The sequence below is a fragment of the Platichthys flesus genome, chromosome 3, assembly GCF_949316205.1.
Source record: "Platichthys flesus chromosome 3, fPlaFle2.1, whole genome shotgun sequence".
NCBI classification, from domain to species: Eukaryota; Metazoa; Chordata; class Actinopteri; order Pleuronectiformes; family Pleuronectidae; genus Platichthys; species Platichthys flesus.
The window spans coordinates 25996103-26068191 of record NC_084947.1 but is presented as its reverse complement, the minus strand read 5'-3'; the positions used below and the strand labels follow the sequence as shown (position 1 = coordinate 26068191).

Below are 72089 nucleotides of genomic sequence, written 5' to 3'. Positions count from 1 at the left end.
ATTTTCATCTAAAAGCCATATCCACAGATAAGTGTTTACTCTTAACCCCAAAACGGGTTTTCTCCAGTATCATATATACATTCTGTGTATCAGCTCCATTTGGTGTTTACTCTGGGTGAAACGTTTAAATCTAAGGCACCAAATTTCTTATGACTAAATGGAAGTATTCTTTCAGCCTGATCGATTGGCATCTTTGGTATCTTTGGAACATCCTCTAAAGTTTAAAATGAAATGCTCTCATTTTGACCAAAGCTAATGTCCAACCCAATGTTTGATACCCTTACTATACAGAAAAGTTGACATGAAGGGTTAGCTGGCATTTTTGACTTTTAAAAGAAATGTATATGCAACACTGCAGTATATAATTACAACTAATAATTATTCTATATTGAAACTGTAGATTATAGTGTTGATTAATCAATTCTTTATTTGGTCCATAGTGTTACATCATAGTGTCTTTAAGCTTAAGGTGGAATCTTAAAATGCCTTGCCTTTGACCCATTTTGTAGAATGAATGCTCAGGATATCGATTAACAGACCCAGTGTCTTTGATTTTGCACAATACTCCCTAAAAATCATTTTTCAAGCAATTACACTGTGTTTCGTCTCATCTTACTGCAATTTGTTCGTATATCTAGGGTCCTTTAGGTAAAAGAGGCACTCAAGGACTACCTGGACCTCCAGGACCACAGGTAGAGCATGTGGTATTCTTTATTAGTCATACAGTCCTCATTCCCCTCACTGAAATGACACAACATGCACCATTTCTCCTTCACTGCAGGGAGACTCTGGTCATGATGAAATGATGGGTCCTCCAGGACCAGTGGTGAGCAGTTACTAATGTTTCACAATGCTGCTGCTGACAGGCCTTTGAGAAGCAACACTAATGTACATTGGGAATTATTCTAGGGTGCACCTGGGACCACAGGTGGTATAGGGCCACCTGGAGTTGATGGGTTTGAGGTGAGTTCATATGGGCAGGCTTCACCATATTCCTTTAAATATGTTTAGGTTGAGTCAGTTAAGTAGAAATCAGGTATGAAGGTGTATGTTTCGTGTTTGTTCTGTACAGGGGGATCAAGGTCCAACTGGTCCACAAGGTCGTAAAGGCCCACATGTAGGTCTTCAACATATTAGACATTATATACAGTTCTGATATTGATTAAAGATGCAGGATAAGAGTAGAAGTTTTATCATTTAATCTTATGTCATCCCTGACAGGGACCATCAGGATTAGCAGGAGCGACAGGCCCACATGGACCTCAAGGGACTCAGGTAAGTTTGATCTGAGAATTGTCCGTATTATCTACTGTGTAGAATGATCAAATTGCATGAGGTGATCAAACTGGTTGTTGTTATGTCACTAACACACGTTTCTAATGTTGGAAGACAATGATGCAATATGGTCCTTCGTGCTTCAAATTATTAACAAGTATTTGTATTTATTTATTCTAATTGAGGTGTTTTTTATCAGGGTCAATCTGGCAATGGTGGCCCCTCTGGTCCAAAAGGGGAGATGGTGAGTTTTAATACAACAATCCTGATCTGTTTCTTCACTGTGTTTCAACTGATGACACTGACACTGTTGTTCTCTTCGACAGGGTGAAATAGGACCTATGGGGAAAACAGGATCACTTGGCATTGAAGGGCCCATGGTAGATTAAAATAATAATTAATTCAGTTCGATATTTAACTTAATCATATTTAGTTCAAAATAGCCTTTTTGTTTGTGTATTTCTTTGACTGTGCAGTCTGAGTTGTAGTTTATTTCTATAAAAATGGTATTATGGCACTTTACTTGTCTTGAAGACTGAGTTGTCTTCAAGACCTTCTGGTTAGGATGACCAAACTCTCTGCTCATCCACCGCTAATAATAGTCATAATCATTATCATTAAATAATAACCTCTTATTTTGCCAAAGTCTTAGGAAGAGACAGAGTAATGGAAGATCTCTAGGCTGGGAGTTTCGCAGCTGGGGACTGAACAGCAAAAGCCCGTCATCTTCAATGACAGGTTGTGATTTGTTAGTACAGAGCCCTGTTGGAGGACCTCAGCTTGCCATCATGCTCATAAAGGGTTGGCAGATTGCAGATATAAGCAAGAGCCTGGCTGTTCAAGGCTTTTAAAACAAGAGGTAAAATCAAAAACTCACAGGCTAGTTGCCTGTGAGTTTTAGAATGGATTTTAAGATGTTATTGCTTTTTGTTACCTAGTACGTGTCAAAGCCTGGCATTCCAGAAATTAACAAGATAAAAGCATGGATAGCCATTTCTACAAGTCTATAAAAATGAAATGATCTAATTTTGGTTTGTCTTCTCAGTTGGGCACAGCAGGACTAAAACACTCGACTTTGACTATTAAAAAGTTTACTTCTAGGTGACGTGTCTTGCTTTGGCATACTCAGAGATTTCTTGCTGATTTGGTGATTGTCAATGTCCACACTAACCTGCTAGAATGTATTTCAGTCAATTTAAATATATGTAGATATTCTGAATGGAACATTGTAAAGTATTAATGAAGACTGAATAACTCCTTTGTTTGATACACGCTGAAACCCACTTTGCCTTCCATTGCAATATGCTGCCAGCTGCTGTTACCCCCCACTGTTCAAACATCTGGCTCTTCTTAAAGCCCCATGAAAAATCCCAGAGTTTTATTTTTGTTCTCCATATGTAAAGCTATAGATGTATGTATATATATTCAAACCAGCCTCTAGTTAAATAAAGCAAAACACAGTAGATTAGATTTCCAACAGTATACGTAGCAAGCAAACACATATTTTCCAGACAGTGAATGCATGTTCATATTTGAGGATTCAGGATGCTCTTTTTGCTCTTTTAGGGGATGTTCGGAAGTCCTGGTCCAAAAGGATATCCAGGTGTCACAGTAAGTAGTGAGTTTCCAATTTTTATGTCAATATGAGCATTTAGGATTGAACTTAATGATCATTAAGGCTATTTGTTGGTGTCCTGTCACTTTATAGATTACTTATGGCAAATGTGTTGGCAAACTTTTAGGTAGTTACGCTAGGAGAACACTGTATGGATTGAAGTTGATTAAATAAACCCCTACACCACAAGAATGCATGTGGGGTGGTTGTGGGTGGTTGTGGGAGATTGATTACATATGTGTGTGTGCGTGAACACAACATCAATACAATATTAGTTATTAAATAACGATTGGTGTCAGTTACTGTATAAAAGGACGTTTCCACTTTGTCCCAATGTAAAATAATATCCCCAAAATATCGAGCGCTGCTGGATATGTTATGGAACCAGAGTCTGCACAGTAGTTGAACTGAATATAGCTGAAAATGATTTCAAACTCAGTCAGCATAAAAAACCATGTGCCATCTATTGTCCTAAGTATGTATTGTCCTGTTTATGTGTAGGGCTTCAGAGGAAGGGATGGTGACCATGGAGAGGCTGGACCCAAAGGAGACAGAGTAAGAGGAAGACATTGGTGATTGGTGATCAACTGTACAATTAAACTACGTAAATGTTTTGCTGAACTTCTTATTACATATCAATATATTTTGGGTATTATGTAGTCTTGAACAAGAGTTTTTGTCTAATGACAGCGATACTGCACTGTTAGTGATTATATTTCCCTAATTTTCAATGGTATGTCAAATAACCTCATACGGCACCTTTCATATAACTAATCCTTTGAACTTATTGTTCCCCTAGGGCCCACGAGGTGCTCCAGGAATCCAGGGTTGTCAGGGACAGAGGGGTGAACGTGGCACCTCAGGCTCTCCAGGGGTGAGAGGTCAACTTGGACCCAGAGGAACAGAGGTACATATCATTATCTCATTGTTGTACTTGATTATGTATCAAAGTCGGTATGAAAAAACCTCCAACTGAACTGACTGGGACTAATAGCACTGCTGTACAATTGGTAGTGAAACATCCATTTTGCTGATATAATTATTAAATATCCTGTTGTTAGCCACAGTGTGGTAAAGGAACCTGCATCTTTGTCATCCTAGATTTGCTTGTAGCCATAATAAAGAGGTCTCATAAGGTGTAAACATTGTGCAATCTCACAATTGCTTGCATTTATAGTGTGGTAGAGGAGCATGCAATCCTTTGAATGACTATGTTATATCCATGTTATATCTCCTTAGGGTGAGGAAGGGGAAGCTGGTCTCCAGGGAGCAGTTGCGAATCAAGGGCCAAAGGTCAGAGGCTTTTATTGGTGCCTGATCAAGTGAAGCTAATAAAACTGAGCCATATCTGTCACAGCTAGGACATTTGTTTCGTTGTCTGAGCACAGACTTTTGACCCATGTGATGACCTCTGCTGATGCTCCCGTTAGCACCGCTAATTTTAGTGCCACTCTTACTGCCACTACAGCTTAACAATTATACGAGCAGTATTTAGTAGCTGGTGTAAAACAATAAGAATGTGAGCTGTCCACTGGCAGGTTTTGTTTCCACTGAAAAGCACTGAGACTGACCTCTGACAGATAGAGACAAGTGAAAATGATTATACTCCTTATAGTGCACACTGGTTTGTCACCAGTTACTATGAACTGTGAAAAGACTTGTTCTGTCTTCAGTAAAAATGTGCTTTTAGTGTGTAATAATGATAATAATTACATATCTACACTAGCAATTGCTCATTAAATTATTAACAATACAACATATTTATATTACCCCCCCTGCCAGGGGGGGTAATATAAGATGAAAAACCCCTGCTGTTTTCATCTGCGTTTGTTTGTATGTTTGTTTGTTAGTTTGCAGCATCACACAAAAACTATTGGACAGATTACCATGAAACTGGGATGGTGTGGTATAAGACCCACTCAATTTTGGTGCAAATCAAAGGGGTTGGATCCAGTGTTTTCTTCCCCTCACTGTGACACTGCTAGAGAGAGTGATGTCATCATAATCTTTGATTTCTCAGAAATGTTTTTTTAGTATATCAGTCTAAGTCTAAAGTTGAATGTGACCATATTTAAGGGCAACAGAGGAACCCCAGGACAAAATGGGAATTTAGGACTCAAAGGACAAAGGGTAACTATAACTATGAGTGTATGAAATCAAAATCATCAATATAATATTTTTGCTCCGCAAATACATGAATTGTATTAAAAGCTGTTTTTATCAAATGGTCATTGTACAGGGTCGCCCAGGACTTCCTGGCCTGTTTGGATTACCTGGCATTCTAGTAAGAACAAAACAAGCTCAAATCCAGCTCATCAAGTCTGCTCTACTAATCTCTAAGCTATATCTGTGTGTTTGTTTGTCTATATTTTTACAGGGTTTCAGAGGCCATGTTGGGACTGAGGGACCAGAAGGAAAGCCTGGTACACAGGTTCCCATTTTATAACTTTTCATCTCGTAAAATTCCGTTTTTGTTTAATTCAGTCCGCTCCATATCAATTCATCAAAACATTTGTTTACAGCATTGCGATGCAAATGTATTGACATTAACAGGTACAATGTAATAGAATGTGTCTTACGTGCAGGGTGCTCCTGGTTCTGTTGGCTCTCCTGGCCCTAAGGGAGACAGAGTAAGTTTTCCTTTTATATCACAGGGAGGGGGGGGGGTGGAGCAGGTAATAAGGATACAAGCAGCAACAACAACAACAACAACAAATTCCTTGCTTGGAAGTTACAATATTGCAAAGTTTCGATCTTTCTATGTAAAGTTCTTTGAGATAATGTACAATGTGATTTTGTGCAGTACACATATTTGAAAGGATGTTCTATGATAACAAAAGGAGTCAAAACGGTTACTGCATGTGGAAACTATGTTGGGGAAATTCGCCTAAAGCTTTAATCAAATTCTGGAAAGTCCCAAGAACCAAAATCTATAAAGTAGCAACTGTATATAACTACAAATTCAGAGAGATACTACACCTGCACTGCATGTAATTATACATGGTTTCTGTCCACTCTGAAATTAACAGAGGAAAGCAACCCAATCGACATGTATAAATCTGTGTGCAGCAGATCTTTGGCTAAACAAAAAATGCTATATGGAAGGCCAATTCCCAAGGTCTTAAGATATCGACTAAGATTTCTGTTGATTGGAGAAATTCTCAGTTACAGTCAACATTTACTAAGGACGGATGCTTTGTGAAGATATTTGGGTTGAATGGCAGCCATTGCTTTCTCCTGATCTTGCAGATTTTTACCCCGAAGGCTGCATAGCAAGTTTCGTAAAAATCTGAAACATTGTACTGTTGCATAAGTCTGAAGCCTTAATCCAGTGCAGTGACCTTGACCTCCGGTTGGAATAATAACCCCTGTCAAGCACCTTCATGAGCAAACTGAATCATGTTGTTATGCAATATTGGTAAAAGAAGCTTTGGTTTCTCTATGGTGAAGGGGTTTCCAGGTGTGGATGGTGAGCGAGGGCAGACAGGTCGTCCAGGAGCGAAAGTAGGTCAAAACTTCTTCTAATGATCATATTTCAAAACCAGGGTGTTCATTTGGGTTTCTGAACATTCTTAAATGACTCATCTGTGACTTAAACAGGCTCCTGGAAAGCCAGGAGAAAATGGAATCCCTGGACCAGCTGGGGAGAGGGTGAGCCTCTAATATAAAGCATGAATACAGTAAATTTCGGTGACATCAACATAATCTTAAATTGAACATGTTTAAACTAGCAGATGATTAATAAACATATGAATAATTTAATTTAATATTTCTTTTTAGGGCTTCACAGGAAAACCAGGAATTATGGGCCCCCAGGGTCCAGTGGGCATGTATGTAAGTGACCATTCGTCAGGCTGGTTAAATGAATGTTCAGAAGATAGTAAATCTCTCTTTTGCTCGGATTTGATCAAACTGGAAAATGAAAAGGTTCAGTCTTCTTAGGATTGACTGCAGTAGCTATTTACTCTGTATCATAAGGGTATTTATGTTGATTAATCATTCAATTAAGATTTACATTTGTTTTTGAAAAGCAAGAAATATGCATTCCCCCATTTCTCCCCAAAAGCCTTTTTATGCATCTTGGTGGAGTTATATTGCATGTGTGAAAAATGTCTTATTTCCCTTTGTTTTCTTCCTACTTCATCACCAGTACGATATTATTTAAAAGTATTGTGGTAAACAGAGAACAGAACATACAGACATTATAAAAATGTGTCATATTTGGTAAACTGATACGAAGATGATAGAAGAGTAGGGTACGTCCAGGGGAGTGGACAGGTGAGTGTAAATGTGCTAATGGATACAAGTACAAGTCTGAACAAAGGGTTTCAGTTGTTTTTCACAAAGGTTACTTGGAAATGTTTTGTCTCAACTCATTATTTATTTTAGATCTCTGAGATCATATAAAATAATATCATTCAAAGATCTGCGAATGCATGCTGCCTGCTATTCCTTTTTGTCTTCTTTCTAGTACAAATATAGTACAATTCTGCTTAGAATCAATAAGGAATGGGGACAGAGTCCATTAGACAGTGCTATTGGAATGTTATGCTAAATTGTTGCATTATTTAAAATCCAAATAACAAAATATTTTTTGTCAAGCTTTTTAATTTTACAGGGTTAAGGGCAGAGGATGTCAAACCTTGTTAAAGCCCTTTGAGACTAATTGGGATTGGTGAATATGGGCTATACTAATACAATTTGATTGATCAATTGATTGTTCAGAATTGCATTAGTAACTGGTTTAAAGGTTCAGTTGAATGTAAACATGAAATGTCAACTTCCCCCACAGGGTTACCCCGGATCAGTGGGTCTGACTGGGGCACCAGGCCACATGGGACAAAGGGTGAGCCTGGCTACTCCTGCACTGTGGCATCATGAAATCTGAATCCTGATTAGGGTTGCAAAATTCCGGGAATATTAAAAGTTGTAAACTTTCCATGGGATTAAAGGGAATATATCAGAATAAACGGGAATTAACAGGAATAAACTGGAAATGTTGTAGGAATTTTATACTAACTGTATTTATCTTGTCATATAAAGACTTAAATATAAACATTTTGTTTTGTCAAAGGCTGATTGGACTCCTGAGGAAATTTTGGGCACTTGCTATATGCTTTTCCATTTTTTTGTCATTCTCAACATAGGTCTTTGCACAGTATTTGCAGATGTACACAGCCTTTCCTTCTACATTGACATTTTAATGTCTCCACACATGAGATAGTGCATGTGGCATTGTTCTGTAGAATAAGATGAGAAAAAAGCTTGTAAAAAAACACTGATGCAATGCCAGAGATATAAATAGTTAGCCAAACAATTGGTATCGTCATTGTAAAAATATTTTGCAATTGATGGATAAATTAATAGAAATAGGCTAGATGAACAGATGAACCATCCTCAATCAGCATGCTAATATATCTTCCCCAGTAATATCATCGAAACTTACCTGACTAGTCCTGCACACTACAGCAGGCCTCAATAGCCCTGCTGTAGTGTGCAGGATGCTGGGAATTATCTCTGTATTTGATGGAAGAATGCACATTGTAGGGTTGAAAATTCAACGTACAGCGTGTGCTGCATTCCATACATCTTTAAAATAGAGTATTGAATGATGTTTTTATTGCTCAGCGTTTAATTTGCGTTTTTTTTCAAAATTCCCAATCTTAACTTCCCATGGAAATTTTCCCGAAATTTCCCGAAAACGTTTCCACCCCTTTGCAACCCTAATCCAGATCAGTGCAAACATCATGTTTATAGTATGGATTATTTAACCAGCAAATGCCAAAGTAAATAGATTATTTTTTTCTCATAACCCACCAGGATGTGCTTCAATAGAAAGTTTCAGATATTAGAATTTTAAGTTGATGAAGCTGCCAACCAGTGGATATGTTTGTGTCCTAAAGGATTTGAGGAGCTTAATTATTCCAAAACATGATTGTATTACTATCTCTTACTTGTTGTAAAGGGAGATGCTGGTGTCAGAGGACTTCCGGGGAGCCGTGGAAAGACTGGACCTCCAGTGAGTGTGATTGGTCCAATGTTTTGATGTCCAATCAAACAACTAGATGTACATTCATATTGGTTGTTCTTGTCTGTAGCCTCTCTTAAATCATGTTCTTCTCAGGGTCTACAGGGCCATCCTGGTGAGAGAGGGCATCCAGGGCCTCAGGTGAGAACTTGACTTCTATACACCCATAAGGTAGTTTGTGATAAGGTGATGAGACATCATCAACTGCCATAATGTTAAAGGGTAACCTGACAAAGCTGTTTCATCTCTTTCTCTTAGGGCCATCATGGAGAGTTGGGGCCCAAAGGCATTCGAGGGCTGCAAGTGAGTATGTCGAACAGACTCATGAGCAGCGTTTCCACCACAGGAACTTTCCCTGGGAACTAGGAGCCTTTGTAGACCACTGTCTTAATACAATTTTTACCCCCTAAAAGCCCCTTGTCTCTTGCAGGCTCAACATGAATGATTGGTCAAGTTTTCCAGGATTTTATTTCAGCCAGTCAGTATCTGCAGTAACTAAGTTTAACATATCAGGTGTTTGGAATTCACTTTGTTACTGGTGTTTGCGCCTTTTCCGGTTAACATCAGAACAATTTAAATATCCACAATGTTGTTGAAGTGTTGTTCGTTTTATAGAGCATCTCCGTCGATGGATAATTTTCTGCATTAACGCTGTCTGGTATACTGCAGTAGAATAGGTTGTTGTAGCCAATCAGTTGTTAGCAGGCTAATTTGCCTAAACTCTGCTGGTCTATATATTGCAGTAGGTATATAGGCAAACAGTCTACATAAACGTTTTAGTGCCTTAAAAAAGTTTTAGAAGTAAAATCCAGAGATTTGGGATTTTTTTTTTTAAATGAAACACTTCATCACTATCACATTGTCTTAGTATTGAAATACTCGATTTTGAATAAGACAGAATTGAATGTGTGCTTGTGATAAACACACACACACACACACAAAGAATACAGAGAATACAGTCTGATGATATATTTTTTCCTTATCTGAATATCATGATGATATTCTTTTTAAAATATATATATATATATATACATTTTTTCAGGGTCCTCCAGGCAATCCTGGACCAGGGGGCGGCATGGGGAGTCGTGGCTCTCCAGGGGATCAGGGGTCACCAGGTTCACCAGGGTCAGCTGGACTCAGAGGGTTTCCAGTGAGTGGGTACTTTTCACCATCCTCTTCATTATATATTGATATAAAATTCTGCGTTGCTGCCCTGCCTATACTCCTATTGTCATGTTTTACCATATCATATACTGAAGTGCATGTTAACTACAAGATCGTTTGTCTACTGATTAGGGAACATCAGGAATTACTGGGCTGATGGGTCAGACTGGAGAAAAAGGAGAGCAGGTAACTGATTCCAGTATGTTTTTTGTATGTTGGGTAACAGGTGCTTTAGTTGCAATATAAAAGGTTATTATTCAATAAAAAATTGAATCAAGTCCAACCCTTGAGATTTCAGTAATATTAAGATGTGTTGATTATTGTTCTCAGGGAGCAATTGGCCCTGTTGGGATTATTGGTGCTCCAGGACTGGATGGGCAGCAGGTCTGTTAGCACACTGAACACACTGGTCTTATTCTGATATACTGCATTGTTTTAAACCTTGTTATCTTCAATATTTTGAAATGCAATTCGTTGTATATAATACTGAGGAACCTTGTTATACATTTCACTGTGTTTATGATAAATGTGATCATGTTTGTCATGCTAGGGTCCTCAAGGGACAAGTGGAGAAGACGGGATTCCTGGAGCAAAAGGTGACCAGGTCTGTGTCTTACTTAATAAAACACCCACACACTGACTGTATTACTATATATTTTATAAATTATCTTTTATTTATAGATGAACTTAATAAGAGACTGAAAAGCAGTGTTTCACGTGATTTACACACTTCATTGCAACAGGAATGTATACAATATTCACTGCCACATGTTCTCAGCAAGGTGTTGCCTCTGCAGACAATGGGAAAACAACCCCTGAACACACAACCAGTGTGTAGTGCAAATAGATCAAATAATCCAGCTAGCTGCTGTGCGGACTGGTAAAAAGAATCTCTCATGTCTCATCCGGTGCTCCTGTCATTGACTTAGCCACCATACAAGATGTTTTGTTTATTATATATTATATTATATCGTGGCTGCGTTCACTTTTGACCCATCACTCATTAAACATATTCATAAATGGTTGATGATAAATCTTTATTAATTGGAGGACTCCACACTATATTTGTACATAGAAAACAGTGTAGATTTACAAAATAGTTATACAACCACACAATTTTTAAAGAGGCACAAATTTCTGTATGCAAAAAACTTTCAAACATTACAAAACTGTACAGCTTTATTTTACATGTATTTTAAGTACACAGTTGGATCCTTATCCATTTTGCCTTTTTCAGATGACTGTATCAATTTCAATCAATCAATTAACAGAGTTGAGACATTCATTTTTGTTGTCATGGCAATGATCGTCTCCCCATGTGCAAATGTTCCATGAAAACAAGATACCCTTCATTTCTTATTCTTGCAGAGGCACCTTTGTTGCACCGATTGGTTTAAACAATTTAAGAAAAAATCTGATAAAGGTTGATAATGGCATATACTTCTGTTTTCTATACTGTCATGACTCTAGATTCACAGCAATTAAGAAACAAATGTGAAAACATACAGCCGTCTCACTCACTGAATGAAGACAGTCAGTTGGCACAGAAGAGGACACCATCAAATAATGCTGCACGATTCTTAGTGTGAATGGCATATTTCCTCTATCTGCCCCAGTTGGAACAAAGAAACCAGCAGTATCTAAAATTATAACTTTCCAGAGTTATAAAATACTGTCTGTGGGTATGACAAACTAGTGCTAGGTGTTTTGGCTTCTGAAAAGCTTATAAATGCAACAATATGCAATAATGAACTTGACAAGGTACAGTAAAAATCCCAGCTATGTTGAAATTGTGGATAATGGCACATACATTCAGAAAGTCTCTCCAGGAATATATTGATAGACTTGTCTGTTTACATTTTAAGTAAAGGTTGTGTAGTATAAAACAAAATAAAGAAATGCAGATATACCTGTCTCCCCTCTCACCTCCATTGGCAGAACATGAAGGCATTTCAGAAATAGATAGTTGCTAACACAGAGACCTTTGTGGCATCAGAAAGGTTTATTCAGCGGGATGGGGTTCCCAACTTTATCTGACCAGCCAACCTTTAAACCAGTTTCCTGAGTTGAGGCAAATAAGTGAAAACATACATTCAGCAACATGTCAATTAGTCAGGCGGTCACAGAGGACAACGTCTGAAAACACTGAACTGTCCTGGTGAAACAGGGACTTCCGGGTCTTCAGGGACATCCAGGACCCAAGAGACCAAAGGGAAAGCCAGGACCTCAGGGATCCTGGGGGCTGCAGGGTGAGCCTGGCCAGAGGGGCAAAGAGGTTAGATCTATTGTCATGCCATCCAACTTTTTTATGATGAGCTGAATGGAGAATTATAGTTAATGATCTCTCTGCCAGTTATTTGTTTGAAAAAGTTGATCATCATGATATTTTACTTTTAGTTTCATAAGACCATGTTTTTTGTCTGAGCAACATCAACAGGCTAAAACCCCCCAAAATGTTGAAGTACTGTCAGCTAGCTCTACTTTTATTGAGACACTGGTTGAATCAGTGGTGGAGCCCTTCTGGTTCTTTCTTCAGCATCGTTTCTCTGTGCAGGGAGATGTTGGAGTGCCTGGATCACCTGGGGATTGGGGTGTTAAAGGAGCAAAGGTTAGTAACATCTCCCTCATCCGTTTATTCTAGTTAGGTCATCTATTATACTCCTGTACACATGTTCTGCATGTAAGTATTTCCACATTTTACTACTACAGATAAGTAACATTACTTTTAATTTGGATTTTTTCAAATTTTGAAAATAGGTCTATAAAGTGACAAAACTAATTTCAAAATGTAATTTATAGATAATTAGAATGAATACTTTTTGTAAAGAGTTCTGCTAAATTCAGTAAACCATGATTTGTTTTTCACAGGGATATGTTGGAAATCCTGGACCATTGGGGTCAGAGGGGCCTCCGGGAGTTTTGGGCATTAAAGGGCAGAGAGGTTCAAAAGGAGAAAAGGGCTTTACAGGCCAAATGGTATATGAGCCTCAATACCTCCTTATTAATCAATCAATATTATCAGAGGTTTGTCTACAGTATCTGTTCTCATCACCATGCATTTCTACTTTTAGGGTCAAGGAGGCCTGATGGGAACAGTTGGACCATCGGGCTTATTAGGACTACAGGTAAGTTACCATCTGACCTAAAGAAAGTGAATTTATCGTTGTAATGAGTCCAATACTTTGAAAAACAGGTGTCATTGTTATGACTCTACGCCAGCGACAGCCAGTGGCCAGAAGTGTAATGTTTTGGGGGTTTTCGCCTGTCCTTCCATCTCATTCTTGAACACAATATCCCACACACCTTCAGGGAATGTTAGTTTACCTTTCTTAATTTTTTTTCAGGGGTTTCCAGGTATTTTGGGGATTCCAGGACCTCATGGGCCACCAGGACAAAAGGTAGACAAATGCATACTCAGGAGCAATGTAATGTTTTCAAATCATAGGACACGATTTTTTTAAGTTTCTGTTAACACAGATCTCACATGCTATATGTTGACAGAATTACTGGTTACTCTAATTATTCCTCTGCATATTGGCCATGAAACCACTTCTTCCTAACATGAGTTCACTGAAAATCCAGGGCAAAAAGATATTCCAGTGTTCTGGTCCTATGAGGCTTCAACAATCTTGAGTTCAATCAAATGGGTGTTGTTCTGGCAGGATTGTCACTCTAGGTTTATCTGGGAGTATCTCTTCATCAGCAAAAAACAAGGAGGTAAGGTTAATGTTCAAAAGACTAAATTAGGAAGACATCTTCTTTATTTTTCTCCCGCCTTATATTAAGTGGGCATTTTTCTACAGAACGGTGGCTTTTGCCCTCATCACTGAGGCACTGCTCAACCTGATCTCAACATCCATCCTGAGTGATTGGATCACAAATTAACTTTGTATTTATAGCGCGCTTTTCTAGTCTTTATGACCACTCAAAGCACGTACAGTACAGTTTTACATTCACCCATTCACACACACATTCATACAGTGCATCTATTCGCAGCAATTTTTTTATTTTTTTAAGAGGACATCAGCTGATAGGTGAGCCTTCTTTTGTGATCACCTACGGATGTGGTCGGATCTTAAATGTGTCCCCTATGTTTCTTTGGTATACACATACTGAGAGCTGTCCCTGTGACTAAGTCACTTAACCACATTAGCAAGGGTTTGTTTCCCAGACAGAATTAAGAGAAGGATGCAGGGTGGACATGTGTTTGTTGAATGAAGTAACTTTTTGATAAAGTGGACATACTCTGTTTACAGGGAGATACGGGTCCTGCTGGTTGGATGGGGGAAGAGGGAACTTCAGGTCCTAAGGTACAGAGCACTCCTGCTGAATACTTATATGTATGATGTGAAGCAACAGTCCATCTATAACCAGTGCTACATCCCCTCTGTGCTCTGTCTAACTACAGGGTGTGGCAGGAAGCCCAGGTGTGAAAGGTGACATGGGACAATCTGGAACACCAGTACGTGAATAGAACAACATGACAAATTTGTAAAAAAGTTATTAATTTGACCCACCACTGGACAATCTCAGTTTAAATATAATCAAAAAAATAGCTTACAATAATAAATTATTTTCCATTTTATCTTTTTCTATTACCCCAATCATTTTTATTTCTGGGTGAAATCCTCCTTTATAAAAGAGCCCCTGAATCTGTACGAGCTAAAGGTCTACGTGTGGATGTTTACCTTTTGTAAAATAAAGATTTTGCATTGCATGTCACCAAATCATAACTGAGGATGTTGTTGTGCTACAGAGTTCATCAGGAGTCGGAGGAAGACCTGGCAACCCTGGTGCAAAGGGATCTCCTGGACCCGAGGGGCCAAGAGGAGAGCCTGGAGAGACAGGCCGTCAAGGAGAGGTGATGAAAAGGCCTTTTATACAAATCCAAGATTTTAGCTTGAGTGTTGGTTAGAAAGAAAATGTAATTGTTCTTTAAATAATTATCTTAATTCCAAAAGGTTTCTTAAATGTGTAAACACCAGATGGTTATGGGTCACTTTACTGTTTGCAGAGTCCTGATGGCCTGCCAGGAAATAAGGGTCCTTCAGGATTACCAGGACCAGAGGTAAAACCAAGACCGACAGCTGGGGGGGCATAATAACGTATTAGGGGTTTCTAGATAATCCTACACTGCACAACAGCATTTAGGCTTTAAGATGGTGATTTGTAAGAATTACATAGATAATGGAAACAATATAGGTTGCACAATGTCAACATCATGAAGATTGGGTTGGTGAAAGGTTTTTTGATGTTGAACAGTGAACCTACCAGAGCATATTTGGATTTATTCAAAGTCTATGTATACAAAACATGTCCAAACAAATGGTTTCACAAAGTAACAGGGACAAATCATGACATCACTAAAGTCTGGACACTGCTTTCTGTACAAAACTTCATGGTTATCCCTCAAATCAGATATTTCAACCTGACCAAAGTCGTGGACCAGCAGACAGACTGATAATGCCCTGGAAAAACATCATAACTGAACATGGATGTTCATGGCCTCACTTAGTTTTAAAAAGATGCATTGAAGAATTCATTAATTAATAAGGCGATTTATAATGAAGCTGCTGGTTGATTTCATTCATGAACTTTAAACATGTAACTCTAAAGGTACGACTTCTGGTCTCCAGGGCTCACTCTGTCACACAGTCCAAACTCAAACCTGGGTCTCAGGCTCACAGGTCTTGTAGACATTATTTAGAAGATTTATTGCTTAATGGAGTCCACCACCCTCACAGAGAAAATCTTTTAAGGTTCTTAATTCATATTTAATGATCCCCAGTAAAGCTTTTAGCAGTCACCTGATTCTTGACTGAATTTACCAAAAAAGAAAAGAGGGGACTTTTGTGGTCATTGCACCAACACACTAACATGAACAAATAACCCCTTCATTAGTGTTTTAAAGCCTGATCTAACAACCAGCCTGTTGTGTTTGCCTTTTCCAGGGGAGAGTCGGTGACTTGGGGCTCCAGGGCCCTCTTGGCCTTCAAGGGCCTCAGGTTAGTGCTACCTCCACATATTTACATATATCAGAATACACAAGCATTATAGTGGTACTGACCATCTTCATCTGTATCGCCTTCAGGGACCAAAAGGTGTTCCTGGACTGATGGGAAGGAAAGGACAAAAAGGTCAAAAGGTCAGCTCAATCCCTGTGTCTGTGTGTACCACAATGCAGCACTTTTTTGATGTTATACACTTTTATAAACTATTTTTCTAACATAAACCAATTTCATTTTAAATAATTGCACTATATCCCCTGTTGGCTTAACTTTTGCTAAAAAATAGTGTGCCACTGTTTCAGGAAGTTACTGAACCCTTTAAAACCTGAAACTATATTGATATGTTTGTGAACCAGTGGATTTGAGTGATGCAGACCGGGTAGGGAAGTCAGAAAGTATTGAATACATTATGATGCTGTTATGACTATTTCGACTAAAAAATGTATGGATTTATATCAGGGGGACGATGGCAGAAGTGGACGTCGAGGGAAGGACGGACGCACTGGGAGGAGGGTAGGATGATACACGTGACATCTAACATGAATGTGACAATGAATCCTCATCCTGAACTCTAATTTGTCCTCTTTCTTTTAAAGGGTAAAAGAGGGAAAGCTGGTAGTAGTGGTTTGAGCGGGAGACGAGGTGAAAAGGTCAGTTGAGGCTTTTGATCCTGACAATCTGTACCTGAGCTGTTTACCTGTATAAATATTAACTTTGACATTAATGCTTCTGCTTTTGCCTAAAAGGATTTCAGGTCAATCAGTGTATTGTATTGAATCAAGTCTTTCTCTTGCCCGACAGGGGAAGATAGGAAATCTGGGTCCATCTGGTCCTCCAGGAAGACACGGAACATATGTAAGTGGTCTTTATATCCCCATCAGGTTTTTTGCCCCTTTATCTTTATATGAACAGTATAAATGTTGTGCTGTGTCGGTCATACCTTGACTTCATTTAGTTGAAAAATAAAATAATTACAAATTTATCTTGTCTTTTACAATATTTCCTTAAGGGCAAAGCTGGGTCTCGTGGAGAAAAAGGTCAAACCGGTGGATCTGCCTTAAAGGTAGGTTTTCTGAGTTACTTATTTACATTCTGCAACTTTATTTATAATTTATTTGTCAAGGTTAGTGGTAATTTAATATATCGATAGAAAAAGTACTTCAATGGTGATAGCATACAACATATCTCATAAGATAAGTAAAGTACTTAACTAAAGAAGGCGCTTAATAATGATTAATTACCTCAAGTTCACATTCACATCACGTACATAAATCATTTTTTACTGGTAGTGACTTTCTTTGAAAAAAAAAAGGATAAAAATGACTGAATGCAGATAAATCAGCTACAATAAAGCACAATTTAATCTGCAGTTTATAAAAAGCTCTGCAAACAAACATAAAAAGTGATGGCATATTGGAATAATTCTGAAGTAAATTCTGAACATTAACACAGGACAAAAGAACAGCTCCTAACAAACAGACAGGTTTAGAACAGATTCTGCACTAGTCGTATTAATTGAAAGAAAGCTTCTATATAGATAATAATAATTTGTTTGTGTGCACCTAGTATTTATTTGTTTTCTCATTATCTCCATTGTGCCTGCATTGTGATCAGATATCAACACACAAATTAGTGAAGTGGAGCTGGCAGGTTTTGAACTGATGGATGGAGGTCATCACTTTTAAATAGTTTTGGATGAGGGGACATTTTGCTAGCCCCTGTACTACTTATGAGATTGCTAGGCAGCAAAAGAGGCATAAGAATTGGTGAATGCATTCATATTTCAAATCTGAACACACTGCCAGCCAGACCACCTCCAGATGGTGGGAACTGTCCAATAGTGACCTGAACGCAATACTTGCTGCATACATTTACACCTGTATCCACATCTTTTCCTTTATCCTGATCCAGATTACATATTGGTAAATGTAGACCTGTAGACAAATGTGAAAATCACTGAGTCCATCTCTTCTTATTACTCTCAGTCATTGTTGTATTTGTTTTTAAGATAATTTCCTGTGTACCTCCTCTATGCAGGGAGAATCTGGGGATATAGGAGCTGATGGGCCTTCTGGTCGAGAGGGGTTAAAGGTGAGTTTATGTTTCAATGCAATATTCCATGAAAGCTACTATGACATACTAAATGACATACTAGCCAAATCGTCCTATTATATATTTTTCATATTTTGTTATTTACAATATTGCTTTTTCAGGGCATACAAGGCTCCACTGGAGAGCCAGGAAGAGCTGGTGAAAAGGGAGAGCAGGTAAAATGATACTCAAACACATCATATGAAACATACGATAATTGTATTTGATAATTTACAAAAAATGTCAAGATAATACACAATCGACATGAGAAGTTTTTATAATAATGTTTAACATAACTCATACAAAAATACTAGTTTTCATCACCTATGGCATTTTGATCACAGCCTGTCAGTTTAACTCCACAGTGATGACATGTTGGAGGTGTAGGTAGTCATTTATTATTCAGGTAGTTATTATATAGGTGGTTATTTATTATTTAAAATGTACATGTATAGACTATGTTGAATTTAATACCAAATTCCTTGATACCAGTGGCCAATATATTTAAACAGTTGTAGTTATTAACAGGATATGTCTTTGTTATGAAGGAATTGTGTCAATGTTGTAAAAAACTACTATGAATTCATCGTAAGAGCTTTCGATGAACTGTGAGTTCTGTGTCATTCTTTTCTCTTCTGTAATCACAAATTGGTGTTGACATGTGCCCCAGGGCAACATCGGCCTTCCAGGTAGACAGGGATCTCCAGGCCTGCCTGGGCTGTCTGTAAGTCGTCTCCAAAAACTGATATTTTCATCAATAATAACTGATCTGATGTTTGAAAAAAATCTGTCACCACTCTGAACATGTGCTCATCTGCTTCTTTGTTTTCAGGGTTTATTTGGACACAAGGTGGGTAAAACCAAAACCAGACTGGATGAGGTTGTTTCCTGAGAACTCTGATTAAAATATATTTTTCTTTATTATATATACTGCATATATCACATGCTACAATATAGAAACAGGCAACTGGTTTTCTGATTGGTTCTGATTGTATTTGATATTGATGCTGTGATGGAAATTTGACCTTCAGACAATGACACAGCATGGGAAGAGCATTCTGCATTCTGAGTGAATATTCTAATCCCAGGAGATAAGACATAGTCACGTGCTGAAGGCCTCCTGGACACAGGTTGAAGGCCTCTCTGAAGTCTTGGTGGGGGGGAGACGAACTTAGTCCGATTTTTGGCTCTCATGTAATCTTAACAGTTTCAAAAGGAGAAATAGTATGCATAAACAGAGATAATATATAGTGTGGTATAATGGTAACATTTTGCATTACAATGCCAAATCTGATCAACAGGGCCTGAAAGGATTTTCGGGACCACCAGGCCTGACTGGGGAGAAAGGATTACCGGTGAGTATACATGAATTGTTCACTATGGTGGCTGTGGTTGAAGGGTAGAGCGGTCGTCCTTCAACTTGAAGGTTGGCAGTTCATGCCAAAGTGTCCTTGGGCAAGATGCTGAACCCTGAATTGCCCCTCATAGAACAATAAAGTGCTGCTAATAGATGCACTGTATGAATGTGTGTGTGAATGGGTGAAAGTTAAAACTGTACTGTAAAGAGCTTTGAGTGGTCATCAAGACTAGAAAAATGCTATATAAACACAAAAAAACATTACTCTACATTGCCATGGATTAATGAAAAATAAGTTGTGTGACATAATGAAGAAGTTTGATCAGAGTTGTTTCAGAAATGTGTCTTCTTATTATTAGGGCCTGCCTGGCCCACCTGGGCCCCCAGGGGCCACACTCAACCTCACCATGACTCAGCTCAAGGTAAATAGTACTGACAGCCATTGTCTGTCCACTATCACATTATTGCGTCATTGTCCTGGTTTTCTTTGAATATTGTACATGCCTACAGAAAATAGCACTACCCTTTCACAAGATGTGAATAAGTCCATTAAAGGTGTGTAGAGAAGATGTTGAAAATAACCACAACAATACCACAAAATGTTGTTTATCATGTCTCCATAAGCGTCTGTATATGTAGTTGTGTATATGCTGTCCAAGGTTTATGTTGTTTGCAGAGTATTTATTTCTGGTATAGCATGTTCTTCCAGAGGAGAAGAGGTCAAAACTCTATCCATCAGGTGTAGTATAAAACCAACTTTACAGTCAGAACTGTTTGCCCCTCAGTAGATTAGTTATTGAATGCTCAGTACACACATAGTACACAGGCAGAATAACTGCAATATATTGCACGCATTAAATGCATGATATAAATGGTAAAAGATACTAAAAACGTTGAAAACACCTACATTTTTTGGGCTGCTATCATTGTGGTTCAGAGTTCAGCAGGGATGAAGCTATTCCTGAACCTGCTGGTCTGGGAACGGAGGACCCTGTAGCGCCTCCCAGAGGGGAGGAGGGCAAACAGTCTGTGGCTGGGGTGTGAGCTGTCCTTAACAATGCTGTGCGCCCTCCGCAGAAGAAGTTCATAATCATTTGTTGCAATTATACTTTGCTTTGCTTTTAGCACTTTTAGATTTTATAATTCAATGGACGTGAGCTGCTTAAATTTAAATAAAAAAACAGATAAAATAGGGATGTTCTTAAACTTTATATTTAGTTTATTTATTGTGCAGTATAATATGTTACATGATATTTTTTTCATCTTGATATGTTATCTATCTATTTAATAGTTTATTATTGTAGTATTTGAATCTATAATATATAGTGTATGTATTTTCCATCAGTATGACTTGAAGTTGTCTATAATATTGTAATTTAAATGGATTTTGAATGATTTAATCTCTATTGTGTTTTTCTCTGAGACTGATGTAACATGTTTCTCAAACAAACACCTTTTAGTCCAAAGCAGAGGATTCAACTTGGAAAAACCTTATCATTCAAGGGATGTAAAAAAGCTCAACAAGTAAAATGTTGCAGTGCTTATTGTTTTCTTTTTATATGGTGCTGAGTTTTTAGATTAGATTAGATTAGATTTCTTTATTTATCCACACAATGGGGAAATTCACTTGTTACAGCAATAATAGAAAAACAGAATTAAAGTAACAGTGCTGATGTCTTCTTTCTCAAATTATTATTTCTCCAATCCGAGATATAATTGAACTGCTCTGTCAGGTAAAACTCTGATTAGTGTCACAAATAACAAGTAAACAAATCTTGATCTGTAAATTGAAATCCATTTTTTTCTTCATCACATATTTCATAATTTATCCATGCACATTGTAAACCTACCTGGTTTGCAATGAATGTCTTAGGAGCTCATGTACGTGTCGAACAAGCCCAACCCGGTCCTGGTGCAGGCTCTGCTGGACTCCCTGCAGGGGGAGCTCCGCTGGTTCATAAACCCACCAGATGGCAGCAAACTTCATCCAGCTACTACATGTCTGGAACTGTGGCTGGCTCACCCAGACTCCACTAACGGTGAGACTGACACAGGTCATTCACTGATCCTCTGAACAATAACAAGGATGTGACCTTATAGAAGAAAAAAAATGTTTTATCACTGGACAAGATCTATCTGTGGGTCAGAGTGGCCTCCATGTTTGTTAGCAAGTCTACTAAATGCAACATAAATAGTCAGAGATATACATCTTTCTTTCAGGGGTGTATTACATTGATCCTAACCAGGGCAGCCCAGCTGATGCGTTTCAAGTGTATTGTGACTTCACAGCAGAACCAAAGACCTGTCTGTCTCCACAGCAGACTCAGGTATCAACAACACATCAACATGAGGCTTGGGTCCTCTGAATATCCTCATGAATCATCCGTCTAATAATAGTTTCCTTTAGAGAATGCCTTGGTCCTACCTTCCTGTTGGATAGGAAGATTGATATTAATTTCTTCCAGATGTTCTCAGCTTTGCACCTAGAAGAGGAAACATTCAGGCTCTGTCATAAGAGAGAAAATATTGGTTGTTTAATAGACAAAGAATAGACAAAAACAACCCCCTACCCATCTGTCTGTCTCTAGCAACTTTTGTCAGGGTAAACAGTTTTGTTTAGTTGTTTTTTTTCTTCAAATTTGGAGTTCATTATCTTGACCAAGGAAACTTGGAGAGGATCAAACCATGGACCCTCTGATTAGTGGACAACTCAGTTTTCCTCCTGAGCTCAAGCCAGTGTTAATTTTGACAGCTATTTTTGATTTAGTCTTAGTCTTTTGACGAAAATGCATATTAGTTTTAGTCACATTAAGTCATTTTTATCCTTCTTAGTTTTAGTCTAGTTTTAAAGTAACGAAAAGTAATTACATTTAGTCTAGTTTTTAGCCACATTAAACTCCTTATATTCCATTCTCAGGCCCAGCAGGGACCCTGTGTTCTGTCTACAACTGCATAATAGTCTAGTTTGCAGTACTTAAGTTGTCCATTAGATATCCCTACCAGCATAAGTCTGTAACAGGGGACGGCAACCTTTACTTTCAAAAGAGAAATTTTGCCTCCTCTTCCCCCAAATACAATTTGTCTGGAGCTGCAAAACATGTTTGATAACAAAGCTAATAAAGTTTAATATAAAGTTATACTATGCTAGCACTATAGATTGTTGCATTAAACAAATTATAGAACGAAAATAAAGAAAACTCTTTATTGCTATTTGTACCTGATTCAACACAGGAAAACACCGAAACACGTATGAAGAGAAGAAAATACACAGCCAAGTTTAGGCCTACTTTGAAATAAATTAAACACAGAGCTTTGTAGGGCTATTTGAGCCTAGTAGCTTAAAATATATATTTAGTTTTAATTGTGAAAACAAAAAATGAGAGCAGGTCTGGCTGGAGGCGAACACAGAAACTGAAAATCGGTACAAACCAACTGCAGCTTCTGCTCTGATCAAGAAGCTGAGGCGCTGATCTCTGAGCAGCTGAGACCAGAGAAACTCTGTGTTTTCACTGTTTCCATAGTTAAGAAGCAGTCAGTCCTTGAGCGGCTGCTTCACGTGAACAAGGTCTGATCTCACTGTGTCGCTGAGCGAGTGAGCGGGGCGGGGGGCGGAGCGGAGCCTCAGGACTGGTGCGCTATCTGGGGCACACACACACATACAGACAGACACACACACTCACTCGCCCGCTCCTGATACTTAATGACGGCCTGATGCGATGATGTTTAAAAAAATGATTGAGACTTAGTCAACCACCAACATTTTCGTCTCGTCTCGTCAATGAAAGTTAAAATAGATTTAGTCATAGTTTTTATTTTCAAAGATTCGTTTTCGTTACGTCGTCGTCTCGTCTTCGTCATGGAAAAAAGGTCGTTAGCAAATGTTTTTCGTCATAGTTTTCGTCAACGAAATTAACACTGGCTCAAGCCACCCCTTATAAACATAAAACTACATATACTTCAGTAAAAACTAGAACAAGTTTGACTGGTATTGCATGTAGTTTTGTATGAAGGGTTGAATGTATGAGACGTTGACAGACCGCCAGTCTTTATTGCAGTATCATTTTCATTGTTTATGCTGAAAACTGAGGTCATGTTTAGTGTTAATTTATAGTTCATGGTAAAAACATTTAAGCACTGCATTAACATCAATGACTAACCACAGGTTCCAATCAAGGCTTGGCTGAAGGATTCTGGCACCAACATGTCATTTCACTGGTTGAGCCAGGTTGAAGATGGCTTCCAGGTGAGCAGCTCACACATGTTTCCTTTTTTTGTTTGTCTGAGATGGATTTGACTTATTTTTCTTTCTTCCTTTCACTTGATCACTTCTGATATGCAAACCCTTTCCTAACAGTTTGAGTATCCAGGAGGAGCAGATGTGGTGCAGATGAGGTTTCTGCGACTGAACAGCAGATTCTCCACTCAGACCATCACCTACTCCTGTCAGCCAGGAAGTAAACAGAGCCACAGAGAGAGGGAAGCCAAGTTCCTGGCTGACACTCGAAGGCATAGTTACCTGGGGGCAATGGCAGACTGTGTGGTAATTTACGCTGTTGCTTCAGTCACTGTGAACTGATCACTGACAAGCTACCATCAATGAAACTAATGCTCCCTGCACAGATGTATCAAGTTAAATCCTCTTTGCAACTCAAAATCGAATGTACACCTGCGTCAGGTAAAAACCTGAAGTGTGTTGAATATGACATGAATCTATTAGTCTTAAAAGAACAATAGTGCTGTGTAAAGTAATACTCTATGTACCAATAAGGATCCACCCTTATTTGTTCTTTATGACTTTGAAATTTAAAAACAGTTTTATAGAAAATATATGTATAAGATAAGCAATTTTACTAACTCAGAATACATAACTCATATTTAAACTATGGCCGTTTGCTTTTGGTATTTGATATTTTCTATTATTTATTCTGTTTTTTACAGATGTGCTTAGATTTTGTATTGATGCTTTCATCAACATACTCATTAAGGCAATGTTAACTCGCTGATGTAGCATGTTAGCATACTAAACTTTGCTCACAAAACACTAGTTGCAGATGAGGCTGATGGGAATTTCTCCAGATATTTAAAAAATATTGGTCAAATTAAAATGTGGACCTGATGACCTATTCGGAATAATTGGGTTATAATATGTATAATATGATTTGGCGCTATACAAATAAAATAATATTGAATTTAGTTTAATTTATTTTTTCAGACATAGACACAAAAAAGGTAATGGCTCTCTAATGATTCTTGTAGGTGATGGTTGAGGCAGGCAGACAGGCAGGCAGACGAGTAGAGGGAGGACTGGAGAGTCCTTGAAGCCAATTGTGGTCAGGGGGGAAGGAGGTACTGTTGCCAGTCCTTGGCACAAGAATGATAATTAGGAACACTAGAAGTTTGCATCTAACAACAATCTGTAGAGTAACTAGTAGTTTGTTCAAAGCAGCCAAGGGCACTGAGCTGGTAGAACAATCCGGTGAGGAATGACAGGAGACCAGGGTATTTGTATTGTAGACACACATACACAAACACAGAACACACACACACACACACACACACACACACACACACACAAATAACACACAGGGGAGGAGGGGACACAGGGAGAACACAGAAAAACATGCAGAAACTGAAGTCACATCGGGAAACATGACAAATTATTCCATACCATGGATGCAGCACAAATATTACTTGTAACCTTTGAGGTTTAAATGGTTTCTATCGATCACCAAGGATGTGTACAATTTTGACCTGGCTTTTACACACTTTGCATCATCTTGCACGTTGCACATTTCATCAATGACCTTCTTGAACACATAACAGGCCCGAAGTTAGTAATGACGTAAATAGTTACATTAAAGTCTCTCTCACACATGGGATAACAAGGGATTCCTCCACTGGGGACCAGGAACGCCATTTATGAGACAATTTGAGATTTGTAAATATGGCTATACAAATGAAAATGGAATTTGATTCGTTGAAAAATCATTTCATAATCAATAATCATTAGAACGACACAAAAGATAACTTAATTATTATTATCAAGTCAAAAAAAACAATTTGACTTGAATTTCCTTCCTGTCCCACAGATGTCAGAGACGTTGGAGTCAGTAGGTCGGGAATCCATTTTTCAGTTTGAAAGTGAAGATCTCCAGCTGTTGCCTCTCAGGGACCTGGCAGTTTTTGGAAACGAAGAAGTAACCTGGGAGTTTGGCTTCACTATTGGACCAGCATGCTTCAGCTGAGCTCTCAGCAGGATTGGATCTGTGCGATGGCTGCAGCCCGAAAGATCTGAACAGGCACTGTATATCTCGGACTCTTTCTAATGTCCTTTATATCTTGACATCAGTTTGGAGTTGGCATCACTTTGTTTTGAAAGTTGTCCAACTTTGTTAGTATGTAAGCATATTATCCAGCCAGTTTACTTGCGATGTCTTGAGCTGTCTCATTGTACGCAGTTCAGCATAGGGGTCAACCTCTTTGACATAAACACAGAGGACAAGAGACACACACAGTGAGCTGTAGACATTCCTTGAGACAGAGCTTGTCTCCTCTTCTAAAGGTTTCCTCTGCACAGTGACTGTTGGCTTGCACCCGGGACATTTTGAAGCTGAATATCCTGATATTAACTTCATTTTTTACGTTTTGTTTGTGTATGTTTGTGAAATTTGCTTATTTATGTAAATGTTTGACTTTCATTAAGTCATTTTCATTTTGATGATAGCTCCTCACATATAATGTGTTTGCTTTCTCTATTCCGGTCTTTTCTCTCACACTGAGGTTTGCCAGTGTTCAAGTACATGCACACACACCAAGCCAACTGGCAAGTCCACTGATTTTGGACTTTGAATTGAAAATAATCTACTTTGATCTGAAATTCTATTTTATAAAATGCATAACCATTGTCCCTTGCACTGTTTTTACTGTTCTTGTTTAAGATGGAGAAACACTTTTCTGTGTTTCTCCATCTTTTGTCATGCGTTTTTGCCTGTTGATTTTTTATTTGGTTTTATGGTTCCTTATTTATATTGTGTTGATTTTAGATTGTCCTGTTTCTGATGCTGTACAAAAATTTAAGCTGCATTAAAATTTATTTCCTGGCCATTTGGGGACTACAACAAAAGGTGAAAACATGACAGCAACATTATCACCGTAACCAGTTGTTATGGGAATGTTTAACGTTTCCATTTGCAGAATTTACATTTATTTGGATTGGTGTTTGTGTTAACCTTAGGAATGTCTGTCAAAGTTGAGTCCACACCTACTCCAGAGAAAGACATTTGGCCGGCTTCTAAATGCTGCACTATGTTCAACAACTTGTGTTGAACTTTGTCCCTCTGGTGTTTGGTGCCCAACAGACTGACAGTGTGATTATCAGAGACTGATATTGAAAACCTCTGCCTGAAATGAGACATTCCGGGGAGTGGAGTAAACGGCTTTAAAACCAAACCGGTGTGCTAAAAGAGCCTGAAAGTGAAACTGCAGTCCAGGGATGATTCTCTGTGTGTCTGACAGTATGATTGTTTCCTATTTTTACATGTAGTCACTTGATCAATAGTTCTCATAAAATGATCTATTAGTGCAGCTTTAACCATTAAATGAACGTGTTTTTCTGTTATAGTCATGTGTATAGTCCTGGATGGCTCATTAGCGTCCTTCAGATATCTTTCCCACTCCGAGCTAACTATGCTAAATATTAGAACATGCTAAGTTTATTTCAAATTGATGTATTGATGTATTTAAATAAATGTTGCTGTGTATTGTTTCACTCAGGGAAGTGTGCTTACCCCCATGAGCTAGAATAACTTGTGGTCTGTGCTGCTCTTATTCTCATCCAGTGCAAATGTGGTAACATACTTCAAATAACATAATGCTGGTAAAACCAGATCATATCAAACATGCAGAAAAATACATATTGTGTCTAAGTGAGTTCCCAGTGGAGCTAATATCCCTGCTATATGGGAGCTGAATTCTCTTAATAATTGATTTATTTGACCCTTCCTAGATAACTGCAACAAATTCTCTAATGGTTTTCCACCCACTGACACTGGTTGGAAAACCATTGTCTCTGCCATGCTGGACAATTGGTGGATGTTTCCTACTCTACCTGAGAGCCCCCTTCATCATGCAAATTGAGCTTTAGTAACTGAATCTGTAATCGGTGCCATGGAAATATACTTAACATTGATGCCTACCTATTTATTAGATTACTCTTATGGTGAATTAGCAGATTTGCATCTGGTGTCATTTTTGGCCAATTGTGCGCCAGTTTTGCATGGAATCCATCAGGAAAATAGAACAAGTATCATAATCATACAGATATTTATGACTTTTTCATGTCGTTACGAATGTTGATATTATCTGTATGCATGATAAATTATTTATCTAATGGTCTGAAACCCTGCACAGTGTATTCCAATAAACTGGCCTGAAAAAAATCACTTATATTGTGACATTTTGTGCCCCACCATTTACCTGACAATTCAATTCTTGTGTTTAGCTCGCGAGAACAGTAGACAGTATAACCCACTGACACTGGTTGGAAAACCATTGTCTCTGCCATGCTGGACAATTGGTGGATGTTTCCTACTCTACCTGAGAGCCCCCTTCATCATGCAAATTGAGCTTTAGTAACTGAATCTGTAATCGGTGCCATGGAAATATACTTAACATTGATGCCTACCTATTTATTAGATTACTCTTATGGTGAATTAGCAGATTTGCATCTGGTGTCATTTTTGGCCAATTGTGCGCCAGTTTTGCATGGAATCCATCAGGAAAATAGGACAAGTATCATAATCATACAGATATTTATGACTTTTTCATGTCGTTACGAATGTTGATATTATCTGTATGCATGATAAATTATTTATCTAATGGTCTGAAACCCTGCACAGTGTATTCCAATAAACTGGCCTGAAAAAAATCACTTATATTGTGACATTTTGTGCCCCACCATTTACCTGACAATTCAATTCTTGTGTTTAGCTCGCGAGAACAGTAGACAGTATAAACCACAGACATCTATACAGTGTGTTGTATACTTGTCGAATAACCACTAATCCAACAATGCGCCCTCTAGTGGGCAGGATTAGTTGTCACTGCATTTCCGTTGACTTTTGATCTGGCAGAGACCTGGTATCGTGTGTAATCATTTCACACAATGTAATAAATGAATGTGATTTTTGAAGAATGATACAAAATTAAAACTGTGGATGTAAAACAAAACTCGTTTGGGTTTGACCAAAACAGAAGAGGTGTTTTGTATTGAGTGTTTCATTCTTTTGAAACAGTCAGTCTCATTTACACACAGACGCGTCTGTTTTTTCCGATGTTTGGAGGAGAGCGTGGAGGCAGCAAGCAGCCATCTGATCTTGTGTTGTCAGATAAGCAGCAGCTCAGCCACAAGTGGATCTCCCTTTACCGCCCGATGCTCGTATCTCACTATATCGCTTTTAAACATGAACAGGCCGCCGAGGCTGTTCCTGTAACTGACGCCAGCTCCAACGTCTCCGGTGGATAAACCTGTCGCCTCTGTAACGCTGGATACTTTTCAAGGTAAACTCAGTTTATTTGTATGTACCGGTAGTAGTTTCCATTTTGGATTAGGTGTGCCCACTCTGTCGCCGGGGTGTTTTAAATAGTGTCTGCGCTGGACTTTGAAGGTGTCACAGTATGCACCTGCGGTATCGCTTGTTTTAGGCCTCAAGCGATGCCTCGGTCCACAGTTGAGCTGTGAACCCGCCAAAACACGACCTCCACCCGGTGGCGCGTCGCCGAGGGAGCCGCGGCAGAGCTACGGGCAGAGAGCGCCGAGGTTCCCCTCCTGTGTGAAAGGTAAAACAGCCTTATGCTGCAGTTAAAGCTAATTCCTCCATGTGCGGTGTCTCCTGTGACACATGACATGTCTGCTGGATAAGTGCTGTGCAAATTACCACCAGTCTACATCCAGTTAGTAACCTACCTACGTCCACGGAGGTAGGTTACAAAGTTAGCCTGTTGATTAATACAGTTGTCATGGTATGGTGGCGTGTGCAGGTGTGTTTAGAGCTCCGTGGCTCGCCAGCTAGCTGACGTTCCCCCTGGGATGAACAATGACATCCTGAATGAACTGTGTGTGAGTCAGTGCTCAGCCGTTGCTCGGGACCATGGCGATGTTTGCTGTGGAACTGGTTTCTAGCAACTTGAGTTAGCTTTGTACTCTGTGTGAGGTGAGTGTAGAGAGGGTGGAACTCTGCTCTGGATGTGTTACACATTGTGCTTCTAATAATAATAATGTAATAAGAACAGCCATTCATGCTCACATGCTTCCCCCTCTAACTTATTTCTAGCTGGGTTAATGGCACCACACCTCCCACCCAGCTCTCCTCTCATTCACTGCTCTCTCTCTCTCTCTCTCTCTCTCTCTCTCTCTCTCTCTCTCTCTCTCTCTCTCTGTCTGTGTGTCTGTGTGTGTGTCCGTGTGTGTGTGTCCGTGTGTGTGTGTGTGTCCGTGTCCCAGGGCTCCTCTACAGAAATGCACCCACCATCTCGCCAGGACTATGTATCCCTGAGCCTTGCTGGACAAGGAAGTGGAGGTTACAACAACAGTAAGCACTGGAGGAGACAGTCCTGCTGGAGGGTAAGTGGGTCGTTGCAAGCGGCTGCTCATCAGGCAGGAATTTCCGTCTCTCCTCATGTTCCCAGTGTTCTGGTGTCCTCCACCCTACTCTAAACAGGACACCACCGCTGTGTCCCACTTTCCTCGTAGCTGGTTAAGGCGGCTGATGCTCGCCAGTTTATCTGTGGAAAAGTAACTGTGGTTCAATTTCTAGGATGTTTAATCTTAAATTGTGTATCTTCTCTGGGATCATTCGTGAAGTGAGGGGTAATGTTAAGCTGTAGATAAACAACTGGTGGTCAACTTGAATTGTCTAGCAGGTGCTACGTTGTGTCCTCACATCATAATTGCAAAGTTGGGCTTGTTGTATTTTATGACTTTTTCTAATTATAAATGTAGTAAACTAGACTCTATTTGTGACAGCAGGACAACGTGACCTCGCCAGAACTCTTACAGTGCTTAAGCACGATTTTTAAAACAGGGCCTGGTTTTTCAAAACACTACACACAATTAGCACAACCACACACCCAATTAGCAGAACACCTCAGATCCTTTGCAAAATGAAACACTTTCGTAAAAACTATACACTAAATGATCAAAACCATATTTTAATACCATATGAAACACAAAAGTTTCATATGACCTAATTCTGTTTGAGCCAGTTACACACTGCTGTGGCTAACTAAAACACTTTTAGCAATTCTACTTCTCAGTGATTAGAGTACTGTATACAATAAATTCACCAAACACTACACAAGACCAATGCTGCAGACTGATGAAATCATAATTTATTTCTCTCCATATACCAAATCAGTCAACATGTCAACATGGAGAATCACAACATAACATGTCTCAGTTTTCATGCTACTTCAGTAGTGTGCATAACACTATAAGCTCAGCAAATATCAAACAATCAGAAAATTTTGTATCCAGTACAGGTTAGAATGACAGATGCCACATTGCCACTGTATATCTGCTAAGATTTGGCTTAGTCCAGCCTCCCTCAGCATCAATCTGTGGTTCACGACATGGTCCACTAGTGTTGCAGGAATTTCATTTGATAAATTTGGTCCTCTTCTTCTTTGAGCACATTTTCCTCCTGCTTCAGGTCTTCCTCTTCCTCTTCTTCTTCCTCTTCCTAATGTATACAAGTATTTTTAGTGTTTTGCAAATCACTGTTTGTATTTTTTTGCAAAAAGTGTGAAGCTGACATTGTGCTTATAGTGGTGCAAATCTGGCCCGATGTTTTGCTCCTTGAGTGTAAGGTCTTGATAATTGTTTAATACTTTTGATTTTTAGTGTTTATGCAATCAAGAAAACTGTAATGCAATAACATTTCCAATCAGTGCATTTGGCAGAGTAAGGAAAGCCCCATGACTTCAATAGTGAAGTCAAAACAACAATTGCAGCACGTATATTTTACTCTTTAGAGTGTTCTTTGCTTTTAAAACTTAAAGTGGTTTAAAATTTCACAGGAGCTCTTCTCATATTGATAATAGCTACTGTCGGTCATACCAAAAGATGGCATGGTATAATATATTGTATAATAAACCAGTCCCAGTGCAGATTATCCCTTTTCCGACCTGTTTTAACATTCGTCTTGAGAGAACTGATCACAAGTTGACAGCTCTCAGTCAGTCCCTTCACAGCTGCCTTCTCGTGTCACCACTCAGGTCTCACTTCCTCTCATAAGCAACATTGCTTTTCATAAAACCAGATGTTGTTTTTAGCCAGTCTGAGTTTACAGGTGACCATGGGCAACTGTGTGTGTGTCTCAGTGTGAGGAGGAGAGTTGAGGAGATGGAGAGCGGAGAAGGGAGGGGCTGAGCATCAATGTGCAGGCATTGCGATGAAATAAGAAGATTTTAGTCAAGTCAGTTTATTTATAGACCACAACCCTAACCCCACTGCTTTACACAGACAGGAAATGATATTATTTGATTAATGGTAACTAATCAATCACCACAGCAAAACTGCTCCACATTTGCTATTCTCTTCAAATACATTTTAGCAGCACAAGACAACATAATGTATTGAATTTGAGTGATGAGACCTGTCAGTCATGTTGTTAACTGTTGCTTATTGGGTCAAGATGTATGTTCTGCAGGAGCTGGGTTGAAACTGACATTCTTCTCCATCTGCCTCTTTCTGTGTGCCTGCAGAAATGGAAGCAGCTGTCCAGGCTGCAGCGGAGCCTCATCCTCTTCATCCTTGTCCTTATGTTTATCTGTGGGATTGCCACCTATCCTACCGTCACTGAACACGTCAGAGGTAAGGCTTTTCATACATTAAACATTTCCCATGGGATTTTCTGTCTGAGCTACTGGCCTGATATCAATGCCAACAGAATAATGTGTTTAATGCTGACAGGAATGCATATGTTTGCACAAGTGTGCAATGTTGACAATATTTTGTTAATGCTTGAAGTGAGAAGAATTAGAACTTTATCAACTCAGTAGATGTTAATGGACTCACTAGGAATTGGTAGCCGAAGAATTGTCTTCAGAATATCTACTGATGACCCAGACCGAAAAACTTTGGCCCTCTTCAAATCTGTCCTCAGAGATCTGATCACAATTGGACAGTGTTAAGTACATGTGTTTACACATGGCATTAATATGCATCCTGAATGTGTCTCCTGTGACCATGTGACTGGATCTCAGGTCCCTGCTCTCTGTGCAAATAATCACAACCATCGTGTGTTGATGGAAACCAAATTATGTCATTTGTACCTAGTTTGAGCTTACAGGTGTGTCAGAGGACAATGTTTGTGTGTGTGTGTGTTGGCACAAGCTAGAGAGAACAGGAGCACGCATAGTCAGGAGGAGGAATGAATGAATGTGTGCAGCTATAAAGAAGGATTTGACCTCTCTAGAAAATTTTCAAAAAATCAGTCATTATTTGGTGATCAGTGTTGATATTGGGGCTGTAGCTACAGACAAATACATGAGGCTTAAAATATGTTTAAACTGGAGCGGCAGCTCTACCAGATGATCTAAGGTCTCAGCCCGCAGAGGCCCAGGTTCAGAGCCGACCCAGGGCCAATTATGCATGTCCCACTAATCCTGGCACTGACCTCTTTTTAACAGATCATTCAGGATGGATGTTAGTAACAGGTCTGAATGGGGGCTTTGGATATTCAAACCTTAATACTAAAAGGCTCCTCTCAGAAACTGTCTGAGGGTGAGAAAGTGAAACCACCTTACCCCCATGAATCAGGAGCATACAATACACAGCAATCAAAGAGCTTCCACATTTTCACTGTCTAAAAAAAATGTCTTTTTTAGAAATTGTGGAAGTAGAGACAAGATTTTCCTATTTTGTCGACTAGTTTTAGAGCAGTCAGTGTGAAGCTGGATTTGTGACCTATGATGATGATGCAGTAGAATGAACACGTTATGTCCTTCCTCCGCCTGCAGCAGTTATTGCTGTGAAAGTTGTGAAAGTTTGCAGAACCTCCCACTGTGTTGTGCATGTGTGAAAAGCAAACAGCAAATAGAGTGCTATCTAGAGTAAGTCGATGGACTTAGGTCAGGTACATGTCGTGTATGAAAACGTGCTAACAGGAAGGGCAGCTCACTGTGTAAAATAAATGGACTACTCCATTTATAGTTAGATGAAGAAATAAGTAATGGTGCAATATTATTGGAGGGTTGTTTTTTTAAAGTCTGCAGCAGACGTTGTATTAACCTATTGATTAATAAAACCTTTTTGTATGTGTCTTGAGGCCTTCCAGATGCGGAGCACGAAATAGACAGTAACAGCGTACTGAGGCCTGCCATCCCTCATGTGCTGCCTGAGCCTATCAAACAGGGCCACCCAGCACTGCCAGAACTACCTTCCGAGGTTTGTAATTATCTGCTTCTGTTTTCTGAAGGCTGTCACAAGGTTACTTCAAATTTTAGAAGCATGAAAGATTTTCCTTTTGATCTGTGACTCCTTGATGGCTGTTCCGTCAGTTTGCGAATGATGTTTGATGGAAAAAGCACTTTGTATAAAAGTGCTTTATGAATGTGTGTAAAAGAGTGAATGTAACTGATGGTGTGCATGAGTGTCAATGAGACTAGAAAAGCATTATATCACATGAAGTGACGTTTTAAATGGTTAAATACTTTTTTAATCATGTAATTATTTGCTGCAGAGGAAATTATCTAATAAGAGAGGGCCACCTGTCCTTCGGAATCGCCTTCAGAGGAAAGGAAACACTTCAGATACAGTGGTGGTGGACAAGGTGGCTGACGGCAAGAAAGAAGGGGAGGAGGAGGCAATTATCAGGTGACACTGGCAATGTGATTACAACCAAAGCTGTCTGCATGTAGTTCATGTGGCTAATTTCTCTCTCCAACGGTGACTTTCAGCTGGCATGGGGCATTGATCGACACTAAACAGGTCCCAGAGGGCACCAAGGATGGGGGAAAGGTGGATTCACCTACCAACCAAGAAGTCATAATATCCAAAGAGTCAGGTATCTGTTGTTTTATTTACCTCAATTATTTATGAATTCACATGTATAATTTAGTATTTATTTAAATAAAAGCCGATGTATCACAGTTTCTTAGAGGCTTTGAGTCTGACCATATACTTCTAACGTACACTTCAGCATTCACCAGAAATCATGTCATTTGATTCCTTGTTGATCTTTGGACAGAGAGGGGATCATAAACTGGCATCTTGTGTGTTTTGTGTTTTCTAGAAACTAGCCGGCTGGAGACGGTGCGGGAATCTTTCAGACATGCATGGAAGGGCTATAAAAAGTTTGCTTGGGGTCATGATGAGCTTAGGCCTATCTCCAAGTCCTACGGGGAGTGGTTTGGCCTTGGTTTGACGCTTATTGATGCCCTGGATACCATGTGGATCCTGGGACTTAAAGAAGGTAGGCCATATCTTCAAACACTAAACATTGAATCAAATACTTGCCTCCTGAATGCTTGAAATGTTAATCTGAAGAGGGGGAAGCTCACAGGGGCTGGTTGCAAAGCTTGTTGTCAAAATATATCAAATCGTCTGTAGAACAACCTAAACCACAGGAGCACATTTAGGAAATAAGTGAGGACTGTGATGAGAATGAGAAGAAAAAGACACAAAATTTTTCATAATGGCATTAGCTTTAGTGCAATTTTAAACCAGATGCATTTCATGTATTGGTAAATCTTCTCCGCTTATTATTATAATTATTCTTGGCATGAATGTTTTGTTACAGAATTTGAAGAAGCAAGGGCGTGGGTGGCAACAGAGCTGTCCTTCAACAAGAATGTTGATGTCAACCTGTTTGAGAGCACCATTCGCATCTTGGGAGGTCTGCTGAGCACCTACCATCTAACTGGAGACACCCTGTTCTTAGACAAAGCTGTGAGTACAACACACATGCTCTCATTTAACAACATTTATAGCCACATGAAGGAGAAATTATGTAAGCAGGTATTAAACACACTGAAGAAGAAAGAAAGCATCACCTTCTCCATTGCATTTAATCTGCCAATAAGTCTGCAGACAGAGCTTAACCTCTTTACCTAATTAAGACCAATGGTGCAGAATAAAACATACAATAAAAGTTGTTTAAACTAGATGTGAAGAGCAAACAGAATTGCCAACATTTACAAAAACATACATTTTTTGGCCACAAGAATAGTCAAACCCACTCAACTTCAAGATTAAACCTGGCGGCAGCGACATTTATGGCTCGTTCATGTTTATTCCTATATACTTAAAAACCTGTGGCCCAGTTTTTGCCGATTTGATTCTGTACAATAAGTGGTGGCAACTAGTTGCAAGTATGGGGAAATTGAGAGACAACATAAGACGAACCTGGATTGATCTCTCCAAAAATCCAAGAGTCTCCCTACCCTGTCTAGTGCCCCTGAGCAAGGCACCTTACTCCCCCAACATCTGCCCCCCGAGCGCCGTACATGGTCGCTCACTGCTCTGTGTGTCCTGCACCAGATGGGTAAAAGCAGAGATTTAATTTCCCTACCTGCATGAGTGTGCCTTTGCATGTCTGTGCATGTGTTTGGGATGAATAAATGGATCTTAATCTTTACTCTAAAGTCAGCAGTTTGACTGTACTGGTTAATGTCATTCTTTTAGAAACAAGACAACGGGACTCAAACATTTGGGGATTTTACCATGTTAAAAATTGGCAGTGAGGCAAAAATCTGCTGTTTTGTCTGGTTCCTTTTAGTACAGCAATTGCTTCATTACAAATTCTAGAGCTTAGTATCCACAGGTTTGGACTCAACCCCCCCAGGTCACACACCCATTCAAACAAACACACTGATAACTGAGAGAGGAAATGGATACATGGATAAAAGCGTCAGCTAAATTAAATGTAATGTAATGAAACAAGACCATGTAGTAATTCATGAAACTGGCTTCTCACCCCAAAACAGTTGTTTTTACAACCCCACTGCCAGTAATAATCGGCATAGTGGTGAGTAGATAATGAGTGAATTTTCACTTCTGGGTGAACGTTCCCTTTAACACAGAAGACGGTAAAATAATATAGGCTCCGGTCACAAACAGCAATACAACTCAAAGCGGTTGAGTACACACAACAAAACTGTGCACCACCCTCATCATCTCAAAAATCAGGTCTGGTTTTCACTGACTTTCAGCAGCAAACATCGGCACATAATCTTTGTTCTTCCTCTATAGAAAGACATCGGCTCCAGACTGATGCCTGCCTTCAACACCCCGTCCAAGATCCCCTTCTCTGATGTGAACATCGGGAAAGGTACAGCCCACTCCCCTCGCTGGACCTCAGACAGCACAGTGGCTGAGGTTACAAGCATCCAGCTGGAGTTCAAAGAGCTCAGTCGCCTCACCCAGGATCCCCAGTACGAGGTGACGTTTTTCGATTGTCACTTTGGCTAAGTTCTCTGTCTGCGCTTTGGCTGAGACAACTTGATGTCATCTATTTTTTTTTACCATAAATAACAGTGACAGGAAAGTACTCCCAATCAGCAGGTGTTGTTTTGTAACACCTATGCAGTATGAAGCCTTTTTTTCAGCCCTGCATTAAGTTCAACACAAAATTGAAGCTGGTCATTTACAACTAGAGACACAATTACAACGAACTAAGTCTGGCTAAGAGTTTAAGTTGGGAAGAAGTGGACAGATATAGCAGTGGATTTCAAATGCTAGTGGCCTATCATCTATCATTTTGGCCATGTAGTATTTCATGCAGCTGGCTTCTCACCCCAAAACAATTGTTTTTACAACCCACTGCCAGTAATAATCTTTTTCTGTTGTCAGTCATTCTTAACTTACCTGGACCCCTTTCCAGAAATATTGTAAGGATTGGACAATGTTTGCAAGCTGATGTAAATTATGGAATTATTGATTCTTGTCTGTACAATTTAACACTACTTTTTGTAAACTGCACTGGTCATCAAGGATGTGTCAAACTTACTTGGTAGTGTTGAGTGTAGACAATATTAAATACTGCAGTGCAGCATGAAGGTGTGATGAATTATTATCCTTTCACCTGTTGTTCTTCTCTGTAAACATTGAGCAGCTCTGCCAAATACTTACTCCTTCTCGCACAGGAGAGTCCAGACTGCCTTATATTAGTAGTTTGTTAGTAGTAGAGATAGTTTGTTAAATATATCGGCAGGCTACTGTGGGTTCAACATCCCGAATTTCTTCTCTGCAATTTAAATTTTTTTAACTGTCACTTTACTTTGAGTCATTGAATGAATATTACAAAACTACCCACAGATCTCTCTGTTTGACCTCTTACCTTGATTTTCCAGGATGCGGCGGCCGAGGTTATGAATCAGGTCCACAAGCTGGACGGCAAGCTGGACGGTCTTGTTCCCATGTTCATCAACACAAACAATGGACAATTCACCCATCAAGGCATCTACACACTTGGAGCCAGAGCCGACAGCTACTATGAATACCTCCTGAAGCAGTGGATCCAGGGAGGCAAGAAGGACAACCAGTGAGTTGAGCCACAAGAGCCTTCTGTTTACTGGCATAACCAGACCTGATACTTGGAAACACTCAAGAAACTGCTAGAAACTAGGTATCTGTCTTGTCTTTGGATGAATATTGAGTGAGTCTTACTGATGCAATAATGTAATGACTACTGAGGACTCATGCTTCAGAAAAATCTACAACTCACAGAGACACAAGACAATATTCACAGAGCTGTGCTCATGCCACTCCTGTCTTGTCTTGGCCGAGAGAGCTGAACCAGGGTTTCAGGAAACATGTCTCTGAACATAAAGGGATAGTTCACTAAAAGATTTTACCGGGTTTCCTCAAAAAATTATGCTGAAGGCTACATTTGCTACGTATCGTTTGAAATCGACTACAGATACACACCAAAACACCTGTCTCTGAGCTCCTCCGAGACAGGTGTTTTTAAAAGAAAAAATATGCCGGCTCATTAATATCTGGAGATACTGACACACAGTGATTACAGCAGGAACTTTACAAGAAAAGTTTTGTGTCAGCTCAGTATCAACAGGGTGCTTCCTGTCTTTCATGATAAATTTCATTGTTGGAAGCTTCACTCTTGTGGTGAACATGATGTTGTGTGGTGCTTCTAAAACGTCTGAATGCGTTCTTAGATTTCAGTGTTTCCTTTTCAAAAATTTAATTTTCAATATAACCCATTATCTTCATAATGGGTTATATTGGGTGTATACTGAAGGCACTGTATTTCCATTTTATTCTTCAATTAAGTCTTATTCTTATTTATGACATTTCCATCCCCAATCATAGCATGTAAATCTCCAAGTGTCAAATGTCTTTACTCTACCAGCTTCTTTTACCTTTTCATGCTCAAGAGTGCTATTCCAGTCTTTAACTCTCTCTCTTGCTCTCGCTCTCTCTCTCTCTGTGTGATTTAAGGCTCTTGGAAGACTATCTGCAAGCAATAGAAGGTATTAAGAAGAACATGTTGCAGAAGTCTTCTCCTAATGGCCTTACTTTTATAGGAGAGGTCTCACATGGACAGTTCAGCACTAAAATGGTCAGTAATATTCATGCCACTCTCCTGTTGCTCTCAATTCTGTTGAACTTAGCAAAGTACAGTATATAAAATTTGGTTTCAGTGAAATTACCATTAATATCAGAAAATAAAAAATTAACCAGTAAGCTGTAGAATTTGAATTATAATCAGATATCACTAATCAGATAATGAATGTATTAACTGGCCATTCATACCATTATGGAGGACTCAACTGTATTTGTCTGTGCTTTCAGGACCATCTAGTGTGTTTCCTGCCAGGCACTCTGGCCCTCGGTGCTCACAACGGCCTGCCTGCTGATCATATGGATCTGGCTAAACAGCTGATGGAGACCTGCTACCAGATGTACGTGCAGATGGAGACGGGCCTCAGTCCAGAGATTGTCCACTTCAATATGCATGAGGGCAGCATCCGAGACATCGATGTGAAAGTAGGTCGAGATATTTTTTGTGTAACAGAAGAAACACTGGAAATCAGCAAAAATGGGACTAAAGCCTAAGTTTCAGATGTGACTCACAATTTATTGTTTGTGTCTCTTTTGTATTGTCTGTTCTAGCTTGCTGATAGACACAACCTCCTGCGACCAGAGACTGTGGAGAGTCTCTTCTACCTTTACAGGTTCACCAAGGACCTCAAGTACCAGCAGTGGGGCTGGGAGATTCTTAAAAACTTTAACAAGTACACCAAGGTAAAATGTCTTGATTTGGAGTCAGTGTGTGAGTTGGGCGTTTATAAGCAGGTCTGTTGTTCAGTGCACAGTTATGTGAGATTATTAACTAATTTCCAAGTCAGGGAAGACATTAGGAGCCACGTCAAACCAAACTGTCCCAGCGGAATTGTATTTTCTCTTTTATATCTCAAATGAGTTGTGAATGTGTGTGTTCCAGGTTTCTTCTGGTGGCTATACCTCCATCAATAATGTGCGCGACCCAGACTATCCGAGTCCTCAAGACAAGATGGAGAGCTTCTTCCTCGGAGAGACCCTGAAGTATCTGTACCTGCTCTTCTCAGATGACCCCGACCTCATCAGCTTAGACCAGTATGTCTTCAACACTGAAGCTCATCCTCTGCCTATTTGGCCTTCCACTGCGTGACACACACAGCGAAGGACTCAAATGACATTTATAAACACAACAAATGATCTCAGGGTTGGTCAAACACCAACATGATAGCTACATCTGTTCGGTCTCAGTGAGTGACCTCTGCCAAAACCACCCTGAACACAGATGGAAAAGCCTCTTTTCTATTGGATCTTTAGTTTGCTCTGTGCCAACGGTCTTGGTGAAATAACAGGAGCCTGGTCCAGTGTGTAGCTTATTTATAAAAAAATCTTTAGGATTTGTGTTGGTGACAGAGTGTTTTCCGGAGGAGCGGACAAAGGTTTCTGTTCTCTCTCTCAGATAACCTCAGCACTGGAGAGGATCCTGAATGTCACTTGAACTGAAGCCTTCTTGTTATGGGGGGAGGTGGAGTGTCAGGTTGGACTGATACAGATGTTTGAATTGATATTTTCAGATTGTCAAACATGTTCAATTTCTAACAAAAATCACAATTTTTATTCCAGAGAAATCCTCCAACACGTCCATGTCTTAATTTGTAGCCCTCCATTGTATTATTATTACAATGGAGATGTTTCTGAAACAGAATGTAATCCATTGTGACACAAAGCCAGTGTCTGGTGGTCTTACCTCAGTGCGAGGTGTGAAAGCAGCTAAAACGTTCCCTGACAGCAGCCACCAGCTGTGTGAACTGAAACCAACCGCTGCTGCCTGCTGCACCGAGAACCTGACTGCTCTGCCCACATGTTTTCACATGGGTGCCAGCCTTGCAGGGATTAGAGGAAAAAGCGAATTCCTCATCACACTGTATATAGTCTTCAAGTGCTCTGGTTAGAACTATTCTTCCTAAACAGGGCAGGGCGTGCCAACAGGCTGTTAATACATTTATACCTGAATTAAAATGCGATTTATCATCAGATTGTCCAAATCAACTCCAGAGGTCAAGGACGTATTGGGATTGAACATTGAACACAAGTATAATCTTACAGTTTGAAGTACAAAATGACATGCAGCTGTTTCAAACCAATGAAGTAGCAGCTACACAGCTAGAAGCCATTAGCCAGTAAACACAGGAAGCAGTCCTCACATTACTCAAGACACTTGTAGATGGAGAGATAACAAGATCGAAAAAACACTATTAGGGCTTCACTGGTGGCTGCCATCTTCTTCTCCTCTTCTTGGTTGCTTTCATGGATCTGTTCATACAAATGGATGGTGAGCTGAACAGAGCGATCAGACACCCATCAATCCCAGCTGAAAATCAGGTTCAAATCATACCTACATATAATCTGTATACAAGAAGCAATTTAATGTCAGGTGTAAAAGGAGTCTGTGTGTCTGCTGTTCCGTGCTGCATTCATGTCATACAGGATATGGTGGGATTTCACAGCACATAATCCCACTCACTAACCTCAGATCAAGAAGACGCTGCTTGGAAAGTGCTAATTGATTAATGGATTACTCGGACCAGTCATAGGCAGCTACAAACGTTTATTGTAGGGTTATGGGCACAGGATTTAGTAAAATATATTTTTGTCATTTGGAAACTGCGTGTATGAAATGTCATAGTATTCGTGACTCTGTTGAAAAGTAGGTTTACAAACCAAAATTAATTTTTAGCCCCCGGTCACCCAAAATGTCTCTGTTCATGACCTATACCAAAACCTTGTAGCAGCTTTTCCTCCCACGTGACATGAATGCAGCTTCCGTCTCTACATGGGACACAGACAAACTTATTCCGGCTGTCGTGAGGTAGCAGATCTACTTCTGAACTGTGAAGCTTTTGTTTTATGACCTTAGTTGTGGGTTCTGAGCATTGATTTGTTTATTTCTTTGTGTTTTTTTTTAATGTGTCCTGAGCAGTTGCTCTTCTCGCTGAATGTTCCATTTCATTATTTTGTCATCTGCAAGGCTTTAGTGTCTGTGTTTCCGACTCGTTTGATTTTAAATATAAATTTAGCATAATATATTGATTTCTAGTGTATTTAAAGTTGTAATTGCAGCTATCTAAACACACTGAGCTGGGATTGTGAGTGTTTTGTTCAGTTCTTGTTGTAGTGGCCACAGCAGTATGCAGTCCTTCCTACCAATACCACTAGTTTACATCATAGCTCCACTTGTAGTTGTTACTTTTAAAAACTTTGAATTGAGACCAAACTCATTTAGTTTATTCTGTTATTTTCCTCACGTGTGCCTTCAATGTTGCTTCAGACAACATTCAAAAGACCGACTGTTAGCTGTCTGTGAACGTGCATTTCTATTCATTCCAGCTATTTTTACTGGTTGCTGACTTACAGCATTGTGTGGTAATTGCGATTGGGGATCATTTTTACACTAGGATTGAAGATTGATATTTTTCCCTCAAATCAATCATTAGGTTTACGTGATGCCTATCTCTCCCGGTGTGTATTTAAACCCTATTAACAAGGGCTCTGCGTGATCCCTCCCTGGATGTGTTTCAGCATAAAACCTGAGCCAAAGACATGCTGGGGATATCATCACCAACGGCGTCTGGTTTTGGTCTTATTGATGAAAAGCCATTTTCTCCAAAGCAGCATCTTTCAGGAAAAACTAACACAGGAGATATTTTCAGTGCTTTTGATAACAGTGTCACTGGTGTGGGTTTGGAAGACTGATGCCACTATTTTTAAACTAAAGTCAATGACGACTGATGGATTTCTATATTAGTTGCGGCCACCAAACAGACTGCTTTTAACAGCAGGCTACACACACCACAGCTGTACAGTTTATCAGTTTGTCATTATTAGATCAATTACAGTGGTATCAACACAAAGCACATTGAGTTGGAAGATAAAACCTAACTTGAAGCATCATATAAAGTACAAGAACAGGAAAGCTCTGAGGCAGGTTTTACAAGGGTTGTAGAGTACAGTTGGAGTTAGGAGGCCCAAATACTCACTGTGTGCACATAAACTACTCAATGTTTTGTCATATGTGTAAACAACCTTTGGATATAGACTGAGGTCGATATGATTGGTAAATACTCTTAGACAAAATTGGTTATTGTGTATTAGCAGAAATTGTCTGATTTACACATGTTGCAGACCCACATGTTCACATTGCGTATGACTTACTGTAAATAGAAGCCTGTGGACCTAACTGTCCCTGAAGTGTCCTGGAACGCAGGTCAAGCATTAACCTGATCAGTCTAGGATCATGTTCCTCAAAGACACTGTTTGCCCCTTTTTACCTGCAGGCGTGAAAGATGACTACACATTTGTAAGTTTGTTCATCACAGAGCGACTGCTAGTTTGATTCATTTCTCAGCAGAGGTTCTAGTTTTTTTTTTTTATATATACCGTCTGAGTTTATCCGAAGTAGCCAAAACATGACTAATAACATCTGCTGGCAGAGGTTCGAAGATGCTCCTCGCTGACGACACCTGTTTTCATTGTTGGAAAAGTAGCAATTGGAATCTATATATTCCAAGAGCTCCTCACTGTCCTGAGTGGTGTGTGTCCTCTCTGTTATCTCTCCAATGCTCTGAGATTGGATCTTACATATAAATGTGGAACAGCTTTGTTCTGACAGAGGGGCGGTAGTATTGGTTGTTTTTCTTCCATTTCAAACCTTACACAATGTATTGTTGATGTAATTTGGTGTAAAATAAAGGCTGGATCTGCATTAATTCTGTGCAAAAAAAATAAAATTAAAAATATTTTATTGAACAGAAACATTTGTGTTGATCATTACTGGAGAAACAAAGCTGCTCTGCAGTGAGGGTGCTACATCTGCTTCAAACATGTAATTTTTTTATTTTAAACATTTGAAAATACAGCAAGAGCAGCTCCCTCTCATTTCACAGACATATACTGATCACATCCCAAAGAATGAAGAGCAGAAAACCGCAAACCATTAACACCCAGCAGACAGCGCGGCAGTCACATGCAATTCCTGCCCTGATTTATAGAGGGAGCACTACTGTATTTGACTGGATCGTCCCAGCAAATGCTGACAAAGGGAGATGGTTTCTGGTTCCCTCGCTGTGTGTTGTGTTTCTTCATGTCAGAGACTCGTGATTTGACTTTTTCTTGTTTGTTTCGATAAGCACTAAAAGGAATTAGCTGTGATAATGCTAAGACATTCATTAGGTAATCAAATAGGTTTGAACTTGGTAATCACATGTTGGAGCTTCTCAGCCGTGGATAAATCCTGGTTCTCTCAGCCCTCCATGAGGCTGATGTGAATATCTTGAGGTCCTGAACTGTTGGGCAGATGGAAACAGGCTGTTTGAAAACGCCAGCTGCCTGTGTAGAGTAGGGATGAGGTGCATCTCTCACCACTGTACATGCATGGTCTGAAATTAGCTCAGCAGTGAGCAGCTCCTCTGAGATGACACAGTTCACTGGTATCCCACTCAATCAAACCCATTCATCACACAAACTGACTCACAGGTTCACTCACTTTTTGTTCAGTTCCAGGGTGAACACACTATATTCTACACCCACGTTCCAGAGAGACATGAGGTTTGTTCAGCATAATCATTAAAACCAATAACTAACATCCACTTTGTTGGAGTGTGAAATACTGCATCAGGACATGAAGAAATGGAAAGGACTTAAAAGGCACTGGATCATTTACAGGATATTATCCTGTGTGTTATTACACATCAATAATTCATTCTTTAATATACAGTATAGTGTGACAGAGAGACTGAGCTTTAATGTGCTTTCTTTAACCTTCTCCTCTCCATCTTCACCCACTGTGCGATGAGGTCTGCTTCTGTTTTCCTGGCAGTGATCACTGACACTGGATCAGCATCATTGGATTCTCTGTAAGAAACAATAGAGAAATGTCATATTAGATTTTGTCTCGTGAGTTTAAATTCAAAGTGAGCTGGTTGTACCTCAGGTCCAGGTGATGGGCTCCCTCAGGAATGTTGACAGCGATCAGCGATGTGCTCAAGGACTTGCGCACCTGAACAGCAGAGAGCTGGTTAATTCAACCGACCGACCACAGTGGCTTCACAGTTCACTGGAAACTACGGACTTGGTTTGATCTCTTACCCCTCCGTTTGCCCACGGGTCCAGGTCTCCATTGGAGAAGATGATGTTGCTGGCTGTGGAGAGGTCTGAGCACGACAGCAAAGTTCATGAGAATCAAAGGGACAGATATGGAAACAAGTTTTATTCCTGTTTTAAATAAGATTCATGTCAAAACATCTGGAAAAACACATGAATCACTGCTGATCGGATCATAAATGAGAAATATAGATGTTGCTTTTTAAGTTTTCCCTTGACCTACGTGCTTGTCATGTGACATCACCTTTGTATAACGCAGTCCTACACGGTCGACATTTCCTACATGTGCTCGAGGTGTCCTTCAAGACCTTTAGAGATTGTCTAGAAATACTATATGACCCAAAACTCTTATCAAAGGGCAGAATCGTCCAGTTTAACTGCTTTCCTACAGACAAGCTGTTAGACAAATATATATAAACATTTTAATAAATTCTTAATAATTATATTTAGTCGTTTGTCATTATTTACAAAAAATGCCATGAATGTGAAGTTATTCATGTCAGAGGAATTCTCCACTGCTTCACTAAAGTGTTCTCCATGAATAAATATGGGTTTGAAGCTTCCGCATCACAAAGGCGTAAATATATACTAGAAAATGGTTGGTTCAGAACTGATAGTGATATCGCTAGACCCTTTTAGTGCATAACCATACTGAACAAAGAGATACTTCAGTCTGACCCTGCCTGCTCAGTATCATCAAACTCCAGTTCTTCACACATTTCTGGATCACAGGTCAAGACGCTGCGATACAATCACGACAGACTGTGGTGTGTCTAATACTAAGAGTCAGCTCACCATTACCCCAGAACTGGGTTTTGAACCAGTCTGGTCGTGGAATCACAGCCCAGCGTTTGGAGCAGTAAATCTCACGGTCTCTGTCCGTGAAGGACATGGGAGGAAACATGTCCGTCACATTGTTGCTCTCAAAGCACAGATTGACCTCTGTGCACGCCTGCAACCACCACAGAAGTATGGTTAGTCATTGTTAAGATTAAGCACAATACATGGATACTTTGGCTCGGACATTTTCCAGAGTTTGCCTTTCATATATGAAGAGCGCAGAAGGAGATTTAGATTATTTAGGTGAGTGGTAGCACCTGGCTAGAATATGCAAGTACAACCCTAGCTTAAACCAACCCAAAATAATAATAATTTACAGTACAAATATGATACGTTGTGCACTGTCAGTGGATGTGGAGTTACCTGGTAGTCCCAGGCCAGGCTGTTGAAGCCCAGTCCACATCCAGTGGGATCAGCACACTCCAGATACAGACTGTACAGGTCGAAACATGTCAGCAGCCCAGTAGCATTATACACAATCCCTGCAGGATGATAATATGGAGGATATTTCAGTGTCTGCTTGAGGGAGGTCGACATGATGTAGAAACAAAGCAAAATAAAAGCACACCCCCATTCCCTTCTATTATGAGATTTTTTCTTCATAGGGACGTCTTCTTCTGCACAAAATCCCTGCTTGAAGAACTCAGTAATGAGACGGACGGACGGACAGACGGACGGACGCACGGACGGACGGACGGACGGACGGACGGACGCACGCACGCACGCACGCACGCACGCACAGACACACAGACACACAGACACACAGACATACAGACATACAGACACACACACACACAATAAGGACAAACTAAACTAAACCAAAAACTTAGTAACACAGGATGCTGTCGTCTTGCTAATTATTGTATCCACAAAAGAAGCATTTGCTTGTAGGTGTAGTTGTAAGTTAGGGAATATGAAGCTGGCCACTGCCGTCTAGTGGTTTTTGACATGAAATATATCCAATAAGCAACTGGAGATGTAATACTTTAAATCTCTACTTGCTCATCCTCATTCACCAGAATCAAAAGTAAACACGGTCCTGTGGGAAAATAAACGGTATAATTTCAGCTCCCTATCACCCATCATTGTGACCATTCTGTAGGATCGATCTCCTCATGTGATGCCCACACGGTTCTAAGCTGCTTTAAATAAGACAGGGTTCAGTTCTGTTACCTGCAGTGTTCCTGAGGTTAGCAAGTAGGTCAGATCCACTCAGCATGGTTTCACAAGCCACCTGAAAATCCGAGGCACAGCACACACGTCACTATTAGAACTGTTGTGTAAATATGTAATCAGGTTTATGTCACATCTGCTCATTTGTTCTCATTTTGGCTCATTTTCTCCTTCATCTTAAAATAAATATTTTATCAGATCTCAATCAATTAATAAAATTTTATTTGTTTAGCACATATTCACAAATCCTAACATCTCAAGGGGCTTTAACATGGTGTGATGCCATCTGCCCTTAAAGCTCACCAAGAGTTAGGAAAAACTACAAAAAAACACCCTATTGACAGGGGAAAATCCCTAATGCAGCTTACCCTTATTATAATATATTTCCTTTAATAATCCTTTTTTTTTTGGAGCTACTGTGTGTCTGTTGTGTTTGTCTGCTGTCTGTCTGCTGTGTGTCTGATGTGTGTCTGCTGTGTGTCTGATGTGTGTCTGATGTGTGTCTGATGTGTGTCTGATGTGTGTCTGCTGTGTGTCTGCTGTGTGTCTGCTGTGTGTCTGCTATGGAGCTGCTGTGGGTCTGCTGTGGAGATGCTGTGGAGATGCTGTGGAGATGCTGTGGAGATGCTGTGGAGATGCTGTGTGTCTGCTGTGGAGCTACTGTGTGTCTACTTTGGAGCTGCTGTGTGTCTGCTGTGTGTCTGCTGTGTGTCTGCTGTGGAGATGCTGTGGAGATGCTGTGGAGATGCTGTGTGTCTGCTGTGGAGATGCTGTGTGTCTGCTGTGGAGATGCTGTGGAGATGCTGTGGAGATGCTGTGGAGATGCTGTGTGTCTGCTGTGTGTCTGCTGTGTGTCTGCTGTGTGTCTGCTGTGTGTCTGCTGTGTGTCTGCTGTGTGTCTGCTGTGTGTCTGCTGTGTGTCTGCTGTGTGTCTGCTGTGTGTCTGCTGTGTGTCTGCTGTGTGTCTGCTGTGTGTCTGCTGTGGAGATGCTGTGGAGATGCTGTGTGTCTGCTGTGTGTCTGCTGTGTGTCTGCTGTGTGTCTGCTGTGTGTCTGCTGTGTGTCTGCTGTGTGTCTGCTGTGGAGATGCTGTGGAGATGCTGTGTGTCTGCTGTGGAGATGATGTGTGTCTGCTGTGTGTCTGCTGTGGAGATGATGTGTGTCTGCTGTGTGTCTGAATGAAGTCTGAACAGAATGAAGTCATGCATCTTCCGGTCCTGCACAGATTTCACAATAAAAACCTTTTTTTTTAAACAGGTGAATGGAATCGCTGGAGCGCTTTCATTTTGAAAGATATTTTGCTGTGTGCTGCTTGCGGAGAAGATAAGCAAGACGTAGACTCTCTAGAAGATGAGCCTGAGCCCCTCAGTTCAAGCACCCAGTGAAACACAGTGTAAGTGATATAACTGAAACTGTGCAGCCACACTGGAGGCTCACAGCTGCTTTTCTGTGTGCATATTGTGCAGCTTAAGATGAAATGAAAATAATACATTCCTCACTAAAGGACAGCATTTTAAAGGACAGAATTTTGGTTCAAAATAAATGGAAAGTACCTTGACAGGGTTGGCGGGCATGTTGCCCATGAAGTGAGTGCTGTAGGGGTAGTCCAGCATGGCCATCAGAGTGAAGGCATTCCTCAGCAGGCCGTACAGCTGATGGATGTCCGGAGCAGATGACGGAGGTTTACACAGAGTAAACTCTGCCTGGATGCCTTTATAATCTGCATTTTAGAAAGACAAAAAACTTTTATCTATTTGTGCAGGGGAAGAAAATTAATGTCTAATTAATAAGCAATTGTACCTCTGTTATAAAACATCTCTATATATATACTGTGTGTACATTTACATTTAAATGAGAGCATGTACACTTATTTATATATAAAATGCATATGTTCCCAACCAGGATTATTTGTATATCTATGTTATTGTTTGTTGCCATTTCTATTGCCATTTTATATATGTATTGTGCAGCATAGACAGCAAAATAAGGCTGACATTTCTATTTTTGTCACTACATAAGCTGAAGGTCCTCCTCTCACACAGACTCACCTTGGCGCTCAGCTAATTCCTTCAGCTGATGGAAAGCTCCTCTCACAGCATCTCTGCATTCAGGGGCAACCCTCTCAAAGTCCTTCGAAAGAGAAGCAAAAGTTGTTATCAAACTCGCACAAGTGTGTGTGAATGCATGCATTATTTGTTGTAGTGTACTGATTTAATAAAGTTAAGTGTTTGAGAAATTACATTTGGCCTAAATTCTGATGTTGTAGAAGCTTTTAAGGTTAGGTTTAATAAAGCAAAGTGCACTTGTCTACTTAAAGAACAAAGTGAGCAGTAACAGAATGAGCGTCCATGCACTTACAGCAGTGACATCTTGAAAAAACTGCCGGGAATCTCCAAGCCCAGCAGTGGACAGTACGGGGGCGCTGGCAGCCAGAGCTCCGGCCACCACATTTGGATACTTGATTCTCATATAAACTGACAGCATTCCACCGTAACTGCAGAGACGAGGAGAGCCAGGGAGAGGGGACACAGTCCGAGATGAGACATCATCATGAGACATCAGTCATGTCTGGCCTAAGACAGACTGAGGAGTATCTGGGTTAGTGTTACTTTTTTCTGAACAGGTATCAGTTATGTGAGAGCGAAGAGCAACTTCAGAGGAGTGAAAACATGAGCATTGAAAGGTCGCCTGACAAACACCACTACACTTTGTTAAAAATGGCAACCATAGCCAACTCTGTAATTGTTTACTCAAAAGGTAAAAACTATATCAGATGACATGTGGTCTGTTACTCTGTGATGTGTGTTAACTCTTTAGGTGATGAAGGTCAATTTGGAGAAGCTAGACCTGAATTAATTAGTTGATTCAACAAAAATACCAACAGTTGCAGATCTATTTCAGTTGATCGTTTAAGTCCTTGTCTGAATAAAACTGCCGGACAACACAGTCTGTGGTGCCAGCTTCTCAAATGTGAATACTTGCCGTTTCCTTCTCCAACGATAAAATATATTGTGTTTCAGGTTTGGACTGCTTGTTGAAGATGTCAGCTTGGCTCCGAAAATTATGATGGGAACTTTTTATTATCGTGTTTTATTATCTTATTGACTAAATGATTAATTGTGTTTGCTGTTTATTTTTTAATGTTCACTGGTCTGTCTTGTTTATGTGTATGTGCTACCTTTACATGTTTTATTGTTGACAAGTGTGGGATTATGGTTTGAACAGTTAATAGAAAACCTAATGAATGAGAAAAGATTCATGTACATACAGTTGAATAACACCTCTATAACAGGGCAGGACGTATTGCAGGGCTGTTGGACTGGATTGAACTGGTTTAATAAAAAATAAAACAAACGTGGTCAAAAAACTGTGGAATTCACTTGAGTCAGTGAACCACCGGGGCAGCATGAAGCAGCTCAGAGCACTGTTTCCTTTTGGTTCATGTGTTAAACTTTAAATTAGAACACTGCCCACTAAAATCAACTCTAATACTCTTAAGAAGGGATTAATTTAGCAAAAAGATCAACCAGCTTTGGACTAATGAGATCAAAACTTTTGACAAACTCCACAAGTCACTCGATGTACGACGCTAAGTATAAGGTTGGCTGGGTTCATCCTACCTGCCACCAAACACAATGACAGGAGAGTCTGTGGCACCCAGCTGCTGCTTCAGTCCAGTGATCATGACACTGTAGTCGGCGAGGGCCTGCTCAACGGTCAGCAGGCCGACCTGCGGGATGTTGAAAGAGTCTTTGCCGAACGGCAGGGATTTGCCATAGTACCTCTGTAGGAGGCAGAGGGGGACGAAGATGGTCAAGAAACTATGAAAAACACATTGTGGGTCATACTGTTGCATGGTGTGGCATGGTCCTTCATCAAATTGAACACACGCACCGACACACACACACACACACAGCAGTGTATTTAGACTCAGTCCTACATACACTGTCCTGCTGACACAAACATTAATCAACCACTGCAAATAATCTCTTACAAATGCTCCGTTTACCTTGTTTAACTACAGAGAGCAGCTGCTCTATGTCTGTGAGCTGTTTTTAAAGATTTGTATTTAGTGGAAACCATTGGTCTTTTTATGGGATTCAGTGGCAATATAGAATCACATCAGATGTATCTGTTCATTCAACAGTTTCCACTGTTGTTTCTGATACAATATTCAACATTGGGTACTGACACTAACACCCTTTTTTCATCTCAAATGGTAATTGCTTTCTAAAGGAACTATTTACAAAACTTTGATTATAAACAATTGAGACTGAATTTAATTTTACTCAGGAGCTCTTTGAGAACAGTTTCAGAATATTGACCCAACATTTGATCCCAGCATCAAATATCACAGTGGCCAATAGATAAAAAAACACAAATAAAAAAGACACAGACCATCTTCTTAGTATCATTATAATATTTACTTAATTCGTGTATTTACTGATGTCTACAGTTTTTCCTTTTCATAATCATGTATTTAATCCTCTAAGCCACCTTGTTTCCAGGGTCTATTTTTTTATGTGTTGATTTTGTCTCTTTATTTTAAAAAAAATCACTTTTGTGAAAGAATCATCAGGATTTTGAGTGAAAGTCACACATATCTCTGTGGAGATTCTCAGTCATAAGTGTCACAGCATATTCAAGTGCTAAAAAACGTCTTAATTTCTAACTGACTGCTGAGAGTCCCAGGTAATTCACTTGAAGGGTCGTTATTGTTACCGGAGTGGCTGGACCCAACCTGCTGTTGGTTTCACTGGGAGTCGTTTGCAGGTCGTTGACCCACCCAGGATAAACCAGTTTCTGCCTCATTGTGTTGTAGGCTTGAAATGTACAGAGATGTGGTTTTTGCTGAAAGTCCTCCTGATTTTGTCAACATAGTGGATTACGACGATGGATGAGAGGTGAAACGTCTTCAAGAAACTCAAGTCCAGTCAAACTGATTTTAGCACATAGATATTAAAATATATTGTTTTAGGACGTTCAGAGACCACAGTTTCACTTTAAATGATTGCAGGGAGATTCCACAGAGCCACAGCATGATCACTTCCCTTTTATGGTTTCACAAGCAGATTCGATTTTGTACTGGTTGACTTGTTTTATAGTTCAAGCAGCTGACATGTGGGAGAGTATGAGTCAAACTTGAATCATCCATCCAACCACCTTTTCCAGACAACCAGCAAAATCAACATCTGTGTTTTCCTTACGTGTTCAGCAAATATGACAAGTGCCCTCTGCTGAGCAGCCAATTCTGTGATGAATCCGGAGTTGATGGCAAATTTCCAGATGTCTCCCTCGTTGCCTGTGTAGAAGAATATAGGACCGTAGCCCTTCTGCCAGTACTTATCTAAAAGAAGAGAGAGAGAGAGAGAACAACCTATTGAGTCATTTGCTCTGTAGTTTTGTCATATTTGTGACAGGAACCTGGTCTGACCTGTGATCAGGTAACGCTGGCTGAATGTCCCATTCCCCATGCTGTTGAAGTTGAAGTGATCCATAGTCTGAGTGAAATACTTCTCTGTGAACTGGGGCTCTGCCTGGACGCCATCATGTTTCTTGGACTGTGACAATAAATTAAATGTGCGACACATAATAATCTGAGTTAGTTTCTCTTGTCGCTGACTTCATTTGGTCACAAGAACTCGCACACTATTCAACACCGTATTGACAGATAAGCCTTGTTTACAGTCATACACAGTTGCATTGAGCCACAATGACGAGAAGTAGCACTGGACTGTTTTCTCCACAGCAGGACGGAGCGTTTGGACAGAGAGCAAGCTGACACGGACGCGTTACCTTTGGGTGAGCGTGAGGCAGCGACTCAGCGAACAACACGAACACGGTCACGGTGACGAGAGACACGACTTGATTCATTTTAGATTTCAAATTAAAGTCACGAGGCTCAAACCTGCTCGAACTATGGCACCGCGCCTGCGCAGGGAGCAGCTGTCACGTGACTTGTGTTATGATCTGTGCTGCGTTCACGTGCGACCCGTACCATCCGCCATTCTTCAAGTAAAGCGCTAAAACAGAAAACTAGCATTAGCATGGCTGATGGATTAGTCAAAAGGAACAAATATTTTGTATCAATTCAAAGAGAAATTCATGAGTATGAAAGCGTCTGCTCTTGAGGTAGCCCAGGTTGAATAGATGCCAATGGAGCTGAAGCACCCAACATTTTTTTGGCCAATGTTTTCCACAACAGCGGTAAAACGAGAAATATAATTTCGTCAGGTTGCAGTGACGTACCTGTATGTAAGTGCCTATGACGTCACACACCCTGGTTTCAGAGCCTGTCTGTGTGTGGGGGTGGAACAACATGATCGACACCACAGTGACCAGTCAGTTGTATGCGGGCTGAGGCCATTTTATTTCCAAATTTGTACTAAACATACAAACTATAAAATAAGATTTGTGATACAATGAAGACATGGTTTACAAATAAAAACGGTGTATTCATATTTGTATAAGAAAAGAATCATCTAACATGTGAGGCCTGTCAGCTCAAGAGTTCGAGCACAGCCCTGGTAGGTTTTTAAGATGCATTTATTAGTCCTAGACACATGCACAGACATGCAAAGGCACACTCATGCAGGTAGGAAAATTTAACCTCTGCTTTTAACCCATCTGGTGCAGGACACACAGAGCAGTGAGCGACCATGTACGGCGCTCGGGGAGTAAGGTGCCTTGCTCAGGGGCACTAGACAGGGTAGGGAGACTCTTGGATTTTTGGACAGATCGATCCAGGTTCGTCTTTTGTTCTCTCTCTGTGTAGTCGAACCAGAGACGAATCAGAGACCTTCTCTGCCCATAGTCCAAATTTCTGCCACTAGACCACCGCCTCTAAGAGCTCCCCACCTTTACAAGGGCCGCTGGACACTTCCTGCCTCTTTGTCTGATGCCTGGTAGATGGTGACTGCTGGGTTAGTGCAGATCTCTGTGGCCCAATGCTTGAGAGGAGATTCAGGGTTTGCCGCAGTGCAGGGTCAGCCATTTACTGTCGCTATAAAGTGGGACCCCAGATTGAGCAAGATCTAGTGCCAGATTGCTGTTTCTGCATTTGTTTTTACACCGTTGGTCCGACATCTCATGTATCGGAGTACTGTTTGACCTTTAATAATCATATTGGTTGTTTTTTAAATATGAACCAACTGAGACTCACTCATTCCTTGAACAGTTTGTTGTTCAAGTGGCCGCCACGTTTTGACCCATAGGCTGTTTTAAAGGACACATTTGTCAGTCTTAACACTGTATTGGGTAACAAACAACGATGTTAAATTTCCCAGATACAATATTAAGTCTCCCAATAATAGCGACAGTGCAGTATAGTATTAATACATTTTGATCATTAAAATGAGGCTCCAGCTGTTATTGACATATTTACAAAGAAGACAGTCAGACATTGTTTTACATTGTTGCAGTATTGCCTTTACCGAGGGGAAGATTACTCAAAACTTTGTTTCCTGCTGTGATCTGTATCTGAGGAGTTTCTGTGAAGGGTGGGGCCACACCGTGTAGTACTGTCCTGCCTCAACAAAACACAACCTGTGAATCGGGTTAGTCAAGCCCAGTTATTTTCCTTGTTTTTAAGCATTGCACACATGCCTGTCTTATCCATCTGGATTACTTCATGAGGTTTTCTGGAAATCAAGCTCATTTTTCTCCTGACTTACTTCCTTGCTCATTGTAAAAGGAGGTCAAAGTTCACCCAGCATGGATCGATCTCACTGAAAACCTTTCAGTAACCCTGTGATGTAATTCTATAGCTTCCAGTAAGTGTGTTGAGATAATGTAGTGACTCACTGTAATGACACCTGACAGAACCCTGCTGCCTCTATTGTTATTAGGCAGCTAATACAGGATATCACAGTCATGGGAATTCTGCACAATTTACCTGACATACTATGAATGATTGTTCTGAATACTATAATAACATCAATCTTCATTTACAATCCTGAATGACTCATGTGTGTTGAAATAGTCATGTGTACGTGCTTCTTTGGCAGGTGAATTCCAGAGCTGGTGTGCCTCTGCGGATCCTTTCTGAGGAGCGTGGACAGAAAACTTCCTTGTAGCAGCAGGGTGGAGTCTCTGCAGGAGGCCTGGCTTACCTCCCCTTGTTTCCCTGTAGGCACAGTGAGTGAGACAGCAGGCACCGAGGCTCAGCTGGACACTGACTGAACTCTCAGAGGCCGCTCATTCAGACAGGTAGGTCATTTATGAACTATTCAAGCTTCATGAACTGAGCTGAACAACTCAAGCAGACAGTCACTGATGAAGGGACAAGGAAGTATTCCATTAAAAGTGTATAGAGTGTTACTGATTAACATTAGTGCAGTTTCCCTGTTGGTCTCTCATTTCTTTTCATATTTTAAATCCTATTCTTGTTATTTTAATTCAGTAGCAAACAAGGTAAGATCTGGTGTGTGAAAGAATGTTTCATTTGTCTTTGCTCCAGTCTACATATTCTTCATCACAGTCCCTTTTTACCTTTGCCTAATTCTTTCATTTAAAATTAACACTGAAATTATAACCGTATTTTTCTCTACGTGATAGTGAGTGACACGCATATTGTCTGTTGGCAAAATAATTAAATCACTGTGATTTATCAATGAATCTATCTACAGCAGTGGATATACTTATTACATTTGCTGTTCTCAAAAGGTCACTGTGTAGAATTTAGTGACATCTAGTGGGGAAGTTGCACGTTGCAGCTGAATACCCCTCAGCTCACCATCCCCTTCCAAACATGAGAGAGAACCCTTGGAAGCATTCAGTTGTCATAAAAATTAAAAAGATATTTAGTTTGTGCAGTTTAGAGTACTTTAAAAACATGGGGGCCTCCGGAAAGAGGACCCCCTCCCGATGTTAATATAAAATATTTCAATATAAGGAGCCTATTCTAGGGTAAAGAAACAACGCTAGTACACACTAGTGAAAATATCACTCGGATTAGTTTTTATTTTATTTCTGCCAATAGATCCCTTTCCCCTTACTGAACCTTTAAGTAGAGTTTTGTGGTCCTTTGTTTCATCTGAATATCGTCATACTTTCACTACACTACATCTATCAGGCAGCTATTGTTACATTTGCAAATTTAAAGATTTATCTTGTGAAGTCTGATGGACTGTATAGATTAAACATCAACAATATTGAACCTTTAAATCACGACCTGGAGCACCTACAATTAAAAATGTTTGATAATTCATATATGGTTATTTATCATTAATAATAACCCAATGACATTCTGAAGTACTTAGTTATACTTTTGATGTTGAATTTTCACATTTACTCCAACAAGATATTCATTTCATTCTGACTCTCTTATAAATGTTTGTATTTTATTATATGATTATTATATTAAGTGCTTATCTTTATTTAACATGCAACCTACTATTCTCCACAAGTATGTTGAACATTTTTATTACAAGGCAGGAAAGAAATTTGATATCAGAAGAAATACTATATTGGGGAATTTAGTACATTAGTGACAATGATGGTACATCCAAAGTGGTTTGAAACTAAATCAGGGCAGTTTTATAAATTGCAAAAATAAAAATGAAGAGACTAATCTGTGTGTGTGTGTGTGTGTGTGTGTGTGTGTGTGTGTGTGTGTGTGTGTGTGTGTGTGTCTGTGCTTGTGGGTGTCTGTGTGTGTCTGTATGAGAGAGAGAGTGTGTGCGTGTGTCTGTTTGTGTGTATGTGTGTGTGTACAAGAGATTATGAACTCTCTTCACTTCAGGAGCCTTTTACTTCTTACTTGTATCTTTCCATTAAAATGTCACTGATAGCCATTCAAGAAAAGAAAGAGGAAATTACAACCTCCCCTGTTGCACATTTATGTCAGAGATCCTTCTTCTTCTCCTCTCTCTGGTCTTCAGGATGCTTTACACTGAGCTTCTACAGTTGTGGGATGAGTCCGTGCAGGCTGTGGACGCCAAGGACTGGCAAGGAGCTCTCAACAAACTCGAGCAGATTAGTGAACCCACGTCTCGCACCCTGTTCAACAGCGCCTCAGTTCACCTGGCTCTGGGACAACTGGACCTGGCCCTCAAGGTCTGTGTGCTATGTGTAGGGAAGGACCTGAAACGCCTGTCCATATACTTTGAATTATTCAAACTGTCGTTAAATGTAGGTTTTATAAACTGTAAATGTTTTACTAATGATTTATGAAGCAATTATTAGGCAAGTTCCATTGCCATATTTCATAGTTTGTCTTAGTTTATAAGAAAAAAAGCTTCAGTTGACTTTTTGACCTCTACAAAATATTTATTTGTTCACTTAAATTAAAAAATTATAATTCCGGAATACATTTTTTGCCTTTATCTGATTGGTTGCAAACAATTATAAATTACTTTCTCATCTTACCTCTTAAAGTCTTCACACATAAATGCATTAAAATCTAGTGAGATTTCAACCACTTTCGTTGTATGAATAGCTTTCTGGAAGAATGAGATGCTCTGTGCCAAACCATATGGCTCCCAAGTAGCAATAATTCTTTCAACTAGTTTTAGATTTAACCCGAGTGCTGATATAAAACCAGTCTACGTCCGTTTCAGTCGTATTTGTCAACCTCACCCTATTCCAGTCTATTTTTAGTCGAATGAAACTCTGAGCGTTGTTGTTTCATCTTAGTCAAAGAAAACCATAAATATTTCGGTGTAATTTATTCCAGACAAAGACCATTGTAGCTAAACATTAGCAGACAAAGCTTTCAAACAAGATTTTAATTCAGGAAAGATGAAACCACACTAATTCTTCAAGCGAGAGTAACAAGTAACCCTAACAAAATACAAAAAAAATTCACAATTAAAAAGAATCCTACAGCAGCACTGAGACCATTCCTAAATTTACAATGTTCAGCGGCACCAGGCCCGAGGCAGTAACGCGTTGGTTTTATTCTAACCCCTTTTGCAACTAATTCTCCATCTGCAATGTAACATGTCCTGTTGTTATAAGATGCTTATATATAATGTCACACCATTTTTTAGCTGTCTTAATATAACTGTTAAAGTATCATGTTACTGTTGTATTAGCTCAGCTTCTGTGTGGTGAACCTCAAAAAATCTCTGACCTTTACCCAAGTCCGGCTTTGGCTCCATTAAGTGACAAAGATGGCAGCAGGAAGAAAGCCAAAACCCACGCGCCATAAAGCCCCTTCACAAGGTCACGTCTGTGATGTACCCTTCTGCTGCAGCACAACACTTTGCTCAAGAGACTGCAGCTGTCTCTTGAGCAAAGTGTTAAAACTGCATCTGCTCTCCTCTCATGTACATCAGTCTGGCTGTCATCACTGCTGAAAACCTACACTGTAAAAAATAACCAATATGAACTTGTCTACCCTCCTTGCTGATCTCCAGGCTTTAGACCTTACTATTGTCAAGGATGAACGTCTTGCTGTTGGCTTCTTCCAGAGAGCAGGAGTGATGATGCAGATTGACAGGTAGGAGCCATGACACAGTCCTTAACACTGACATACAGTCTGCACAACACTACACCGCACTACACTGCACTACACTGCACTACACTGTACAACACGACACAACACTGCACTACACTGAACCGCACTGCATTACACTATACTTCACTAAACTGCACAGCACAAAAACACACTGCACCGCACTACACTAAAATGCACTACACAACAGTACACTGCACTACACTGCACTGCACTACACTATATAACAATACACTACACTGCACTGCACTACACTATGTAACACTACACTACACTGCACAAGACTTCACTATGCAACACTACACTGCACTACACTGCACTGAATTGTACTACACAGTACTTCCTTGTACACTACATTAAACTCCACTGATTTGGTGTAATTCCGGTTGAAACTAATAAGTGATGGTACAGTTTAAACCCATGGAAGTTAGTTTCAGTGTACAGGACTTACTTAAGGAGGTGTTGCTGAAGATAAATACACCAGAGAATAATAATGATAGAATAAACCAGACCTATTAACCATGCATTCATAAATAGTTTGACACTTTTTGGTGAGAGATAGATGAGAACATGTGTGATACCACTCTGATATCTGTAAATATGAAGCTTGTTAGCTTAGCTTGGCGTAAATACTGGAAACAGATGGAATCAACTACTGGGCTTTGTAAATAAGCGGAAATTGATGTTGTCAGGCAACTCATGAGGCAGAGACTAATACTGCACCCAGTGAAGAAAGAGTCCGACTCATCACAGCCTTTGCACAACATTGTAGCTTTCACACTTTGGTTATAGCATGGAGCTTCTGCAGCCTAAGTGATGGAGGTTCATTTCAAAGGGTTTTTCATCGTCTACTGTTTGTCTGCTTCCTGCATCACTCTGTCCCCAGGTTGGAGGAGGCTCTGTCCGACTGTATCTGGGCACAGAAGCATATGAGAGGAAATATTGTCATTGACTACAGGCAGCTGGGACTGAGATTCAAACTCTACAGCTGGCAGGTCTGAACCCCACACACATAGACACTTACTGGCATAGACACACACTGGTTTCACAATAGTAAGTTGTTAAGTTTAGCCCTAACTCTTAAACCAGGTCTCTACCATGGTCTCTACATTGAGGGGTTTTATCATATGTAATCAAGTCCCCACTGAGATATTTAAAACAAGCTCAAACACACACACACATGCACTCACACGGAACAGCCAGTATCCATCATTCTTCTTCTGACACATGGCAATGAAATAAAAAAGAAATCCAACCCCATGACGTCTATCAGTAGAGAGGAATGAACACAGAGAGACCTGGTGTGTCATCACCTTCATTGTGTAGTTCAAACGACACACTCACCGGGGAGCTAACAAAGCGTCATTGATGGGGGCTGAAGAAGAGGTTACACAACATATTTCTCCCCGGGCAGATAAGACACCCTGGAGCTTCACATAGACTGTGCCTGTACACTTCCTGCAAACTGTACATATTCAGTGGTGGATTTTGACTTTGGTGTAAGTCATCAGAACTTTTTCATGGGTGACTGATGCAGATTTGAAAGGTGCTATGACTGAGTAAAACATCAGTGGATAGACATGAATGAACAAATTGAGACAAAGCACACAAGTTCAAATTGGCCATAAATCACTGCTTATTCTGCAGAAGAATGCACAATGCAAATTGTCTTCAACACTTGTTTGTGACAGAAGCAGCTGTTGTTCTGGTGCTGGCTTCACAGGCATGTAATTCACAGCGCAGCGTATTAGGAATTAAAGGACAAATTAACAATTGAACAGACTCAACAAGAGCACTTGGGTAGTTTAACGATTTCTTTGAGGCAACAATAAAACACAGGACAAATAATGCCTCCTGCTAAATATCTCTGACAGCCTTATTCTTCAAGGTGGAAGAGCTGTGAAACTGGCACAGGTCTCTGGCTGTTTGACTCACAGCTCTAACAGAAGCATCAATGCAAAGACACATCCCCCTGATGAATACTCAAATGATAGGGCTGTTTTTAAACCTTTGTGGTGTTCACTGACAAAACCTTCCTCCAGCGTCTTAAGACTTCAGTGCGTAGGGAGGCTTTCTCTTTCAAACCAGAAAGCAAGTTTGGAAAAAGACAGACATTTTTGTTGAGTAATCACTGAGTCATTGGTACTGGCCCCATGCTGCAAGTTAACTGTGGTAAATGATGATGAATGCTCTACAGGGGGGTTTCAGACTGCAGTAGCATGAATATCAATGGGATTGTATAATTGCAATGTGTCCCACAGGTGTTATATAATGCAGCAGCTGTGTACTGCCGGATGGGCCATTGGGAGCAGGCCAGGGAGGTCCTGCTGTCAGCTGCTCAGGAGAGAGGAGGAGGTCGAGGGGGGAACGTAGAGGTGTCTTTGGACAGCATCCTGGTGAGTGTCACAACTTTTGCAACTGACTGGAAAAGACATGACACAGACTGGTAACAAGTTTACACAAATCAATCACTTGTACTGCTTATGTTGCACGTTTGTAGTTTGCATTTGCCAAACGTGACACATAGAAACATGAGGTATTCTGCAGAGTAGGGGACATTTGGTCTGTCCTCACTTCTTTAAAGGTACAATGAAATGGCAACTTTATCTTCCTGGAAATCAGTGACTGAGTCATTGGCTGTGCTCCATCTGGCAACATTGGTGTGCAGCTTACGATGTAGGAGCAATGGCAGAGATAATCGCAAGGCACACCTGTATTCTTATTCATGCAAAACTCTTGTGATCATCCATTTTACCAAGGTTTCTCTCTCTTAAGTTTCGCTCATTTACACTGACTGTCGATCAAAGTCTTCGATGTGTCACACACTAATAATTCCCACAATCTGACACCTGCACTAATGGCGAGAATTGTGGTTCTGAGTTTTTTTTTATATTTTCTTTAGGTAAAGAGTTTACCCTATATTGAGAAATTAGTGCATACATTTTTTTGAATAAAATTCAAACAAAATGTATAACTTTTTGTTGCACAGGTGTGCCTAGACTTTTTCATTTAAATACACCCAAAATCTTTCACAGCAACTTTTGGCATCGCAATAATACACCTATTATAACTTTTCTTGCCAGTTTCTATCTCCATTGGTGCTTTTTTACTAGGGCTGGGTTTGACTCCATTTGATTTGTCCACATAAATCAATTTAGTTAATGATATTTTAGTGTACAATCGTTTTGCCTGGATATGAAAGAAAATTCCCAGAGAAAGAAAGCTGTAAACTGTGCAAGGAAACCTTAAGGTATAGGCCCGTCACATTGATCGATGTTGTCTGTGTAGCCCAGAAAAGACAGAGCAGAGCCCTGGCTCCAGAGAGGATCTTTAGTACACTCAACATTTATGAGGGGCCATTTAGGGGTTCAGTATCTTGCCCAGGACACTATATAGCTGTAACCTGGGTCTGGAACATCCAAGATTACTATCAATTTGTGTTATCAATGGTCACAAAGCAACAATACATTTAAATGCACACAGTTGTATGAAAAACATACCTTTCCCTCAACAAGTACGCAGTTAATGGAAATTTACAAACTGTTATCTGCAGTGACTGATGAAATCGGATTTTAACCCTAACCCATTTTTCAGTGTAAAGAATGAGCCTTCAAGCTTAATGAAACGTCCTGTCCTCACTTTGTGAAGGCCCTGAAAATGTAATTCCTCAGTCATCATGAGCAGAAGGCTAAATCATTTTATGCCAGGCCTAGCGCAGCTATGGTGATTACACATGAGACATTTCTGTATTGGTGTTTTTTTTGTCAGGGCTCAACTGGCTTCAGATACTTACACACTGACTAATCAGGATTTAACATTTCTATAAAACACAATCTGAAGGATTGTTTGCATATGTTTCCAGTCAAATCTGATCAAACTACATTCACAAAGTCCTCATAAATGATATTTATTTATAACAAATAGCAATTACAATTTTATGAGTGTTATAACTCTGATTGTGTGATTTTTCCATTTTTAAATCAGAATAGGAAGGCCACTACCATCACCAGTTTACCCATGTCACTTAGTCACTTTGTAGTTATCTCATGATCTCACTGTCTGTACAAAAATCTAACCAAAAATAATATACAAACCCACATAGGAAGAATTATAACTTTTATAGTCCTAACCCCAACCAAGTCACATTGACATAGTACTTCTATTTATGTGCGTTTCTCTGTCACTCAGAGCTGCAGGGTAATCACAGCACAACCATCAGTGTTAATTTGGATATGCCATGTTTTTCTGTGGCCTTGAATGTGTGGAACAGCCTCAGAATATTTGATACAGTTCCAGACCTGGGAACACTGAGGCAAAATATGTCTTCAGCCTCTTTAACCCCTATTAGTGATCTGTGTTCAGCGGTGCGCACAAATGGATTGATATTGGAGCCGCTCCAGTGGAGAAGCTGGGCTGCCAGTCGCTCCTGCAACCACTGTCCCCTGCAGAATGATATTGTTTGACAATAAATTAGGTAATGCATAGGTCAAGCAGGGGAAATAGCTCAAATACTAGAGCGCTAGCTTCGCATGCAAGAGGTAGTGGGGTCGAAGCCCACATTCTGCACAAGAATATATCTGTATTCGAAGAAAACACCTGTAGTGAAGATAAAGTTAACTTTTTAAATATTCTTAGTGATTTTAATCAGTGCATGCACACACAGGCGCGCACACACACACACAAGCATTATGGTTTTGATTTTGAAAAAAAAGCTAACACATTTCTCTGATTTTAATGACAGAGAAAGGAGGTCCTGGCTCCCATCCTGGTGCCAGGGCATGTGGTGTTTCGTCCCAAGAAGCAGGATGTTGAGCAGCTGCCGCAGAGAGATTTCCTGGGCAAAGCAAAGGTACAGTGTCCCTACTCATATTTTTACTTCTATAAAATTAATAAGTGAATATAACATTAAAGTATCGGTAAATGGTTTGTATTTTATGTAACGCTATTCTAGTCTTGATGATGACTCAAAGCGCTTTACAGTACAGTTTATTGCCATTCAGACACACACATTGTCTGAAATGGCAATAAACCACAGTGACAGTGGATCACATTTTACTGAGTGCATTTATGGGCAGCACTTTTTGTCTATGAGGGGCAATTTGGGTTCAGTATCTTGCCCAAGACACTTCAGTATACAGATGGGGAAGAGTGAAATCAAACCTCCAACATTCTGGTTAGAGGACGACCGTTATACCCCCTCAGCAACAGCCAACACACTATGAAGGAAAATAAATTAAAATAAAGATTTGATGCTAAAAGTGAATTAAAACAACACAAGGATACTCAAAAGCCTGAGATCTACATTAAGAATGTATTCCTTTTTCAGTCTTCTGATGTCGTCACTTTATGATATGAAGCAGGATTGAAGGTTGTGGAAACAGAGGCTTGGTCTTGAAAGGCCCCGTGACAAAATACAATATAATTGATATAATTATTAGTAATCTCATTATAAATTATAGAGGTTAGTGATCAATGATGATTTCGAACACAATATATGGTTAATTAAATTTAGTATTGAAATGTTAAATAAGTGTAATTCAGTAATATATCCTCTGCCTGCAGGTGATCTCCTCCATGATTCCTAATGATGATTATGGAGGCTTTGAACCTCTGAGGCTACAGGTAAGACTGTATAAGTAAAAAATACAGACAGTAAGAGTCAAGAAAATGTATATTTTGTTGTGAGTCTGTCCCTTTGATAACCATCCCTCTGTTTTCTCCACAGAAACCTGGTTTCTATGAGCCCAAGATGGATGAAGCTCAGTGAGTATCATCACCAATCAGATAGACATATTTAAACCTGAGCTGCCACCTGTCCTATGTGAGGATAATTAATGATTTTGTCTTACACCACCTGCCAGGGATTCTCGATACATGCGTGTACGTGCCCCTTACATGGCTCGGGGCCAAGGACAACTGACTGTACCCGGAGGGGCCAAAGTGTTTCTATTTGGCGAGGAGGACCGGGATGGGATGGCAACTGTTATATTTGATGGAAAGGTGAGAGAGGACATATCTACGGCACCGTACATACCTGAAATGAACCATATATACATTGTAAATCTTACAGGGACTTCAAGTGTTGTGAGGTTCACTGACTGGTTTTAAAGTGAGCAGAAAAATTAATCTGTAAACAATGCATTAACATGTTAAGACTTTATAAAGTGAACATAACCAGTTGTGTATTAAACATTTTCAGCAGACACAATGTTTGTATCAACCAGGTGAAGGTAGGACATCTAGTGTCCTCTTATAAGCAGGGCCGGCCCTAGCACATTTGGCGCACTAGGCAAGCTTCACTCCTGGCGCATTTCTCTGAGTGTAACTGCATTTTTAAGAGCATAAAACATACATTCAATTATTATGGTGTCTCTTTCCTCCAAACATCTTAATATACATCATCACTCATAAAGAAATATAAACATTTACAATATAGACCTATTGAACATTAGCTTATAACTGGTCTTTATAAGGCACAATAACAATACATGAATTACAGAGTCTGTGTGTGTCGGAGCTGAACTACACACCGTAAAGTAACCAATATACTATTGCGACCCGCCTGCAAGACGACGTGCAGGTAAAATAAACACCTATACAGGCGAATGTAGCCCCGCCCACCTAGTGCGCGAGTGTCTCTCCTCACTGCCCAGCAGAGTTTCTAAGTTTTACCAGTCAACACGTCTCAATGACACCCGTGGTGATCAAGCGAGGCTTTAGGAGCTAACGTAGGTGACTCTCACCCACTACTACCCTGTAGAATACAGGATGAATGCAGCAGCAGGAACTATACGGAGCATTCAGTTCCTCATCCAGACTGCATCTGACAGTACGGGGTGCAACTGCTCCCGTGCCAAACGTTCCACCTGAGTGCTGCTGTCATTTACTGATTTCTCTAATGAAACTACTTAAATTACTGTCAGAGTAATTAAATACAATATGTTTGGCCATACCACATAGAGAAGGGGGCGCAAAAAAACTCTGCCTAGCAAAAAAAAATAAATATTTTATTTTATTTTATTTTTTGCTCGGCTCAGTTTTTGGCGCCCCCCTCTGAGTGGCGCCCTAGGCAACCGCCTATGTCGCCTGTAGGAAAGACCGGCCCTGCTTATCAGGTTAGATGCTCCACTGTGTTCACTGCTGTAAATGATTTTGATGAGAGCAGTGAGAAAGATGCTTCACACAGCTGAAGGGAGCAGCAGAGAGGAAAATGATTCAGTTTGACTTTTTTATTACAACTGACTCCATTTTATTAAACCTAGTGATCCATGCAGGGCCAGTGGTCCAATGGATGACCAACTGACTACGGATGAGAAAATTTTAAGTTTGACTCCTGTTTAGTGCCCTTTAATATGTTAACTTAATTCCATAAACATGTCTAAAAACAATAAGGGGCTATAAAAGGTAGCTTTATAGTATATATATATCCATAGTTTTCTGGAGTCTTTTTCAGGACAGTGTATTTCACATGTCAGGGATGTTTGATTTTTAGTCTTTTTTTGTTTCAGAGAGGACATCTGCCAGTGTCCCTGCTTGAACCTTTAGATGTCAAGATGTCCAAAGGCAAAAAGGAGAATGTATGTATTTGTCCATGTAGAAATACACTTCATGATGTTGACTGAGATGATTTGATATTTCAAGCTTGTGTTATGAGAATAAACAAACTGAAACACAGACTGATCAAACATACTGTATCAAAATGAGATTCCAGGCAGAAAACCTATGTGTCACAAAAAATACATGAAAATGTTCTTAAGCAAATTTGCTACAATTAATGCCAAGGAGGGTTTTGTGGGACACAATTACTCCTTACAACAAAAGATACAAGCTTCCTGACAAAGGAGAAATTCAATGTGTCTCTCACTGTGGTGGCAATCATCAGAAGGGTGATGCATCCCTTTATGATGCTGGATAAGCCCCAACAATAATAACTTGTATACACTATAATACTGCCATGCCATAGTGATGTCATCTTATAGAATAAAATGAGCTGTAGATCATGTATCTAATCTTATCAGCAGCAAAGGTTAATGCATTACTTCACAATATGATGTCATTCTCTGACTGTCATAAAGACGTCATGTTAACGTCATTCCTGCCATTCGATGGGCCATGACCATAGTGCTGTAGAATGCAGAAATGCCTGGTAAAAGGAATTGTATGACGTCATTCTCTGACTGCTTTGTGACTTCTTCATGACATCACTTATCTGAGATACCATATGATTTCTTTCTTATCAGTTTAACAATATCCTGTTATTTCACCTCGCATGTTAATAATAAATCCTGTCATGTTTTCTATCATAGAAATTTGCCAGTGGAATCCCCTTCCCCCCCGGACTCAAGCCACCCACCCGTCCACAGGGCCAGCGTGGCCCTGCAGTTCCTCCTCGGGGTACTCAACTTTTTTTTTCTAAATCACACTTTTTTAGAAACGCTGGATAGATAGATAAAAGCTGGATAGATAGATAAATGATACTCCAAGAATGGATCTAGCTGCCTAACCCTCCATCACATTTGCATTGTGTGCTGTGTGCTCAGACTGTTCCTGTATGTTTCCCTACAGTACTTTTTACCTCAGACACTCCACCTCCATCCCACACCACTCCCACCCACGCACCGTTGCCAGCCTCAGAGCCTCCCAACACTGCCAGCGAGGAGGTACAGTAGTATCCCCCTCTGATTCGTCTGTGCAAGCTGAAAAGTGGAATACCATCATAGTTCTGCACTGCTTCACACATCCAGCTTATGTAACACTGCGTCCTACAATTACATTTATATACAACTAAACAGCAAACATCTAATCGCTGGCTGGATTCTGTTCAAAAGCAACAGTTCTGAACGAGTGAGTAGATGAAGGTTTATCAACAGCAGGGGAGGTTAAACAACCAAAGTGCTTTAATTAAAGATGTTTAAACATGTTTTATCTGAAATCTGTGATTTTTCTCAATAATAAAACCACCACCTTTCCCCAACCAAGTGCTGTGCGCAGCTGCATGGCCCAACACATGCAGCTGGGTCCTTTAACCAGTCTCAGTGGGCTCCCTTAGCCTTCTAATGGGCCTGTTGCCAATGGTGCTGGAAAGCCATTTTACTCTGGTCCCTACACTGAGAAAGCATTACTGTAAATCTGCATTTCACAATAAATGAGTCTGCAGCTCATCTTCTCTCTGTGGCTGCTTTTCAAACTGAACACAATGCTGCTTCATTTATCACACAATTGTAAGAATATTAACGCAGCATAAAAAGCAAATATTACATCATTATGAACGATTTTGTCTCTCCTTCAGAAGCCTGATCTAAATGATCTAAATGGCACCAATACACAACCCAATACACAACCCTCACCCCACTTCAATGGCAGCTAATAGGACACAGTATTACATCTTCATTAAAGATCATTTCATTGTGTTTTCTTTCTTATGGTTGATCTTTACAACATTAACACAATTTCGGCTGTACTGCAAGCACCTCATTTCAGAGTGTCACATATAGAGGAGCTCAATGGGGCACTGATTTACTTTAGAGCGCCATTACAGATCTGTGTTATATTTATTTCCTTTGTGTGGGCACATTAAGAAGCATTTTACCATGTTGTGCTGTGGGAGACAAGTGCACTTGGGCAGTATTTTTTGTCCTCTAGGGGGAGCCCACCCTGAGTCTCAGTGAAATTAATGCAGAGGCTGGAAGAAGTGAAACACTGACAACATACACTCACCTAATACATATCATATTCAGGCAGCATTCACAGTACTTGAAATGTCTAATTGATCCTGGGCTTAAGGGGTTCATATCTCATTTAATTCAGAAAACCGCATCAGCATCAGTATTTATAATCAGCATTGAGAAATATAGCCTATGGGACACATTCTATCTATTGCATATTTGTTATTAGTAATTTACATGTATATTTCCACTCAAAAGACAAGTGGTAGATGTCCTCCAGAAAGTCTGTCCCAATAAGCCACAAGCATCCCAAGCATGGATGTACTGGCTTGTGTGAGGCCCTTTGTCTGACAGGGGGCCATAGTTGCCTGAATCTTCAACTCCCAGACCCCTCAGCCACTAAATCACCTTTATGCACAGTATTTTAAAATTAGCATGTTACAAGAGAGGTACAAGGTAGTAATCCTAAATCTCTTTATTTATTATTATTATTAAGATGAACATTTCCAAATTTCTAGAACTGATGGGCAACACATGTTTTGAAACATAAACCATTACAGTAGTTACCTTACCAACTAACTCAAGTGCTTTAAAATGTGATTTTGAATTATTATTTTTCTGTTTAGGCCCCCCACATCCATGTAACATAGTTTAAGTAATTATCTCTACTGGCATTATAAATCTATAATAAAAAAAACTGGCTACAAGCACAAATCAGAACTATAGGAGCAGGACACACTTCTGAATAATGACCTTTTAAAAAGTGTTCAAACAGATTGGAACACATAGAGAGAGGCGGTGGTCTAGTGGCAGAAACTTGGACTATGGGCAGAGAAGGTCTCTGGTTCGACTCCACGGAGAGACAATAAAAGACGAACCTGGATTGATCTGTCCAAAAATCCAAGAGTCTCCCTGTCCCTGTCTAGTGCCCCTGAGCAAGGCACCTTACTCCCCCAACATCTGCTCCCCGAGCGCCGTACATGGTCCCTCACTGCTCTGTGTGTCCTGCACCAGATGGGCCAAAAGCAGAGATTACATTTCCCTACCTGCATGATTGTGCCTTTGCATGTCTGTGATTGTGTTTGGGACTAATAAATGCATCTTAGAGATTTAAAAAAAAAGTTTTATATGATCAATAAGCTGCATTCACATTTTATTTGAAGGTGTTTCTGCTTATTGCTTCCAGCCCATCAGTCCATCTCAGCTGGAGGAGGTTGACTCTGTGGTGGTAAAGGTCCACTACACGTACACTTTGGCTCTGTCTGTCCCTCTGGACGCACCGTACCATGAGGTGAAGGAACAGATCGCACAGAAACTGGGTCAGTCTGCGTCTCAGCTGCGCCTCAGGTAACCACACGCCTGCCAACCCATTTCTGTCTCCCTGTATCTCTGCAAATGATGCTTCATCTCTAAAAATATGCTTTTTTCTTTGTCCACTCCCCCCAGTGGGTCCAATATCTGTCCTGGCTAAGAAACCCTAACTTGAGATATAGGACAATGCAACTGCAGCTTCATGGACTATAAACCTCAAATAGAGTTCACACAGCATCGCTTTGATATAAAAACGGAAACAATATGACATCTAAGGGTTGCTAACAGTAGGACCGGTTCAGTTTGACAGTTCTAGCTGTTATTATCTGAGTCATTTTGGAAGAAGGTCATTTCATTCATTTTTGATCCCATGACCCCCATGATGCCCTTTTCTCTCCAACCGGTCCCCTGCTCCCGCTCACTTCTCCTTGTCTCTCATCAGACATAAGCCACATGGCTCCCAGGTGCTGATACCACTGAGAGGGGAGGTTGAGTCAGGCTGCACCATGCAGGAGGTGGCTGAGGCAGGCAGAGCCATCCTGTGGTGTCAGGTGAGCATTAATCAAACAACCCCACGCACATCAGGGCTTGAAAAACAACTATAGTGAGGCGCATCAGTGGGTGTCCCCTACAATTGTTAAAGGGATAGTTCACCCAAAAATGAAAATTTACCAATCATCTACTCACCACTATGCCGATGGAGGGGTGGGTGAAGTGTCCGAGTCCACAAAGACTTTTGGAGTCTTAGGGGTAAACAGTGTTTCAGCCAAAGTGACCCCTTCTTCAGACATAATAAACCAACAGAAAAAACACAACATGCCTTCACACTACTCGTGTGGTGTCATCCAAGTGTCCTCAAGCACCGACATTCAAATTCGACTAGAAACAAGGTCATTTTCACTGTGTTTTAACCCTAAATGTCAGTTACCAGGAAGTAGCAGTGCTAGCGTACGTAGCCACACAAATGCGTACCCTTGGATGAGAGTGTATATGCTGTTCCGAAGTGCTTGAGGGTACATGAATGTGCTCCCGAAGGAGTCTATCAGTGGACTTTTAGGCTGAAAACACAGTGTTAATGACGCTGCTTCGAGTAGATTATGAATGAATCGGAGCTCTCAGACACTTGGATGACAACATTCAAGCAGTATGGAGGCATGTTATGTTGTTTCTGTTGATTCATGAAGTCACCTGTTACCTCAATTGTTTTGGATACGGCTGCAACGTTGTTTACCCTGATACTCCAAATAGCAAATTTTCCTAATAATTCAGGTTTTAACTGTCATTTTTATTAAATGGTGCTAGAATGGTAAATTTCCCCCAGTGGAATCAATTAGAGTTTAAAATAAGGAAATAGGGAGCAAGTACATATCTAACTGCTTAGCTAATAATAATGTCTCCTCATTCCCCTGTATTGTGTTACAGAAAGAAGACCCCTTGGCCAACTATACCATCCTCTACCAGATGGTGGCGCTCTATGACTACTTTGTTCAGGGCCCAGAGGACTTGGAGTTCAGTGAAGGAGACACTATTGACATCCTGGGTGAAGGTGAGGGTCTGCGGGTCAACCCGAGACTTAAAAAGTCAGGAATTCATTCAAACACTTCCACATGAAATGTTCCTCCCTCTGCTTCATCCTCTGGGCCTCTTTTTTCTCTCTCACACTCCTCTTTATCTTCTCACTCCTCCAGTTAATGAGGAATGGCTTGAGGGACACTGTGCAGGCAATATTGGCATCTTCCCCAGCTGCTTCGCCTACAGGGAGGACGCCAACATCTCCCAGTTCTAAAAGCCGACAAGTTGCTGTACAGTAGTGTCCAGTAAAGCTGTGAATGATGGCTGTTCATAGCCTCAGAACAACCACACAGCTTCCTTATAGCAGCATACAGTCCACTCAGCACTGACTTTATTGTGCTTTAAAAATATTTCTGTCCCCCATGGTATCATTGCAATGTTACTATAGGGGCACTGAGTATGTCTATGATGATGAAGAGTATGTTTATATTAAACTTTCTGTAGTTTTCCAGTTTTTTATGTCCTAAAGTATCACTATAATAATCCTGAGGTACTCTGTATTATTCGAATAAGGGTTTATACTGACACGTGTGATGTACTGTACTTTGTGTATGTATGTTAGTGAAATAAATCAAATAAAGTGTATGAAGATCGTTATAGTCTGCCATAAGGGCTGAGATTGTATTCTGATATAGTGTCCTAATGAAACTTTTGAAGATCCCAGTGTTTCCTTCCAACTGTGTGGAGTTAGAATAAATTCAAATAACAGTATCATGGTGAGTTGTGCAGTGCAACCGAGGCCACCAAGACCCTCACAGCAGCTTTGAGGTTCCAGTCTTTGCAACAGAGCTGGTGCAGACGTGAACATCGTCAGTCTACATAAACTTTATTACATTCATCAGTATATCAAATCA

At 40.1% G+C, this 72089-nt stretch overlaps 3 protein-coding genes across 4 annotated transcripts; 2 read left to right on the top strand and 1 right to left on the bottom strand.

Annotated features, from left to right (window-relative positions):
* The first annotated feature begins 28910 nt into the window (after positions 1–28910).
* man1b1b (mannosidase, alpha, class 1B, member 1b) lies at positions 28911–43869 on the top strand. Of its 2 annotated transcripts, XM_062384861.1 has the most exons (15): positions 28911–29096; positions 29241–29375; positions 30040–30159; positions 32301–32409; positions 33866–33984; positions 34280–34413; positions 34497–34603; positions 34832–35011; positions 35339–35487; positions 36790–36978; positions 37890–38080; positions 38998–39118; positions 39352–39546; positions 39673–39804; positions 40004–43869. In XM_062384861.1, exons 3-15 carry the CDS (start codon positions 30055–30057, stop codon positions 40208–40210), a joined length of 1938 nt encoding a protein of 645 aa, XP_062240845.1. In that variant the 5' UTR covers positions 28911–29096; positions 29241–29375; positions 30040–30054; the 3' UTR covers positions 40211–43869. The 2 variants fall into 2 exon arrangements, with proteins under 2 accessions (XP_062240845.1, XP_062240846.1); XM_062384862.1 differs by lacking the exon at positions 29241–29375.
* On the bottom strand, positions 43840–53169 carry dpp7 (dipeptidyl-peptidase 7). Its single transcript, XM_062384863.1, has 14 exons — positions 53026–53169; positions 52664–52790; positions 52437–52576; positions 50850–51013; positions 49588–49723; positions 49278–49359; positions 48783–48949; positions 47230–47290; positions 46420–46538; positions 46012–46168; positions 45202–45266; positions 45042–45112; positions 44875–44967; positions 43840–44399 (listed from the first exon to the last, which is right to left on the bottom strand). Exons 1-14 carry the CDS (start codon positions 53101–53103, stop codon positions 44357–44359), a joined length of 1503 nt encoding a protein of 500 aa, XP_062240847.1. The 5' UTR covers positions 53104–53169; the 3' UTR covers positions 43840–44356.
* Positions 53170–55268: 2099 nt separating this feature from the next.
* noxa1 (NADPH oxidase activator 1) lies at positions 55269–71834 on the top strand. The gene is made up of 16 exons (XM_062385054.1): positions 55269–55437; positions 57111–57285; positions 58590–58672; positions 59574–59682; positions 60949–61083; positions 63429–63536; positions 64250–64309; positions 64413–64450; positions 64549–64687; positions 66196–66264; positions 66994–67081; positions 67253–67347; positions 69539–69699; positions 70106–70214; positions 71086–71209; positions 71352–71834. The coding sequence occupies exons 2-16, from the start codon at positions 57112–57114 to the stop codon at positions 71447–71449; spliced, it is 1590 nt and encodes a 529-aa protein (XP_062241038.1). The 5' UTR covers positions 55269–55437; position 57111; the 3' UTR covers positions 71450–71834.
* Positions 71835–72089: the final 255 nt, after the last annotated feature.

Excerpts from the sequence above, each read along its gene's own strand:
- man1b1b (XM_062384862.1), top strand. The coding sequence starts at position 30,055 with ATGCACCCACCATCTCGCCAGGACTATGTATCCCTGAGCCTTGCTGGA. Across the intron at positions 34,414-34,496 it reads GAGGAGGAGGCAATTATCAG|CTGGCATGGGGCATTGATCG; the intron begins GTGACACTGGCA and ends GGTGACTTTCAG. Across the intron at positions 34,604-34,831 it reads CATAATATCCAAAGAGTCAG|AAACTAGCCGGCTGGAGACG; the intron begins GTATCTGTTGTT and ends TGTGTTTTCTAG.
- noxa1 (XM_062385054.1), top strand. The coding sequence starts at position 57,112 with ATGCTTTACACTGAGCTTCTACAGTTGTGGGATGAGTCCGTGCAGGCT. Across the intron at positions 67,082-67,252 it reads CCCTGCAGTTCCTCCTCGGG|TACTTTTTACCTCAGACACT; the intron begins GTACTCAACTTT and ends GTTTCCCTACAG. Across the intron at positions 70,215-71,085 it reads GAGCCATCCTGTGGTGTCAG|AAAGAAGACCCCTTGGCCAA; the intron begins GTGAGCATTAAT and ends ATTGTGTTACAG.
- dpp7 (XM_062384863.1), bottom strand. The coding sequence starts at position 53,103 with ATGAATCAAGTCGTGTCTCTCGTCACCGTGACCGTGTTCGTGTTGTTC. Across the intron at positions 52,791-53,025 it reads TGCCTCACGCTCACCCAAAG|TCCAAGAAACATGATGGCGT; the intron begins GTAACGCGTCCG and ends TTATTGTCACAG. Across the intron at positions 47,291-48,782 it reads TGCCCGCCAACCCTGTCAAG|GTGGCTTGTGAAACCATGCT; the intron begins GTACTTTCCATT and ends TCGGATTTTCAG.